At 34.4% G+C, this 72,089-nt stretch overlaps 1 pseudogene across 1 annotated transcript; it reads left to right on the top strand.

Annotated features, from left to right (window-relative positions):
• Window positions 1–16,547: 16,547 nt before the first annotated feature.
• Window positions 16,548–26,183, top strand: LOC149821019 (putative serine/threonine-protein kinase WNK5; annotated as a pseudogene). The gene is made up of 8 exons (XR_016426415.1): window positions 16,548–17,153; window positions 18,564–18,601; window positions 18,993–19,220; window positions 21,506–21,729; window positions 23,010–23,167; window positions 23,263–23,623; window positions 24,047–24,403; window positions 25,497–26,183. The product of XR_016426415.1 is annotated as a putative serine/threonine-protein kinase WNK5 (transcript).
• Window positions 26,184–72,089: the final 45,906 nt, after the last annotated feature.

The following is a 72,089-nucleotide window of genomic DNA, read 5'->3' as shown; positions in this document are numbered from 1 at the left end:
TTTAAATGGTAATTTAGGTAACCCACGTACCAAGTTATTTTTAGCTAGTTTAGAGATGTATTTAAAGTTAACATGTCCCATTCTCATGTACCATAAATTTTGAGAGTCATTATTTGCTATAAGACAATGTTCAGAAATATTGTCTAAGTATAATTCATATACTTTATTTTTTCTTAAACCTTTTAAAATAATATTTTCGTTTGTGTCCACTATGAGGGATGCATCATGTTTAAAACTGACATTATATCCTATGTCACACATTTGACTGATGCTTAAGAGATTGTGTTTTAAACCTTTAACAAGGAGAACGTCTTTAATAAGAGGTTTATCGATATTACCAATATTGCCAATCCCAATTATTAAACCTTTGTTGTTATCTTCAAAGGTGACAGTTCCTCCTTCTTTATGATGAAGAACAATAAAAAGATCTGGATGTCCACTGTCTAATATCCATCTGTTCTTCTTTTTCAATAACTGCAATCAGATCAAGTTAAAATTCTTTTTCGTACCTAATTGGGTCTCTTTTTTGTTAGATTTTGGAACCCATATCAATTTCGATTTGGGTTTATCTATAATCTCAGAGGAGTACATGGACTCATAATTGAAATTGTAATACCCCTTTTTAGGTTCAGCAGAACTTTTGACTAAAATGGTCTTTTGATTAGTACAAGAAGGTTTACTAAAATGAGAATACTCAATGCAATTCTTGTAAAAAGAGTCTTTTTGAGAGGATAGGAGTTTGTCCAGGTTCTGTTTTTCTTTGGTAAACTTGAAAACCGTTTTCATAAGGTTTTCAGTTTTACCTTTTAATTCTGAAATTTCTACTTGAAGGTTTTTAGTCTTGGAGCTAGTAGACGAGATTTCATAAGTAAGCATGAAATTTTTCTTTTTCAACTCAGAATTTTCAATAATGAGTTTTTCGTTTTTCTAGGAAAACTCTAAATTCTCAGACTTTAAAACTTTATTTTTTAGACTCATTTTTCTAGATTCTTCAAATAGTTCTTGAAAAGCATCTAAAAGTTCTTCAAAGGAAAAGTCAGAAGTTTCACTTACAGAGCTTTCTTCTACCATGAAGCACATGTTTGCAGTTTCGACTTCATCATCACTTGACTCTTCACTAGTGGATGGTTATAAATCATCCCATTGAGCCTGGAGAGCCTTTTTCTTGAAGAACCTTTTCTTTTGTTCCTCGACTTTGGATCTTCTTTTTAGAAGAGGATAGTCACGTCTTACGTGGCCTGACTTATTGCATTGATAGCACATGATGTCTTCTTTAGAATCTTTCTTTTCTTTGTGCTTTTTGGATAACCTGTTCTTTCTCATGAAGCGCTGAAATCTTCGAGTAAGTAGCGCAATTTCAGATTCTTTTTCTGAGTCCTCATTCTCATAAATGGCTAGGAAGGCTAGATTTTTTTTTGGAGGTTGTTCTTCTTCCTTTCTTTCCTTCATATGGACTTCATAAGCCATAAGATTACATATTAAGTCATCTAGAGTAAGCTTGAAAAGATCTTGGGCTTCTTCAATAACTATGGTCTTTTTCTCCTAGTTAGTTGTGAGAGATCTCAAGATCTTTTTCACCTTATCAGTCTGGGAATAAGTTTCTCCTAGAGATTTAAGATCATTGGTGATATTGGTGAATCTGGTAAACATCTCTGTGATAGATTCATCTTTATTCATTTTGAATAGCACGTATTTCTGAACTAGAGATGAGATCTTTGCTTCTTTAATTCTATTAGTTCCTTCGTGGATAACCTCTAAAGAATACCATATATCATAAGCAGATTCATAGACAGATATTATGTTAAACTCATTTTAATCGATGACACAATATAATACATTCATAGCTTTTCCATTTAGGTTTGTCATCTTCTTTTTTTCATCAGACCATGAAGCATAGTCTGAAGTTGGAGATGTGTATGGACATTCTACAATCTTCCATACAACAAAGTCTATAGACTTAAGGAATATAACCATTCTGCACTTTCAATATTCATAGTTTGTGCCACTGAAAAAGGAGGACGAGAGGAGTGTTGACCTTCGATGTCATGAGCATAAGATGTTAATGTCATTTTTGTGCTGAAAGACTTGTTATGTCAAAACCAACGAAACCTGCTCTGATACCAAATGAAATTCCACTAGAGGGGGGGGGGTGAATAGTGTAATTCGTTGCAGATCGATAATATAAAATAAGCACAACACAATAAACACAGGATTTATACTGGTTTGGTCGAGTTACTGACCTACATCCAGTCCTCAAGTAAATCACTTGAGCCTTTCACTATATAATCTGTGTTATATGATAAATAGTACAACACCCTCTTCCTCAGAGGTCTACTTCTCTTAATAGAGAAGTGAAAACACCTATTTCCTCAGAGGTCTACTTCTCTCAACAGAGAAGGGAAAACACCCTCTTCCTCAGAGGTCTATTTCTCTCAACAAAGACAAGATACAACAGAAAACAAAAAGTTACAACACTTTCCTATAGAACCTTCAGAATGATATGCAAAATATGAATGCACGTTTGAAGATTCTCTCAGAATGTTCTCTCTTTTAAAAATAGGCAGAATAATCTTTCAGGAGAACAAAATGTTCTTTTTCTCACACACTTGATTCTTTTGTCAGAGAGATTTTCTCTTTCTTTTTCTCTTTCTTTTTCTAAGCTATTTTTTAGTGTGTCGTATAAGAATATTTCTCTTTGAAAGCTCACACGTATATCTTTGAAATATTATTTTGTCTGTATATATAGATCTTCAAAAATAGTCGTTGCTCTTTTTTTTTGAACTGCTTTGAAATAATTGTCCTTTTGTGATGTGAGATGCCAGATCATTTCAAAAAACAACTTTTATGAGAAAAAGGTGTGAAATAATGTGTGTACTATATATTGCTTTTTCAAAAATCATCATTCCATAAATTAAATATTGTTAAGTAATAAATGTTTGGTGTATTTAAATAATAATAGTTTCTTCAAGTCGTCATTTCTAAATTAAATATTTTGAGGTACAATATACGTTGGTGTATTTATAAATGATATTTAATTTGTAATGTGCCATTCCTCAAATAAGTGTTCTGTAGTACATTAAATGTTTAAGTATATTTATATTACAAATCGTCACTTCATTGTTTAAGTAATAAATGCTTTATGTAATACTTATTTTGCAAAAGATATTTTCTTGAGTAAATACTTTAAAGTACCATAAATGCTTGAGTGAAGAAAGATGTCTTCAAATATAAGTCGTCACTTCTTGAGTGAGTGTTTTTGAAATACTTTAAATAAAATAAACACAAATGGTCATTTCTTAAATAAATGTTTTGTTCAACGATAAATGTTTGTGTTATAAAAGTAATGTTTGTTTTCTCAAATCGTCATTTCTAAAATGAATGATTTGAAGTACAATAAATGCTTGAGTAATACTTATATTACAAATAGTCATTTCTCAAATAAATGCTTGTGTATTATGAACCAATACATCTTTTCACAATTTGTCTTTTCTTACATACATGTTTGTGTATTATGAACCAAAATTTCTTATGTAAATCTTTGTGTATTATGAACCAATGCATTTTGTCTTTTCTTACATAAATGCTTTTGAAATCATGAGCTTTTATATCTTGTCAAATTATTTTTTTTCATAAATGCTTGTAGGAAGTACAATTAATGCTTTTGAAATCATGAGCTATTATATCTTGTCAATTTGTCTTTTTTATAAATGCTTTGAAAAGTACAATGATTTGTTTCAAAAAGGTATTTTTGAAATAATACAATATACATAACAGTTCTTTTTATGAAAGCTTATCTTTCTGTATATGAATGACTTTGTATGTTTTTAAAGCATATAATCTAATATGAAATATGCATGCTTCTGAAGGTTCTGTTACATATGACTCTAAAGAAGAAAAAATCTTCATCTTGAAGTAGCCAATCTTGTTGGAGAGACTTTATGAATGTATGGCTCATCAAGCTTTTTCTTCAGAATAGTATAATTGCATCAAATTGTTGAACTTGATCAAGTTGTCTTCACTCTTCTTAAGTGAAATAACCTTGCATCAAATATACGTTAAATACATGGCAAGTCATATCAAGTCATAATATAACATTTCATATATCATCATGTTAAGCATGAGCATATCACATTACATCACATATGCATCATCAAAATATAGTTTCTCAACAGTCTTGCCATTGAAGGTTGGAGGGTTCATACCCATGAACTATTTGTAGGGTATTGCGGTAGCTGGGGTCAGAGTAGGAGTTACGCGCCCCTGAGTCGCCTATTGAAAATTGTTGCCCATAGTTCGCATTGTTTCCGCCTGATGCCCAACAACCTCTGCCAGGTTACTGAGGGACTCCATCAGATCATAACATCGGCCTCGTCATGCCATATTGAAAGAGAAATAACTTGTATAAGCAAAAGTACTCTTTCCAAAATGTAAGTTCTATTCATATCCAAAAGATTCGTGAAATTTTCATTATATTGAAGCCCAAAATACCCTTTTCACTATGACAGGTTACAAAACATATCCAACCATGTTGGAAAACAAAAATGAAATACTGACTCAATGTTTCCACAAAATGTTCATTATCCCACAATTGTCTTCACCCCCTACTGTTGTAACGGTCTCGGTACTCGTTCTGGTTCCCACACCGCCTCCGCTTGGAATAAGGGAGAGATGCTGGTGTGTACTCAGGAGAACTCGAAACTTGGGATAAGGGAGGTGAAGTTGGCACGTATTGAGGAGAAATAGAATGAGAATATGAAGTTGGTGAGTACTCGAGAGAATTTGGCAAAGCACGTAAATCTCCGACACAGTCGATTTCAAGTGGTACCAGACTGGCCTCTGATGTTATGTCTTCTACCATTTCAGCACTCCCCTTCCAGAATTCATCACCTATTTTGGCCTGGCACTCATCCTCGATGTGCCCTCTAAGACCACAGTAAGGGCAATCATTCAACTCACGTGGACAAATCTGTCCAACGTGTTCCATCTGACACGGAGGTGCCTGATTCACTATCACTTGGGCATTTCGTACTATTTTCTGAACTGCTTGGTCCAGGGCCTTCACGCCTTGAACCAAGTCTTGCAAGGCTCTTAGAATTATCTCATGTCTTATTTTTTATGACATCTAACAACCCAATCACCCAATCATGTATAAAGACTTAAGCAAGCAAAGATTAAATAGAAAACACTTAAAACTGCCAAGTTAAGTATACTTACAGTGCAAGTGATAACATATGTTGAGTCTTGGACCAAACTTGAACATGGCGTTGATACCAGAACTGTAACGCCCTAAAATCCCAACCTTGAAAGTCCTAAGATTTCCAGAGAAAACTTTTTTTTTTTTTAAACATTGTGCAAACAGAAAAAGGAATGGAAAACTTAGTTGAAACTTTGGGTGAGTTACATGAATAAATCGAACTTGCGAACCAAATCACTTAATATAAAGTATGCTATTGGTTTACAAAATTTTGAGACCGAAAAGACATATACGTCATGTTCTCATACAAAATGTCTCACAACAACTGGGGGCTTTTCCCCAAAACCAAAACCAAGACCACGTCTGTCCAAGTGTGGGTCCCAAGTCTCCGCGATACGCTGGTCATCACCGCATAACTAGCAGTCAACACCTGCACCCATATAAAATGGGGTCAGTCCTCTTGCGAGGTGGTGAGATGAACCATTCACAAAAGACATTTCAAGAAAACATGCGACAAGATAACAATTATGACATAAATTAAGGTAAATAGCAACTACGATTAACTTGGTCAAGTCATGTATTAAAGCATAAGTGTGTGTGAGCATCTATATAAGACGTGCTACAAGTGCTAGAACTACAAGAACTGCCAAAGTAAAGCATCCATAATACGTATAGCAAGAAAAACCACAAGTAAGAAGTACACATGTTACAAGTAAGAGCACATAATAAGCAAGGTCAACATGTGATTGGTCAACATTTAAGTTCTTGTTTACTCCTTCGGGTACGCGAAGGAAAAACTCGTATTCTGTGAGACGAGCACCCGTAGTCTGTTATTCAATTCTAATGTGATAACCAGTGTTGCTACAGACCGAGTAATCTCGTGCAAACAACGCGCAAGGCACAACGCGCAAGGCGCAATGCGCAGCATGCAAGGCGCAGCGCACATGGTGCAAGGCGCAGAGCGCAGTGCCCAAGGCACAACGCGCAGGGTGCAATGCACAAGGTACATCGTGCAAGGTGATATGTATTTTGTAAATGCTTATTTTAAACCTTATTTTATCGTTGAAAATGTTTTGGAAAATCACCCATCAAGTAATAATAAACCGACTTTCCACGGATGTGGCGAGTACGGGTCGAATCCACAGGGAAAGAGATACACTCAGATTAAAACTAAAGATTGCATTTTATTGATATTAAACCTGTTCATTTACAGAAAATACTATAATGAATTCAAAATTGAACAAGAACAAAAACAAGGCGTGCAGTGACTTAAGCCTGCGAACACAAAAGCATTTTCGTCAAATCACTTGATGCAACAATCTATCACTACGACGAGATGCTCTTATTGCAACTTAATATCATCTGCATGAGATAAAAATGAAGTTAGTAAAACTATTTAAAGAAATCAAGATAACTATTTCTAAATTAATTCTAAAATTAATCGGTACCTAATTCCTACGTGAAACGAGAAATGACCAGAGCTAACTTCCTAAACTAATTATCCTAACGCTACAATTAACTCTGGACTAATGTTAAAAACCTAATAAAACACTAAAAATCAGAATTAGAAAACTACGCAAAATCACAAATAACTATTTCACCCTCGCGTTATGTGAAACCCTAATTTCTGATAGGTAGTCAGAAAATGATTTGTAGATAGCTCAAACAAAGTCTGATTGGAGTTGTTTTTATTCTGTTGTATTCTTGACAGAACTAGGAATTTAGTGCAGCTTACGAATCTCTAATACCACTCCGGAAGTTCCGGATATAAGTGTCACAAATCCAATAAGAATTACGCACATGATAAGCCTATCTCGAGACTCAAATGAAGCGAAGGGTAAAATTGCGACAACTTAAATCCTAAAATACTAATTAGCAAACTAACCTAGATGTCCACTAATTTTAAACCTGAGTATACTAAAATTGAAACAGCCTAAAAAAAACTAATTTAACAGCAACCCCCATAACTTAGGAGACACTTTTAACCGACTCGAGTAGCTCTAGTTGATTTGTGATCTTCAAACCTACTAACTCTAAAATTCGCTAACACTCACTAATCCTACTGATCTAAATTACTTATTTTAATTAACAAGGCATATATTATCTAAGACACAATGAAATCAAGCTGGATAAAACAAAAGAAATCATTGCTAAACAAACCTAGTCTACTATGCAGATGCTAACATCTACTCTAATGGAAATATATCTAGTTAATGCAATTCAACTATTGATCTAATCCATAACCAAAATTCAGTAAGTGAACCTATTTTAATCTAAATTAACTCCCCAAGTAACAACTAAACTCCGAAAAACCCATTACTAAATAGAGAATACCGTATATCCCTTACTTGAACTAGACACCTACTCGGCTAGTGTGAAAATCGAACTAATTAATTCTATTCAACCTCTAAACTAATTACATAAACACAAATCAGCAGATCAACACTAACATCCTTTCAATTACTTCATCAATAACAAGGCACTAAGGATTGCAGCACTCTTGAAACAAGAATTATCCGCTCAATCTAAAGGGCAACGTTATATTGACTAAACTGAAACTCACATAACTAATGCTAACACATGATTTATTCGCATTATGAAACAAAAGTCAGTAACTATCCTAACACATGATAAACTACTAATCAGTCATCAAACTAACTGAATCAAATGCTAATAAAAAAAACACCACAACCGAGAAAGGCTAATTTGCATTAAGCACAAGAATCAGGTAGCATGCAAATACAATTAATTAATCCAAACACACCACTAATGTTAATTTCATGAATAAAACAAAGCAACATGAATCCAATGCTACCTAAGTTATTTCACTACAACAAAGAACAAAATGCTGTTGTTGGACAAAAACACCAACCTATATGCTAATTGCAAGAGCCCCTAATTTATATCTACCAATGAAATGCTAATTGAACCACTAGTAAACCTTAATTTTAAGTTAAACTAATCAGGAATTTGAAGCTACTTACAACAATTGAACTAAGCTACAATTCTAAAACGGAATCACATCAATGATATTTGACTCTTCAAAAACTAACAAAGCACACAGAAATTGGAGGCTACGCATTTTCTAAAGTGCTGGTCTAAGCACACCCACACTTGTATTAAGGCTGCAACACCACAAAAACGCATACAAACAGAAATCAAACCACATGAAATTGGGTTTTTACACTAGAAGAGAGGAGATGCGAGAACTTATCATATACTATCGGTAGTCCGACGATTGAAGGGGTGCGAACAGAGATGGTTCAAGCCAATGGGGACAACCTTGCAACTACCATGGTGTTGTGCTACACGATGTAGCAGATCTGAATGACACCAAATTGTGAAAGGGGGAAGAGAGACTAACAAGAGAGGGTCGACGTCCGGGAGGTGTGGATGTCACACCAGACCGGACAGGCGTCTCCAAATGCTGCTACAGGGTGCTGCTCCTCTATCCATGGTTGCACATGACTAGGCTAAAGCTCACGAAGGTGGTGCCGAAGATGGAGCAATCTGAGCTTTCGTCGGTTGGGGAAGGAGGCCGGCAAGAGAGGGCCGGCGGCCAGACAACATGGACATCACACCAGACGACTGAAGCATTCCTCCATGGCTACAACATGCACAACACAAGCAAAGACAAAAGGTTAGCACGAGAATGGTGGGAGAGGATAAAGAAGGAGAGGATGAAATGAAGAAGGGGAAGAAGGAGCAACGAGGAAGACAATATTGAAGAGTTTAATGGTGACTAAGCGATGATAATGGGAACATTGGAGATGGGCTAGTGAGGAAGACGGTGGAGCAGAGGAGGATACGATAGAGAGGAAGATGGTGATTTGGGTCGGCACAATTCCCAAGGCAAGAACCCTTGCTTAGGGTTTGCTTATGTGTTTTATGAGAAAAGCAAACTTTCTGAAATTTCCATAAAGGAGATTAAAAAGAAGGTATTTACTGGGTGCCATTTTGAGAAAGGGTATTTAGCAATTCTTTTCAAAAATCGAATTTGGTGCTGGAGTGGGTCAGATCGTGAGGTTTTGGCCCAGATCCAAGGCCCAAAAAGCCATTTGGACCCACTTCTGACCCGCTTTGCACGAAGGTCCGATCCACTGCACTGAAGATGCACTGACTTTCTCGTTTTAACTCTGATTCGAACGAGATTCGAACCATAGCTTATTGACATCTAAATGCATCTAGGTGAGGGTCCTAAACATATAAATGATGCGTTTATGCAATAAAAATATATTATATATATGAGTAATTTACGCATCATCACAAGGCATAGAGCATAGCGCGTAAGGTGCAGCGCGCAATGCGCAGGGCGCAACACGCACCAATAAAGGATTCGACATCCCGGAGGTACTGCCATCGTGGGGCAGACCTCGGGCTGCCTAAAACGAAAAGAGAGAGAGAGAGAGAGAGAGAGAGAGAGAGAGAGAGAGAGTCAGAAGGGGGCTCCCATGGGCCAAGATCGAGCTCCCAAACCAACCCCATAGAGAGAGAGGATGTAGGACCGAACCATGGGGGAGGTTGGTCCTACACTCACTCACCCTCCTTCTCCTCCACTACCCAGTTTAAGTAAGAGGAAAGAACGAAACGACCCCCTTCCAAACGGCATTTTCAACATTCAACCATGCACCAAATTCAAATGTAACTTAGAACCAAAATGCGAAATAAAAGAGAATAGAAATTTAAGGGATTGCGGATGGAAACTCACTCTAGATGCGTGCAAACGGAGGAGGGGTTCCCTTTTCGTTTAGAGGGTAGAAGGGAGTCCCGGTTGGTACCCTCTTATACTAAAAAACGATGAAGGAGGATGATCAAAGTGGCTTCCACGGTGGAGGTGAGGAGAAGCTCCCACGGTTTTTGGGGAGAGAAGGGAGAGAGTGTGTGTGTGTGTTTTAAAGAAAATGAAACACTATTCCCTCCTCCCCTCAAAGGTAGCCCGTCTTTAAAGGCTAGGGTTTCCCACGAACAGTGGAGATTCATTCTCCAAAAATGGAGGGTGCGGATGGTGCTCACGCCCCTCTAGGGTGTGGCACCACCAAAATTTCTCAAGTGGCCCCTTGAAGAGCCAATCGAATTATAAGGTTTGAATTAGCTTGAAATTCTCTCAAAATTGCCACTGCCCAGCTTGGTGGACTCTATCCTAGGTCTTGGGCCTTATTATGTGGCTACCACTAGCCTCCTTCCTGCGAGCCAATGTGCGCCCACTTGTAGCCACCTTGTCGACATGGGTTGCACCTTGAGTGCTCCCGCAACACGACACCAAGCTCGATTCCTTCTGATGTTTCTGCGAAGGCTTCTCTCAAGAAGACATTAGAGATTATTCTCAAATCAAACGTCGAAATTTCGCGGATGACTTGTCGTGAGTAGAAGGCTAGAAATTGCCTTCCGAGCCCTATATTTACAAGTCACGACTAACTCGAACGATAACTGCCACTTGTAACAAGCTTTCACCAAAACTTCTTTTAAAAATTTTATGGGTCTTACACGCCCCCCTTCTTCAGCCCTATCTAATTGGGCTGGAGAAGGAGAGTTTCCAAAATTTGAAACTCTCTTCTCTCTTGTTTCCAAATTTTAAAAAATCCTGTATGTTGATTTTTTTCAAATTTGATATTTTTAAAAGTCTTTCTTAATCACTCTTTGAGTAAGAATAAGGACTCTTTTAAGAAGTCAAAATCAATCCTAAAATAAATTTTTGGAATTAATAAAATTTAATTAAATAATTATTAATTATTTAATTATTTAATTATTTTCAAAATTCTAAAGTTAGTTTAATTACTTTAGGAGTCTTCCTAACTCCAGCTAGCTTTAATTTAAAGCTTTAAGCTGAATTTAAAATTATATTTTGATTGGACATGGATTTAGGTCTGAATCTGAATCCAAAATCTAAATCCATATCTAAAATGAAATTGGATCATGATCTGAATCAAATTCAGATTAAAATGAGTCTTGAATAATATCTAAATCCATATTAAATTGGATCATATGCATTGGATCCAATCTGATCCAACTTCGGATCTAGTTCGACAAACTGTTCAATTTTTGAAAAAAAGTGATTTTCGGCTCAACCGAAACTCAAATTCAGAAGAGTAAAATATCGTTGCGCTCATAATTCTGAGACGCATCCAACAACATATTATACGAATATCAAATTCTAAATTTTGCCAAAAAAATAATCCAAATTTTGCTTGAATTAAAAGGTAAAAAATAAAACTCTTTCTTACGCTTCGATTGACTAATCTCGACCATGTCGATAAGACCTAGGCCAAGCCCCGACTCAAAAGCATAAGTTAAAAAAAATTTGAGGTTCAAGCAATTTTTCTCATAGGCTTAGCTAAATTTTCGAAAAACTAAAAAAATATCTAAGTAGAAAAATACGTGATATTACAGGCAAAGGGGATCATATTTATTTTTGGCTGAATCTGTGGATCAATCACACACATTTCATATAATATATGCCTAGACCTGTTAACATGACATTGAGTAGATTTTTGACCCCCATTAAATAGTTGATATGATGAACTTAGATGTAGACACAATCTAATATTAAACAGATCCTTTCGGTAACAGGTGTGAAATTTGATGGTTCTTTTATTAAACCAACCATTGCTGATCATATATCTTTGGGATCATCAAATTTGTTCTCTACTAAATTGGTGTGTCATATGGGTAGGACTAAATGGCACAAACATCCCCTTGAGAAGATTATTTGAAGTCCTAACCATTTTCCCAGGGCTGCATTAATCCTGTTTTTTTGTTGTGGAAAGGAAACTATTGGGCCAGGATCATTTGAAAAAACTTGGGTTTTAGATGGCAAATAGGTGTATTTTATGTGGGCAGATGGAGGAGACGGTGGATCATATATTCATCTCTTGTCCAGTTATTCGGCATACATGGTCTTTGATTAGTCATTTATTTCGTTTATGGCATCGGCCTTATGGGTATGTTTGTTTGATGGCACATTCCGCGGGACAAAAAACACAAAAAGTACACGTTTTAAAAAATGTGGGATGTGGCAGACACCCGAAACGCCATCCGTCACATCCATTATTTACTGTTATTTATGTTTCACATATCCCCTATTACGAAAATAACATGAATGGGCTGAACAATTAAAAAAAAAAAAACATCAACCGGTGCGATACCCTCATGTGCAGTAAGCCAGACCCATGACCACCCGACTCCTTACCCTGCAACACCACCGTCCTCCCTGTCGCCATGCACCATCGTCGGTTCGCTGGAACCCTTCCCTCCCCCTCTCGTTGGTTCCTCGTTTTATACAGACCACCACCACCCCTCCTCTCCCTTTTTTCTCCCTCTTCTCTGCTTTTTAAACCACCACCCAGCTGCCTTGTCAGCCCATCACCACGGGCCTCAGTTTCAGCTGCACCCTGCCGCCTGGTGCCCCTCTGTTTTTTTTACAAGAGGGAGGGAGCCACCTCCTCCTTTGTTGCTCTATTTTTTGGTAGACAAGAGGGCACCCAACCCTCTCTTCGTTCCTTCCTCTTTTCGATTTTTGTCGGACGAGAGGTCAGCGCCACCCAACTACCTCCTCCTCAACATGAGGCTACTTGGGTCATCCCACCTCCGTCGCCTTCCTCCTATGATTTGGCCGGGGGGCAGGCGCTTGTCTCCTCCCCTATCCCCCCTCCTTGTTGCTCGGCTCGAGCTCTTGCTAGGTTGATGCTCGGTTCGAACTCAGTTGTGCCAAGCTCAGTTGAGTCCCGACGGAGCAGTCCCCCATGTTGTTTCTTGCTTTAGTTTAGCTCAACCTAGTCAAACTCGGTTTAGCCAAACTGAGCCAGCTCGATTTAGCCAAACTAAGTCGGCTCAGTTTACGCCAAAACCGAGCCAAGTCAATTAACCCAATAGAGCCTGCTATTTTTTTTAGCTCAACTGAGTGAAGCTCAGTTCAGTCTTAACCGAACCTCACTCGGCCTAACTCAAGCTGAACTTGACTCAGTTCAAACTCTAACCGAGCCTAGTTTCGTTCAAACCTTGATCGAGCTCGACACCTTCTCATGCTTCCTTCTCCTTTCCTCATTAAAAAACCATAATAAACTAGTTAAAACATGTAAAATAGTGGATGAATCGGGTCATACGTTCCAAAATGAAGTAATTGGACCCGTTATCTATGACTGCCCAAGTTATCTATCTGCACATCATCGTCAAACAATGAACATTTGAAATATATCATATGAGTACGGTCCAAACAAACGCTGACTTGGAACATTTGTTACACAACCAATGTTCTATTTCATGTTTTTTGTTCATTTCATCCAAGGGACCATCTCTGACGCATTGCATTGCTGAGTTCCTCACTTGTAATTGTGTATATATGGTTCCTTTGTGTTTTCTAATAAACAGGTAGGGGTCTGCCTAACCAGGTTTCTCCGAAAAAAAAAACAATAGTAAAAGGTGTCCCACTCGATGGGCAAGATGACTTGTTCCAGGTGTCCTGCGCGTCCTCGGTATGTGCAAGGCAGGTCACAGACAGGAGATGTCACAATCCACACGATCACACGTGACAAAGAACTGGACGAAAACAAAGAGGCAATGCATATTCGTCATTTGGGAGAGGGTGGTGTATGTTCCCCCCTGATGATTCACTGAATCCCACGTTTGTGTTCAGGGCTTTGAATGACCACCACGTATACAAGCACATGTGGCTCGTATTCCCGTGTATGTTGACATCACTAAGCATTGGAGTCTGGTGTGGTTGCAAAGACTTTAGTACCCTTTCTTGCTATTCTTCTCATAAAGTGATGGTTTGAGAAAATGACAAAAATGCCCTTCATTCAAAAAAGAAAAAACAAACAGTTCAAAAAAAGAACAAACATGTCCTCCATCCAGAAAGTCGAGGATGTTGTTGACTCTTCAAAGTCTTCTTCTTCTTTCTCCGTAAAACACTGTAAAACCCTCTCTCTCTCTAGAGAAGAAATCAAGGGAGGCAAAGAAATCTCCCTGGAGAAGGCCATGAACATCAACCCTCTCACTCTCTCTCCCTTCTCTCTCTACTTTTGTGCACATCCAACAGACGATCCTACATTGCTCCATCAAACACCGACTGACTTGCACACTGACTGTAGCATCGTTCAACTTGATGAGTTGTGGAGCTTGATTCATAGTTTTTGCTCTTACAGGAGGGAGTTTGGGGGCTCCTCCTAGCGTAGGTAACATCATTCAACTTGATGAGTTGTGGAGCCTGATTTAGAGTTTTTGCCCTTACAGGAGGGGGGTCCGGGGGCTCCCCCCGGCGTGGATCCAAATTTTTTTGGGGCCTTTCAACATCGATTTGTAGTATTATCGGGCTTTCCTACAACGATTTGTAGTATTTTCGAGTCTCCAACGAGTCCCACAACGATTTATAGTGTTATCTGACTTTTTAACAACGATTTTTAGTGTCTTCCGCAAATCGCTATAGCGATTTATAGTGTTTTTGGATCGCACTATAGCGATTTGTAGTGTCTTCCGCAAATTGCTATAGCGATTTATAATATTTTTGGATCTCACTATAGCGATTTGTAGTGTCTCCTGCAAATCGCTATAGCGATTTATAGTGTTTTTGGATCTCACTATAGCGATTTGTAGTGTCTTCCGCAAATCGCTATAGCGATTTATAGTGTTTTTGGATCTCACTATAGTGATTTGTAGTGTATTCCACAAATCGCTATAGCGATTTATAGTGTTTTTGAATCTCGCTTGACATCCACATCTTGATTCTGGCATGCTCCTTGTTGGATTTTCCATTGATTTCTTCCAACCTTGCTTGAAACAAACATATGTCTTTCTCACCATGACACCCTGTGCATTTTTTTACCACGACACCCGGGACCCGAGCCGGGGGGAGCCCCCGGACCCCCCTCCTGTAAGGGCAAAAACTCTAAATCAGGCTCCACAATGAATCAAGTTGAACGATGCTACCCACGCTGGGAGGAGCCCCCAAACCCTTCTCCTGTAAGAGCAAAAACTCTGAATCAAGCTCTACAACGAATCAAGTTGAACGATGCTACCCACGTTGAGAGGAGCCCCCAAACCCTTCTCCTGTAAGGGCAAAAACTCTGAATCAGGCTCCACAACGAATCAAGTTGAACGATGCTACCCACGCTGAGAGGAGCCCCCAAACCCTTCTCCTGTAAGGGCAAAAACTCTAAATTAGGCTCCATAACGAATCAAGTTGAACGATGCTACCTACGCTGGGAGGAGCCCCCAAACCCTTCTCCTGTAAGGGCAAAAACTCTGAATCAGGCTCCACAACGAATCAAGTTGAACAATGCTACTCACGTTGAGAGGAGCCCCCAAACCCTTCTCCTGTAAGGGCAAAAACTCTAAATCAGGCTCCACAACGAATCAAGTTGAACGATGCTATCTATGCTGGGAGGAGCCCCCAAACCCTTCGCTTGTAAGGGCAAAAACTCTGAATCAGGCTCCACAACAAATCAAGTTGAACGATGCTACCCACGCTGAGAGGAGCCCCCAAACCCTTCTCCTGTAAGGGCAAAAACTCTAAATCAAGCTCCACAACTCATCAAGTTGAATGATGCTACCCACGCTGGGAGGAGCCCTCAGACCCCGCTTTCTGTAAGGGTAAAAACTCTGAATCAGACTCCACAACTCTTCAAGTTGAATGATGCTACACACGCTGGGAAGAGCCCCCAGACCCCTCTCCTGTAAGGGTAAAAACTCTGAATCAGGATCTACAACTCATTTAGTTGAATGATGCTACTCACGCTGTGATGAGCCTCCAAACCCTCCTCCTGTAAGGGTAAAAATTCTGAATCAGGCTCCATAACAGTCAATGTGCAGGTCAGTCGGTGCTTGATGGAGCAACGTAGGATCTTCTGTTGGATGTGCACAAAAGCAGAAATAGAAGGGAGAGAGAGAGAGTGAGAGAGTTGATATTCATGACCTCTTTAAGGGAAGATTTCTTTCTCGGATAATCCTGCAGTGCAGAGACTGGGTCTTAAATAATCATCTTCGGAGCACTTAAGTCTTTACAACCACTCATTTTCAAGAATCGTCATTTTTTTTACACCAATGGAAGAGAGGGTACTTAAGTCTTTGCAATCGCATCAAACTCCAAGACTAATTAATGCTGACAAACATGAGGATACGAGACACACATGCTTACATACTTGTGCTCTTTGGGACCCTGAAGATGAGATGTAGCTAACTCCCGTGTTGGGGGGAACATATAACCTGCTTAGGTCATTTGGTATTATTCATTAGTATTGCGGACGTTGTTTTCCAAATACGAGTGCGTTCCGTCTTTTTATGGCCGCCCCACCCCCCGGTCCCCTCTTGAGTTGCGGTTCCATTTCAAACTTGTCTTTCCTCTGTTCTTCTCGTCGTCCTACCCTACGACTCATCCTCTGCCCCTCTTCTTCGCAAATGGTAACGAAGAAGCCTGGTCGTCCATTCTTCAAATACAGAGCGACCCATCTTTACCACCAACCCACCGTTTAAGACTAGCTTTTCTTCTCGATTCTCCCCTACGAAGCGGAAAACAACAAAAGAAGTCGCGGAAAGAAGGAAGACCCTAAGAAAAAGTTTCCCCGGGTTTCTCGATTTGGCGAAGATCTCCCTCCCTTTCGTTTTCCCTTTCTCTATCTCTCTCCCTTTCTTGATCTCAATGTTGGGTAGGGAATTCGATTTCTCGCGATCTGTGGTAGTGATGGCGTGGATCATGCTGAGGATCGACTACTCGATGCTGTCCTGGCTCCTCTTCCGCGTCTTCTCCTACGAGAACCACGAAGGAAAGCCTCGGATTTAGCTTCCACCGCCTTCTCCTTCTCGTCTCTCACCAGAAAAGAGATAGAAATACTAACCCTTTCCTCTCTCTCTCTCTCTCTCTCTGACGAGTACTCTGACCCCTCTCCGGCGGCCGAAGATGTTCGAGCGCAGTGGGTTTGGTGACGATAATGGCTACACCGAGACCGACCCCACCGGTCGGTACGGACGAGTACGCTTCCTTCCTTGCTCTTTTTTTTCTATGTTACGAGGACACGAGACACGTTACGTTTGTGCAATTTTTTACTTAAAATAGTATACAGAGAACCACGACATGATTTCAAGTTGAAGAATCCCTGTGACGTAGCTTTTTTTCCTCAAAATAACGAAGATACCCCTCAGAGAGAGAGAGAGAGAGAAAGGTGTTCTAACTTATGGTTTGAGGGTTTTTGCGTCAGTTGAAAGTTTGTGGCCAGCGCTCAGGCGTGTGAGACCAGAGCGAATGGTATCTTCGTCATTTTGAAAAAGATTACGGGAAGGTCGGGTATTGTTGTAATTTGGCACAGATGATTGAATTATTGAGGTCGGTTCTTTTTTTTTGTTTTTTGTCTCAGAAAAAAGAAAGCATCCCCAAAAAGTCAAAGGCTATCGCCACCCACCCTCCGAGCGTGCAAAATGACGCGAAGGGGTTTTGACTTTCACATGGACACGAGTCACCAATTTGCGATTTTTATGAAAAAACAATATTTATTTCGCAAAATATGAGCCTGAAAGATGTTGGTACTAACGGAAGAATAAAACTATTGAGCTAGAAATCATAGTTTTAAATTAGCATCTCAATCTGACCACGTAGATGTATTCAGCATGGTCTAAGAATGAAACATCGGGTGGTGGATTTTTTTATTTAAAAATATGGTTTTTTGAAGCATAAAAATTTTGGTATACTTTTGGCCATTGATTTTTGAAGCCTTTAAAAAAGGGTACTTATATGTAGCAATCATGTGATTCAAAACTCATTTTTATACCAAACAAGCAAGCCTTATAGATGGCATTCATAGGGTCGGAATCTACCAAAAAAAACAAAAAGAAAGAGAAAAAGGCGATTTCTATCCGATACTAACCCTTATAAAAGTATGTGCATCATCAAATTAAATTCATTGTCAGTTATAGATCCATACAAACTAAGGATTAAACTCTATACTATTTGGTAAAACCAAGTATTGACAAATATTTGCAATAATGTTTATGTAGAAATAGTCCCGTTCAAAATTAGATGTTTCATTTTTGCATGTTATCTAATGCTTTTCTTCTTTCCCTTAAATCTTATATGTTTTACTCTATTTGTTTTTTGTTAAGATTATTCTACAAAAATGTGAGAAAAAAATGAAAAATTTAAATACCACCATACTTTTCCAATAAAGTGTTTGTCATTATGGGTGCAATACAAATCTTAATAAAAATAATAGAATATAAAGAAAATCATTAAAACTAAAGAGTTCGCTTATCTGACACTTTTAACGTGTCCCTTGCAAATAGCTAATTGGCATGAGAACTCAACTCCTTTTCATGAAAAAAACAATATATCGTTATTATCAAAAACTTTTTATGGTTATTTTAATCATTTGCTATTTCGAACTTGCAGTTCAACGAAGTTCTGGGCAAGGGCGCGATGAAGACCGTGTACGTATTGTGTTTTTTTGGCGTTCTCCAAGAGATCTTTGTACTATATTGAAAGATATCGGCGATATTTTCAAAATACTGCCTATATATTAGCCACCGTTTTAACGGCTAAACTGTTGCGATATTTTCAAGATATCCTGATGTTATATATATCACGATATTTACTGTCAATATCTAACAGGAAAAATGCCACCTTTATTGTTATATTTTATGTTGCATGTATATTTATTCTAGCCGTTGAAAAGGCCAGAAAAAATCAAAAATTTCACAAAAATTAGCTGCTGTTTTTTTGCCTTTTTTTTGTCTGCTATGAGTTTGTCGCTCTCTCGGCGAGGTTATCCGGTTGGATCCGGGTTGTTGTTTGATTTTTCTTGGAACGAAAAAACAACAGGTACAGGGCGTTCGACGAGCTGGCGGGGATGGAGGTGGCGTGGAATCAGGTGAGGCTGGCGGAGGCGATGCGGTCGCCTGACGAGCTGCAGCGCCTCTACTCGGAGATCCACCTGCTCGGCACCCTCGACCATGACTCCATCATCAAGTTCTACGCCTCGTGGATCAACCCCGACGCTCGCACCATCAACTTCATCACCGAGATGTTCACCTCTGGCACCTTACGGGGGTGGGTGGCCTCCTCCTCTCTCTCGCTTGTTTATGCTAACCCGACTCTATAATTGCGCAATGGATAATCTATCAAAACCCTAATCCCAACGGAGTAGATCACCTAGCCACGCTGCACCACCCTTTTTTTTTAGATTTATAACACGACCTGGCCGCGCTTGTCATACCAATGATAGTCATGCCAACAGCGAAAAACTTTTAAGCTAAGATTCCTGTCCTTGAAACCGAGCAACACCTCGAACCTTGACTGCCCTTCTAACCAGTGTTGTGAGAGGCCTACACCTCAATACTTGAAGCGTATGCCTCACAGGCGAGGCACACGCTCAAGGTACTGAAGGGCAGGTACTGAGGGGCAGGTGCGTTTTGAAATTGCTTTGAATACATAATTATCTAAAATAATTTCAAATATATCACTGTTTGGATTGCCCTCACTATGATTTCAGCTAAATGTTTGATGCAAGTTTCAATAGCATTAATAGCTCTCGATTAATTGCGTGGTGGTAAACCACTAAAAATCTTAACTTAAATTTACATATACCTGTTGGCTATATATAAGTAAGAGATGTGTGCAAAAGTGCATTGCTGAAAAACTATAGTTTCATGATAGTTCTATTGCATGTATGCATTTGATATGTCCAAGAAAAAAATATTTATATGCATCACTAAGATTTTTTTTTGTTTAGGCCATTTTTGATGGAAACAAATTCAAGGTTATAATTTAAAAAAATTAAGAGCTATTTATTTTTCAAGTCCTTCAAAAACCTTATATTTACTAAATCAAACATCAAACAAACTCATATATGTATATAACAAACTCATATATGTATATTTATATTAAAAAACCATTTACCAGTGCTATTTTATTAATATTATATATTTTATTATTTTGATCATGAAGCTTAGGCTTCAATGCCTCGAGGCTTACGCCTCGCTTCATAACATGCTCAACGCCTCACTTCGCCTCATCGCATTTAACAACCTTGCTTCTAACAGCCAAGCCCTCCCTACGCCAACCCCCTAGAGGCGCCGAACCACCCATTCATTGTCGATGATAATTTGGTCAGCTATTCAGACCTGATCTCAGAGTCAGAGTTCAGACAGTATTTGTCTGCCTTTTGTTTAACGCAAAAAAAAAAAAAATCCGTCAGTTGTATTTGGCAGAGTGATTCTCAAGGAGCGAGCCCCTTTCTGGATCCAGAATCCCACGACGTCGGGAACAGTGCACGTCTGAATTTCTATGCAGGAAGTGATCTCGAAGTGAGGTGGAAAGTCCGACGACCTGGTTTTTGGAATACAAATTCGAAGACCCAGAAAGATCCGAAACTGAAAGATAATTTCTAAACCTGAATAAAATATATATCCACTTGTGTTCGTTAGTTTGATCGACCGAGCATATACAATAATATGCCCCTCTATCATTATTTTATGTTGTGTCTTTCTAACCTGCCTCTTTCTTGATGAACCACCTTTTATATATATATATATATATATATATATATATATATATATATATATATATATATATATATATATATGGAACCGCTTTGATTTATAGTGGTACACTTAATTTACAAGCAAAAACTAACATTTTGGACATTCTACTTACCATTTTCATGTGCTAAAATTGACAGCATCACGATATTTTGGGTTTCTACGCAATCCTTTTTTTCATTAATCGTGATCTATGGATTATTCACCGTCTTGGAGAATAAATCTTATGTTATACTATATATGGTTTCCTATTAGGAAAATTGCTTCATGTAACCATTCATATGGTGTAAACAGTGTTGATTTTTTATGTTAAGTCATGTTTGGTAAATCTGATCCTACAGAGATGTTTAGTATAATCCATTTGCTAGGATTAGAATATTGGATCATGTTTTTTCTTCTGAAAATATGGTTTTATGAGCCTTTAACTTCATAAAAATTCTGAGTCATCGATTTTTGAAGCCTTATAAAAATCTGCTTACATGTCATAATCCGATCATCCAAAAGCCTATTCCTATTAAAGAGTCCATTTAGATTACATCTGTAAGGTTAGATTCTAAAAAAAAAACCAGAAATGTAAAAAATAAACACTGTTCTTACCCTCCTATTGTAAGGCTAGCTATTCATGTGCACAGTTGTTGAGGGATAGAAAGAGGTTTATGATTGCATGCAAGAAGATGAGAAAAGATCCAGTTCGTCTTCATATATACATGTGGGCAGCGTTAGCAGTACTATGAGCAAATGTAGAGTGTAGCTGGCTATTGGCATGAATTAATAACGAAGCTCTCATTGGATCAGGTACAGGCAAAAGTACAAGCGGGTTGAGATGCGCGCCATCAAGAACTGGTGCAGACAGATACTTGAGGGGCTGGTGTACCTCCACAGACACGACCCTCCGGTGATCCACAGGGACCTCAAGTGTGATAACATATTCGTCAATGGCCACCTCGGTGAAGTCAAGATCGGAGACCTCGGCCTTGCAGCAATCCTTCACCAATCACATGCTGCCCATAGTGTTATAGGTCTCTCTCTCTCTCTCTCTCTCTCTCTATATATATATATATATATATATATATATATATATATAATAGAAACTATGGGTATAGGCTGCATGTTCTCAATCAATTAGACCTCACAGGTATATTTGTTTGATAAAATTTATTTCTTCAAAAAACTATTTTTTTAAAACATGAACGTAACATTTCTTTAGTAATAAAATTTTGCTATATTGTGGGATATTGATTTTTGAAGATCTTAAAAAACCTACGTGTACATCGTGATCACATCATCCAAAACCAGTTTACTAATAAGAAATGCATATGCAGATCATACTTATAGGGTTTCATCAACAAAAAAACTCAAAAATTGTGAAAATTTATAGTTTCAACTATATATATATGGGTTCTTCTATGGTGATAGGATAATACATCTGGGATAAATGAAACAGGCTAAATGAATTTTTTCATGCTTTTTTCGTTCTACTTTTAAATTCTGGTCCCAAAGATGTGTTCTATGAAATCTTGAAGCATTCGATTCTGACACATGAGTGGGTTTTTATAAGGTTAGAAAAAATCAATGGTCCAAAATCTTTGTAAAATTTCAAGGCTCCAAATATCATTTTTTCTTTGAAAACACATGATTTAGGTGTGGATTCCTAGTAAAACAACAAAAAAACCAAAAAAACCCATTTAGCACATATGTATTACTCTCTCTCTCTCTCTCTCTATATATATATATATATATATATATATATATATATATATATATATATATATATATATATATATATATATATATATATAAGTCACTAAAATATGAGAAGTGAACACCACTTTTTTTTGCAAATCGAACCATGTGAATGTGTTTGTCATGGGGAATTTGATAGGAATCAATCATTCGATCGTGTATTTTTGGTGAAAAATGTGATTTTTGAATGCTTGAATATTTATGATGATTATGAGCCATTGATTTTAAAGCCTTAAAAAATCTCATTTATGTATAAAAAATAAGATGATTCAAGAACGGGTTTTTATAAAGCAAAGCATGTAGATCACATCCATACTGTTAGATTCAAGAGAAAAGAACAAAAAATCCATGAAAATCATGGTTCACACATTAGATCTCACTTTTTTTCAGTTCTCATGTTCTAGTGACACACACACACACACACATATATATATATATATATATATATATATATATATATATATATATATATATATATATATATATATATATGTGTGTGTGTGTATTTGTGTGTAGAATAGCACTTCTCATATGTCTATATGCTCTGTTTGATTAGGTACACCGGAATTTATGGCTCCAGAGCTTTACGAAGAAGAATACAATGAGTTGGTTGACATATATTCATTTGGAATGTGTGTGCTTGAGATGCTCACTTCCGAATACCCTTACAGCTAGTGCATCAACCCTGCTCAGATCTACAAGAAGGTCACCTCGGTATGGGACAAACCAAAATTAAGCTTAGTTTCTTATCCTATGTTACACGTACGGATTCATCCTTATTCAACCGTGATGGTCTTGTGGTCATCTAGGGAAGGAAACCAGAGGCTTTCAATCGCATAAAGGACCCAGAAGCCCGAAAGTTCGTGGGGAGGTGCCTGGAGAGTGCCCCTTACAGGGTACCAGCCGAGGAATTGCTGCTGGACCCTTTCCTCCTTTCTGATGATGGGGTGCCGGAGTATTCTCCGGCAAGGCCGTTTTCTAGCAAGCCGCCTGCTTCAAGCCCACGTTCGAACCCGACTCCGGTGTCCGGGAAAGTGAGACGTACACCGATATCGCCTAAGGCCAAGCAGCACCATGTGAACCCAACAAGTAGCGGCATGACCATCATCGGAAAACGGGACCCCGACGACGGAACCATTTTCCTCAAGGTCCAGATTGCTGACAAACTTGGTAAGAAAGGATCAAATTAATTTGTTCTCTCAATCCAGTGTGTTTTTGTGACCTCTTTAGTTGAATGTGGTATACGGCCTGGATCATCATAGATCTCAATCTAAATCCAAATATTAGGAAGCAAGTCCAAATCTAAATCTGTATCCGAATTTGATATGGTATAAATAGAGTTGGCGCCGGGTCTGATCATTCTAAACAACAATACTAAATCCGAAAAAGAAAGGTTGAAGACAAGGATTTTACATGTAAAAAGTGTAAATATGTTAGACTTGATTCACACATTTGCTCGCCGGCGCACACACACACACAAAAATGCATACCAAAATGCCATTTTTATTGCACCCTTAAGTTTTTGGATAATCCTCTGATCACAAGAATTGTTAACAGTTAAACATTTTTTGTACGTCAAACAAATTAATGCAGGTTGCATCAGAAATGTGTCTTTTGCTTTCGATATAGTGAAGGACACTCCCATGGAGGTAGCTGAGGAGATGGTTAAGGAGCTTGAGATTTCAGACCGGGATGCATCAGAAATAGCCGGAGTCATCGAGTCCGAGATCACTGCCTTGATTCCCAATTGGAAAGATGATGCACCAGAAGGAGATCAAGATAGCCTCATCTTAGGAGATGATGATTCCATCATCGATCTCGATAGTTCCTCACCTTCTTACTCTGATTTCCAAGGTCATCGTATTTTTTTCGATCAGCTGCCGAGGCATCTAGTTCCCGATTGGCAATTACAAAACAAAGATGCAAAAACTCTAATCGATTGGTTACAAGGTATGTCTATAGATGAAATGTCCAAGATCATGATTTTAAGTTGAATCAACTTTAGGACCTGCCCCAAGGGGTGTTGGCGTAGTGGGCAGTCAAGGTTTGATTCACATGGGCGTCACCCTTCTGCGCAAGCCAATGCGTAGCATAGGCCCTGGGGGCAGGGGTCCTAGCCTTGGAGTTTTAGGCAGCCGGCACGACGAACCATAGGTATGGCAGGCTGAGCCAGCGCGACCAGGTCTTCGTGCCCGGTGAGGTTTCTTCACATTATAAAAAAATTTAAAAATGAATTAACATGCATAAGATTGTAATGACCTAATTAAGCATTGATGTCATGTAGGTATTTGAAGATGCAAGAATCCCCACATTGGATTTTTAGCTACTTCAATATAGTGTCATGAACATGACAGCAGATTATGGCTCTGCAAGAAGCTATTCCCATTTTCTATCTGGATACATCTTTGACATGCATGACATCGTGAAGCTTCAGCTTCAGGGTCTTATGTTCTTTAAAAAAAAGAAACTTCAGGGTCTTATTTTAGATCCCAAAATTTGCTTATAGGTGGTGGTACATTGGCCATCATAAACCACCTTGTTCGACATCTAAATTACTAGCGATTACTCCTGCCCCAAGGGGGGGCTTGGCCTAGTGGGGTGGGGCTTTAGACGCTAGATGGGCGGTCAAGGTTCGATTCCATGGGCATCTTCTCTATGTGCAAGCGGACACTCAGCATAAGCTCCAGGGGCGAAGTTTTTCGCCACCACCACCGTAGTTATGGTTAGGCTGAGCCAGCACAACCAGGTCTTCATGGGGTGAGGTTTCTTCAGGTTAAAAAAAGAAAACTAGCAAGTACTACTGCAGAGGACCTGTTACAGGTCTCTGTTGACGTTTACATAAACATTTTACCTGATCTGCACAAAATTGACAGTATGGCTATATAGCAATATTGAGAACACATTTTTCTAAGAAAAATGTGATGATTGATATTAGAAGTTGCTATTAATCATCTATGCTCAGTACTTGCTCTATGGTTTGCTAGATGCATTTTGTGTTTGATATGACTTTTGTTATTGGTCCATGCATTTGTCATCCATGCAGATCAACCATACAATGATGATGAGGATGACGATAAGAGCTCCCAGAGCTCCAATTTCTCTGGCCACTATTCTAATTGGACTCATATTTCTGGTGATGAGAATGAGAATGCTGGCATTTACTTTGGGGGTAGAGAATTTGGTGGCCTCCGGCATGTCCCTTCAATGGGAAACCATGAGCTAACTGGACATGGCCGGCCAAATAAATCCTCAAGGTTCTGTCCACGGGGCTTGGAGATACCAAATCACATTAGGAAATGTAACAGTGACAAGACTTCAGACTCGGTAGCAGCTGGTCCTGGCATGACTGAGGGCACATCCTTCGGCAATCGCCTGTTAACGATGCGCTCATCGGTCGATTTTCGTAGCCAGCTTTCTCACAAGTCACTGCTGGAGGAAGTGACGAAGCTGAGGTTCTTCAAGACTGTTGGTGCAGTTGAACACATTGGTTTTCAAGATCCAAGCAACTTTTCTAGTGAATGGAGGCATACTGGGAAATGGTTTAATGGGAGGAGCCAAAGGCAGCATGGTTTGATATGAACCAGAGGGTGAGAAGGTCGTCTGTTTACATGTAGTGTTTGAATGTGAATTTAACTAAATAAATTGTAATGATGTGTTTGTTTGAGGAACAAACACAACATTTTCATATGTGAAAATGCTTAATGCACTTATGAAGATCATGTCCTTTGATTACTGAAAAAGTGGTAATAAGGACTTCATTTCTTCCATAACCATTTCCATCTATCCTTCAAAGCAAGACCTTGGATAGCACATCCGGGAGCCCCCCACAATTCCATACATTCATAATTGTGGGTCGGAGGAACCTAGTGATCATCCACAAATCAAGCCACCAAGGAATATTGCTGCCATATTCACCAAGTCAGGCGGCTTTTAGGGAAGTTACATAGGAAAAGTCAGTTTAAACTTTTAAGAAAGTTGTTCCACTTTACATGCAACAACGTGATAAGGGGGGTGGGGGGGAAGTGATCAAGAAATAGGTGGGGCAATTGCTAGTATGGTTAGGAAATTAAATGAGTTGCTCAAGGCTCAACTGGTGTTTAGTTCTTAAAGAGCTCGAATCAAACTCATAAAATAGGCTTAGCAAACCAAACTGTGGTTTAGCTCGGTTCAACTTGTATAAGCTCGTTAATTGATAATAAACATATTTTATATCATAAATTGTAGATAGTTAAAATGTTGGCCTTGCAACAAGAAGTTTAGAGCTCAAATCCTATTGCTTAGTGAAGTTCCATTAGAGGGGGGGGTGAATAGTGAAATTCGTTACAAATCGATAAAGTAAAAAATATGACAATTAGGCACAACACAATAAACACATGATTTATACTGGTTCGGCCGAGTTACTGACCTACATCCAGTCCCCAAGTAAAACACTTGAGCCTTTCACTATAAAAACCTGTGTTACGGGAAAAATAGTACAACAACCTCTTCCTCAGAGGTCTACTTCTCTCAACAGAGAAGGAAAACATCCTCTTCCTCAGAGATCTACTTCTCTCAACAGAAAAGGGAAACACCCTCTTCCTCAGAGGTCTACTTCTCTCAATAGAGAAGGGATACAACAGTAAACAAAAAGTTACAACACTTTCTTATAGAACCTTCAGAATGATATGCAGAGTATGGATGCACGTATGAAGATTCTCAGAATGTTCTCTCTTTTAAAAAATAGGCAGAATAATCTTTCAGGAGAACAGAATGTTCTTTTTCTTCACACACTTGATTCTTTTGTCAGAGAACTTTTCTTGTCTTTTGTTCTTTCTTTTTCTAAGCTCTTTTTCAGTGCGTCGAGTAAGAATATTTTTCTTTTGAAAGCTCACAAATATCTTTTGAAATATTTTTTGTCTGTGTATATATAGATCTTAAAAAAGTAGTCATTGCTTTTTGAAATGCTTTGAAATAATTGTCCTTTTGTGATGTGAGATGCCACATCATCTAAAAAACAACTTTTTATGAGAAAAAGGTGTGAAATGATATGTGTACTATATATTGCTTTTTCAAAAAGTCATCATTCCATAAATTAAATACTTGTTAAGTAATAAGTGTTTGGTGTATTTAAATAATGATAGTTTCTTCAAGTCGTCATTTATAAATTAAATATTTGAGGTACAATATACGTTGATGTATTTATAAATGAGTTTTAATTTGTAATATGTCTTTTCTCAAATAAATGTTTTGTAGTATATTAGACATTGAGTTTATTTCTTTTACAAATCGTCACTTCTTTGTTTAAATGTATGTAAGTACAATGAATGCTTGTTTAGTACTTTATTTTACAAATGGTCATTTCTTGAGTAAATGCTTTTGAAGTATCATTTAATGCTTACTAAAAGAATGATGAATTCAAATATAAGTCATCACTTTTTGAGTGAGTGTCTTTGAAATTGTATTTAATGCTTAAAGAAATAAATGGTCATTTCTTAAATTAATTATTTTATTCAACAATAAATATTTGTGTATAAAATAATATTTATTTTCTCAAATCGTCATTTCTAAAGTAAATGATTTGAAGTTCAATAGATGCTTGAGTAATACTTATATTATAAATAGTCATTTTTCAAATAAATGATTGTTTATTATGAACCAATACATCTTTTCACAATTTGTCTTTTCTTATATAAATGTTTATGTATTATGAACCAAAATTTCTTACGTAAATGTTTGTGTATTATGAACCAATGCATTTTGCCTTTTCTTACATAAATGCTCAAACATGAGCTTTTATATCTTTTCAAATTGTCTTTTTCATAAATACTTGTAGAAAATACAATTAATGCTTTTGAAATCATGAGCTATTATATCTTGTCAAAGTGTTTTTTTCATAAATGATTGTAGGAAGTACAATGATTTGTTTCAAAAAGGTGTTTTTGAAATACTATAATATACATAACATATCTTTTTATGAAAGCTTGACTTTTTGTATATGAATGGCTTTGTATGATTTTAAAGCATATAGTCTAATATGAAATATGCATGCTTCTGAAGGTTCTACTATATATGACTCTAAAGAAGAAAAAATCTTCATCTTAAAGTAGCCGATCTTCTTGAATAATCTTTAATGCATCTCTTTGGCTCATCAAGCTTTTTCTTCAAAGTAGTATGATTCCATCAAATTGTTGCACTTGATCAAGTTGTCTTCACTCTTCTTAAGTGAAATAACCAAGCATCAAATACACGTTAAATACATAGCACATCATATCTAGTCATAATATAACATATTCAGTTTCATATATGAAAGCATATCATATTTATCATATCTCATGAAAGCATATCATATATTTATCTTGTATCATATATATGCATCATGAAAGCATATCATATTTATCATGTCTCTTCAAAACATAGTTTCTCAACATTCTCTCCAATTTTGATGATGACAATATATGCTCTCCCTATCAATAAGCCACACACACACACACACACACACACACACACACACATATATATATATATATATATATATATATATATATATATATATATATATATATATATATATATAATGTTTTAAATATGATATCAAGATACGAAAAATGCATTTTAGAAAAAACAGTCATAAATAAAAGAAAGCACAATAATAAACAATGTGTTTTTCGTTTTTCTCCTACCTAGGAGAGGTGGTAGGTTTTCTCTCCCCCTTTGTCATTGACAAAAAGGAGGGATCAGAGTAGATAAGTTAAATATTACAGACCAATGAATAAAAAGTTCAGTCTGAAGAGGATGAAGAACGTAGTTTCTTGAGGATGACTTTTTGTTCAGTCTTGAAGGAGTGAAAGGCGGCTTGTAATGCTGCTTGATTCTCCAAGATAAGATCCTGTGTAGTTTGGACATCTGTGAGCACAGAAAAGATGTTAGTTTGGGATGTCTGAGTAGGATCGGCATCATCGTATTCTCGATCTTGAGTTTGTTGCGGTGGTGATCCTTCTTGCAAGAAAACAAACTTGTTAAAGACAATGGTAGAAAAGCATATGACTTTGTTTTGGAGGGGCACATTGAAGTGTTGAAGAATTAAGATGATAAAACAGCCAAAAGGAAGGAGATGAAGGACTCGAAAGTTGATCATATTTTGGAAGATAGTGGATGACCGATTGATGGGAAATGATGAAAAAATGGCATATAGTAGTAGGGATATCTCGTTGGGGATGAATCCTTTAGAAGGTTGCTTTGGAAAGACATTATGGGATAGGATTTGAGAGATAAGTTTGGCATGTGGTTTGAGATTACAGGTTTGCCATGGAAAATGGCTAGACCTTGTCGAGTGAAGGATTTTCTTAAACACAGTACAATCAATGGGTACTATGTTGTGTAGGTCAATGCCAAAGAAAGGGAGATTCAAAATGCGTCCTAAAGATTGAGTGTTAAAGGAGATGATTTTTCCACAAATCATGGTAGTGATAGTTGTTTGGTCATGATCCACAAAAAGATTTGTATAGAAAAGTTTAATGAGAGCGGGATAACATGAAGCATTGTTTGAGGATCCTGAAATATGAACAAAATCTTGTAAAGAGGTTTCTAGATCAAAGGATGAAAAGTCTTCAAAGGAAATTAACCTTCCAGGTTGAATTTAGAGAGAACTTACAAAGTTGTAGTGTTGGATGAGATCCATATATCGTAATTCGGAGAAATCAATGATGTCGAATTTGTTGAGGTAAGGTTTTGAGGAAGAGGAGGCCATTGTGATTCACGAATAGCAAACTTGGAGAGAACTGTAGGAACTTTTAGAATAGATGTTTTTCGAGTAATGAAAGAGCGTATGACTAAGTTTCTTTAAATAGAGAAGATGAATAATTTTATATCATAGAGAGTTGTATATTGTAAGAGACTCGTGAATGTATGATCAAGTCACCTTTTGGAAGAGAGTGTTGATATTGACATATATGTGGGGTGATCCACAAAATAGAGGTTAACAAGAGGACATAAGAGTGGTTTGAATTCGTGTGTGAGAAGATAATAAAAAAACATAGTTTCTCACATTCAGTATGGGAGAGTCTATGGTTTTTAGAGAGAAGACATGGTTTGAGATAAAATGCAACATCAATACTTTTTATGTTTGAGAATAGAGTCCAATTTAGGACAAGCTTTTTATGAGTGATTGATAGGAACAGACAAAATATAAAGGAAGGATGAGTAGGGACAAAACAAAAAAAATGTATAGCACGATGTTACAAAACAATGAACCACGGATTTTAAAGAATCCGGTCATATGAGTGATGAGACATAATAAGTTTTGAAATGAGGAAGAGCCAAAAAAATGGCGTGAAGAGAAATGAATGTACGAATGATATAATGTGATATGATAGTGTGAATAAAAAATGTTCAATAATGGCCTAATAAAACAAACAACAAGTTGGTATATAATTTATTGGTCAAAATATTTGATTTAAATAAAGGAGATAGGCTCAATTTTCGTAAGGGAGGTTTTGAGAAAAAGACAAGAGAGAGTTATGAGATGAATGATAGCTTATTTTATGTAAATAGTTTTTATGGATAGGAGTGAAAGGAGATAGGTCATAGGGTAATCATGTGATGTGTACTTTGAAAGATATGACATTTTTGAAGCTAATGAGTGACATAAAGAATTTGTCATGATTAATGTATTTTAATATTTGTAGTTTTTATGAGTATACGTGAATATGAGGACACACTTGACTTTGAATATTGATAAGATAGCTGATGATACAAAAAGATAAAGTGTATTTTGAGAGAGAGAGAGAATACAAAAATTGGCGAGAAAAGCAAAACAAAAAACAAAAAAACAAAAATTGGTTTTAAAATGACACAATGCATGAATGAACCAATGTGAGTGACATAAAGTGTTTTGACATGCTTATGTGTCAAACTTCAATTATTATTTACTAGAGAGACAAAAGAAATTTTGTAAAGGGAGGTTTATAGTAAAATTATAGTTTAATATTTAAAAAAGTGAACTCATGTAGAATGATTTTATTATATCCCAATTAGTCATATGTTAGATTAGATGATTTTTAATTAAGTTAATGATGGTTTATAAATCACTTAATTTATAGATTCCTAATTCTCTTCTAATTCGTATAAAGTCTTCATGTTTTAAGGGTTTAGTGAAAATGTTTGCTAATTGTAGTTTAGTGGGTATAAATTCAAGTTTAATTATGTTGTTTAAAACTTATTCTCTTAAAAAGTGGTGTCGAATTTGTATCTGCTTTGTACGTGAGTGAAGAATAGGATTTTTAGAAAAATTAATTGCACTTGTATTATCACATAAAATAGTTGTATTTTAAAATTTTAAACCAAACTCTTTTAATGTTTGTTTCATCGAGATTACTTGTGTACATGCCAGGCTTGCAACAATATATTCAGCTTCAGTAGTTGATAATGATACACAGTTTTGTTTCTTACTAAACCATGAAACTAGTCAGTACCCGAGCATATGATACGTTCCACTTGTGCTTTTTCTATTAAATTTACTACCAGCAAAATCAGCAATACTGTATGAGATTAAGTCAAATATAGATGATTTTGAATAAAATAACCCAAAATCAACAGTTCCTTTTAGATATCTCATTATTCTTTTTACAGCTTTAAGATGTGATTTTTTTGGATTTGATTGAAATCTAGAACACAAGCAAATACTGAACATAATAAATGGATGACTAGTAGTTAAATAAAGTAGTGATCCTATCATACCTCTGAATAATTTTGTATCAACTGTCTTACCATCTTCATCTTTGTCCAATGCAGTGGTTGTACTCATAGGTGTATTCTTTGAAGCAGTTGAGTTCATGTTGAACCTCTTTACAAGTTCATGAGCATATTTTGACTGATTGATGAAGACCCCATCCTTGGTTTGCTTAATATGCAGTCCAAGAAAGTAGGTGAGTTCTCCCGTCATACTCATTTCAAATTCTTTCTGCATAGACTTACAAAAATCTTGACAAAGACCATTGTTAGTAGATCCAAAGATGATATCGTCCACATATATTTGAACGATTAAGGTATGAACATCCACTATTTTTATAAATAAAGTTGAGTTTGCTTTGCCTACAGAAAATCCAGTTTTTAATAAGAAAGTTTTAAGTCTATCGTACCAAGCATGAGGTGCTTGTTTTAATCTATATAAAGCACGTTTTAGTTTAAAAACATGATTAGGAAATTGTTTATTTTCAAAACCTGGAGGTTGTTTTACATATACTTCTTCATTTATAAAACCATTTAGAAAAACACTTTTAACATCCATTTGATATAGTTTAAAATCTATATAGCTTTGATATGCCAAAAACATTCTAATGGATTCAAGTCTAGCAACAAGAGAAAATGTTTTATCAAAGTCAATACCTTCCTCCTGATTGTATCTTTGAGCCACTAGCCTTGCCTTGTTTCTTATAACATTACCTAATTCATCCAGCTTGTTTCTAAAGATCCATCTTGTCCCAATGATTTGATGATCTTTTGGTTTTGGTATAAGATCCCATACATCATTTCTTTGAAACTGGTTAAGTTCTTCAGTCATTGCCAGCATCCAGAACTCATCTATGATGGCTTCATTTATCTTTTTTGGTTCAAGTTGAGAAATGAAAGTCATATTTGCAATACGTTCCAGCTGAGCTCTCGTTTGAACCCCCTTGGTCAGGTCTCCAAAAATTTCAGATTCTTTTTTTGAATCCTCATTCTCAGAAATGGCTGAGAAGGCTAAATTTTTCTTTGGAGGTTGTTCTTCTTCCATTTTTTCCTTCATATGGACTTCATAGGCCCTAAGATTGGCTATTAAGTCGTCTAGAGTAAGCTTGGATAGATCTTGGGCTTCTTCAATAACTGTGGTCTTTTTCTCTCAGTTAGTTGTAAGAGATCTCAAGATCTTTTTCACCTTTTCGGTCTCGAAATAGGTTTTTCTCAGAGATTTAAGATCATTGGTGAATCTGGTAAACATCTCTATGATGGATTCATCCTTATTCATTTTGAATAGTTCGTATTTACAAACTAGAGATGAGATTTTTGCTTCTTTTACTCTGTTAGTTCCTTTGTGGATAACCTTCAGAGAATGCTATATATCATAGGCAAATTCACATATTGATATTCCGTTAAACTCATTTTGATCGATGGCGCAATATAATGCATTCATAGCTTTTTCATTTAGGTTTGCCATCTTCTTTTCTTCATCAGATCATAAAGCATAGTTTGAGGTTGGAGATGTATATGGATATTCTACAATTTTCTATACAGCAAAGTTTATAGACTTTAGGAAAACGACCATTCTGCACTTCCAATATCCATAGTTTGTGCCATTGAAAAAAGTAAGGCGAGATGAGTGTTGACCTTCGATGTCACGAGCATAAGAGGTTGATGCCATTCTTGTGCCAGAAGACTTGTTATGCTGAAACAAACAGAACCTGCTCTGATACCAAATCAAATTCCACTAGAGGGGGGTTGAATAGTGAAATTCGTTGCAAATCGATAAAGTAAAAAATATGATAATTAGGCACAACACAATAAACACAAGATTTATACTGGTTCGGCTGAGTTACAGACCTACATTCAGTCCCCAAGTAAAACATTTGAGCCTTTCCCTATAAAATCCGTGTTACGGGATAAATAGTACAACACCCTCTTCCTAAGAGGTCTACTTCTCTCAACAGAGAAGGGAAACACCCACTTCCTCAGAGGTCTACTTCTCTCAACAGAGAAGGGAAACGCTCTCTTCCTCAGAGGTCTACTTCTCTTAACAGAGAAGGGATACAACAGTAAACCGAAAGTTACAACACTTTCATATAGAACCTTCAGAATGATATGCAAAGTATGGATGCACGTATGAAGATTCTCAGAATGTTCTCTCTTTTGAAAAATAGGCAGAATAATCTTTCAGGAGAACAGAATGTTCTTTTTCTTTTTCTTCACACACTTGATTATTTTGTCAGAGAGATTTTCTTGTCTTTTTCTCTTTCTTTTTATAAGCTCTTTTTCAGTGTGTCGAGTAAGAATATTTCTCTTTTGAAAGCTCTCAAGTATCTTTTGAAATATTGTCTGTCTGTATATATATAGATCTTAAAAAAGTAGTCGTTGCTTTTTGAAATGCTTTAAAATAATTGTCCTTTTATGATGTGAGGTGCCACGTCATCTCAAAAACAACTTTTTATGAGAAAAAGGTGTGAAAAGATTTGTGTACTATATATTGTTTTTTCAAAAAGTCGTCATTCCATAATAAATACTTGTTAAGTAATAAGTGTTTGGTGTATTTAAATAATGATAGTTTCTTCAAGTCATCATTTCTAAATTAAATATTTGAGGTACAATATACGTTGATGTATTTATAAATGAGTTTTAATTTGTAATGTGTCTTTTCTCAAATAAATGTTTTGTAGTACATTAGACGTTGAATTTATTTCTTTTACAAATTGTCACTTTTTTGTTTAAATGTATGTAAGTACAATAAATGCTTGTTTAGTACTTTATTTTATAAATGGTCATTTCTTGAGTAAATGCTTTTGAAGTACCATTTAATGCTTACTAAAAGAATGATGACTTCAAATATAAGTCGTCACTTTTTGAGTGAGTGTCTTTGAAATTGTATTTAATGCTTAAAGAAATAAATGGTCATTTTTTAAATTAATTGTTTTGTTCAACAATAAATATTTATGTATAAAATAATATTTATTTTCTCAAATCATCATTTCTAAAGTAAATGATTTGAAGTTCAATAGATGCTTGAGTAATACTTATATTATAAATAGTCATTTTTCAAATAAATGATTGTGTATTATGAACCAATACATCTTTTGACAATTTGTCTTTTCTTATATAAATATTTATCTATTATGAACCAAAATTTCTTACGTAAATTTTGTGTATTATGAACCAATGCATTTTGTCTTTGCTTACATAAATGCTTTTGAAATCATGAGCTTTTATATCTTTTCAAATTGTCTTTTTCATAAATACTTGTAGAAAGTACAATTAATGCTTTTGAAATCATGAGCTATTATATCTTGTCAAAGTATCTTTTTCATAAATATTTGTAGGAAGTACAATGATTTGTTTCATATATATGCTCCGCTTGTCAATAAGCCATATATATATACATAATGATTTAAATATGATATCAAAATACAAAAAATGCATTTTAGAAAAAACAGTCATAAATAAAAGAAAGCACAATAATAAATAATGTGTTTTTCATTTTTCTCCTACCTAGGAGAGGTGGTAGGTTTTCTCCCTCCCTTTGTCATTGACAAAAAGGAGGGATCAAAGTAGGTAAGTTAAATATTATAGACCAATGAATAAAAAGTTCAGTCTGAAGATGATGGAGAACATAGTTTCTTGAGGATGACTTTTTTTTCAGTCTTGAAGGAGTGAAAGACTGCTTGTAATGTTGCTTGATTCTCAAAGAGAAGATCTTGTGTAGTTTGGACATCTGTGAGCGCATAAAAGATGTTAGTTTGGGATGTCTGAGTAGGATCGGCATCATCGTATTCTTCATCTTGAGTTTGTTGCGGTGGTGATCCTTCTTGCAAGAAAACAAACTCGTTAAAGACAATGGTAGAAAAGCATATGACTTCGTTTTGGAGAGGCACATTGAAGTGTTGAAGAATTGAGGTGATAAGACAGCCAAAAGGAAGGAGACGAAGGACTCGAAAGTTGATCATATTTTGGAAGATAGTGGATGACCGATTGATGGGAAATGATGAAAAAATGGCATATAGTAGTAGGGATATCTCGTTGGGAACGAATCCTTTAGAAGGTTGCTTTGGAAAGACATTATTGGATAGGATTTGAGAGATAAGTTTGGCATGTGGTTTGAGATTACAGGTGTGCCATGGAAAATGGCTAGACCTTGTCGAGTGAAGGATTTTCTTAAACACAGTACGATGAATGGGTACTATGTTGTGTAGGTCAATGCCAAAGAAAGGGAGATTCAGAATGCGTCCTAAAGATTGAGTGTTAAAGGAGATGATTTTTCCACGAACCATGGTGGTGATAGTTGTTTGGTCATGATCCATAAAAAGATTTGTATAAAACAGTTTAATGAGAGCGGGATAATATGAAGCATTGTTTGAGGATCCTGAACTATGAACAAAATTTTGTAAAGAGGTTTCTAGATCAAAGGAGAGAAAGTCTTCAAAGGAGATTAACCTTCCGGGTTGAATTTGGAGAGAACTTACGAAGTTGAAGTGTTGGATAAGATTCGGATATCGTAATTCGAAGGAATCAATGATGTCGAATTCGTTGAGGTAAGGTTTTGAGAAAGAGGAGGCCATTGTGATTCACGAATAGCAAACTTGGAGAGAATTGTAGGAACTTTTAGAATAGATGTTTTTCGAGTAATGAAAGAGCGTATGACTAAGTTTCTTTAAATAGAGAAGATGAATAATTTTATATCATAGAGAGTTGTATATTGTAAGAGACTCGTGAATGTATGATCAAGTCACCTTTTGGAAGAGAGTGTTGGTATTGACATATATGTGGGGTGATCCACAAAATAAAGGTAAACAAGAGGACATAAGAGTGGTTTGAATTCGTGTGTGAGAAGATAATAAAAAAACATAGTTTCTGACATTCGGTATGGGAGAGTCCATGGTTTTTAGAGAGAAGACATGGTTTGAGATAAAATGGAAATATCAATACTTTTTACGTTTGAGAATACAGTCCAATTTAGGACAAGCTTTTTATGAGTGATTGATAGGAACAGACAAGATACAAAGGAAGGATCAATAGGGACAAAACAAAAAAAATGTATAGCACGATGTTACAAAACAATGAACCACGGATTTTAGAGAAGCCGGTCATAGGAGTGATGAGACATAATAAGTTTTGAAATGAGGAAGAGCCAAAACAAATGGCGTAAAGAGAAATGAATGTATGAATGATATAATGTGATATGATAGCGTGAATAAAAAATGTTCAATAATGGCGTAATAAAATAAACAATAAGTTGGTATATAATTCATGGGTCAAAATATTTGATTTAATTAAAGGAGATAGGCTCAATTTTCGTAAGGGAGGTTTTGAGAAAAAGGCAAGAGAGAGTTATGAGATGAATGATAGCTTATTTTATGTAAATAGTTTTTATGGATAGGCGTGAAAGGAGATAGGTCATAGGGTAATCATGTGATGTATACTTTGAAAGATATGACATTTTGAAGGAAATGAGTGACATAAAGAATTTGTCATGATTAATGTGTTTTAATATTTTTAGTTTTTATGAGTATACGTGAATATGAGGACACACTTGACTTTGAATATTGGTAAGAGAGATGATGAGACAAAAAGAGAAAGAGTATTTTGAGAGAGATAGAATACAAAAAGTGGCGAGAAAAGCAAAAAAAAAAAACAAAAACAAAAATTGCTTTTAAAAGGACATAATGCATGAATGAACCAACGTGAGTGACATAAAGTGTTTTGACATGCTTATGTGTCAAACTTCAATTAATATTTACTAGAGAGACAAAAAAAATTGTAAAGGGAGGTTTATAGTAAAATTATAGTTTAATATTTAAAAAAGTGAACTCGTGGAGAATGATTTTATTATATCCCAATTAGTCATATGTTAGATTAAATGATTTTTAATTAAGTTAATGATAGTTTATAAATCACTTAATTTACAGATTCCTAATTCTCTTCTGATTCGTATAAAGTCTTCAAGTTTTAAGGGTTTAGTGAAAATGTCTGCTAATTGTAGATTAGTAGGTAAAAATTCAAGTTTAATTATGTTGTTTAAAACTTGTTCTCTTAAAAAGTGGTGTTGAATTTGTATAAGCTTTGTACGTGAGTGAAGAATAAGTTTTTTAGATAAATTAATTGCACTTGTATTATCACATAAAATAGTTGTATTTTCAAATTTTAAGCCAAACTCTTTTAATGTTTGTTCCATCAAGATTACTTGTGTACATGCCAGGCTTGCTGCAATATATTAAGCTTCAGTAGTTGTTAATGATACACTGTTTTGTTTCTTACTGAACCATAAAATTAGTGAGTGCCCGAGCGTATGATACGTTCTACTTGTGCTTTTTCTATCAAATTTACTACCAGTAAAATTAGCATCACTCTATGAGATTAAGTCAAATATAAATGATTTTGAATAAAATAACAAAAAATCAACAGTTCCTTTTAGATATCTCATTATTTGTTTTACAACTTTAAGATGTGATTCTTTTGGATTTGATTGAAATCTAGCACACAAGTTAATACTGAACATATTATCTGGACGGCTAGCAGTTAAATAAAGTAGTGATCCTATCATACCTCTGGATAATTTTGTATCAAGAGTCTTACCATCTTCATCTATGTCCAACGCAGTGGTTGTACTCATAGATGTATTCTTTGAAGCAGTTGAGTTCATGTTGAACCTCTTTAGATGTTCATGAGCATATTTTGACTGATTGATGACGACCCCATCCTTGGTTTGCTTAATAAGCAGTCCAAGAACTCCCATCAAGCTAATTTCAAATTCTTTCTGCATAGACTTAGAATTTTTTTGACAAAGACCATTGTTAGTAGATCCAAAGATGATATCGTCCATATATATTTGAACGATTAAGGTATGAGCATCCACTATTTTTACAAATAAAGTTGAGTCTACTTTGCCAATAGAAAACTAGTTTATAATAAGAAAATTTTAAGTCTATCGTACCAAGCATGAGGTGCTTCTTTTAATCCATATAAAGCACGCTTTAGTTTAAAAACATGATCAGGAAATTGTTCATTTTCAAAACCTGAAGGTTGTTTTACATATACTTCTTCATTTATAAAACCATTTAGAAAAGCACTTTTAACATCCGTTTGATATAGTTTAAAATCCATATAGCTTTCATATGCCAAAAACATTCTAATGGATTCAAGTCTAGCAACAAAAGCAAATGTTTCATCAAAGTTAATACCTTCCTCCTGATTATATCCTTGAGCCACTAGCCTTGCCTTGTTTCTTACAACATTACCTGATTCATCCAACTTGTTTCTGAAGATCCATCTTGTCCCAATGATTTGATGATCTTTTGGTTTTTTGTACAAGATCCTACACATCATTTCTTTGGAACTGGTTAAGTTCTTTAGTCATTTCCAGCATCCAGAACTCATCTATGATGGTTTCATCAATCTTTTTCGGTTCAAGTTGAGAAATGAAAGCCATATTTGCAATACGTTCCAACTGAGCTATCGTTTGAACCCCATTGGTCAGGTCTCCCAAAATCTACTTTTGAGGATGATCTCTAATTTCGTCAAATGTTCTTTGATGATCATCTTTATTTGATTTATCTGTGTTATCTAAAAGAAAATTTGTACTTTCAAGATCATCATCGTTAGTCTGCTTATGAACAGATTGATCAACAGATTCATAAAAACTGACATGCATAGATTCTTCAATAATATTAGTACTCTTATTAAAAACTCTGTATGCTTTACTATGACTTGAATATCCTAGGAATATGCCTTCAACAAATTTAACATCAAATTTATCAAGGCTATCTTTTGTGTTCAGGATAAAACATTTACACCCAAAGACTTTAATGTAGTCTATTCTTGGAGTTTTGTCATAGAATAATTCATAGGGAGTTTTATTCAAGAGAGGTCTAATAAGTACTCTATTTGAAATATAGCATGCAGTATTAACAGCTTTAACCCAAAAATATTTAGCAAGATTGTTATGTTGAAGCATAGTTCTGGCAGATTCTTGAAGGGTTCTATTTTTTCTTTCTAATACACCATTTTGAGGTGCAGCTCTAGGAAAGGCAAAGTTATGTGAAATACCATGCAAGTTACAAAAATTTATAAAAAGATCATTATCAAATTCTCCTCCATGGTCACTATAAATTTTAACAATTGTTGATGATTTTTCATTTTGTAATTGTTTACATAAAATCTCAAATTCACAGAACGTATCACTTTTATTTTTAAAAAATATTACCCAATTGAATCTTGAGTAATCATCAACAATGACAAAAGCATATTTATTATGATTAAGACTAGCTACCCTAGAAGGACCAAAAAGATCCAGGTGGAGAAGCTCTAAAGGTCTTTTACTTGACACAACATTCTTTGATTTGAAAGATGATTTTGACAATTTTCCTAATTGACAACCATCACAAAAATAGTGTCTTTTAAATTGCATTTTAGGTAACCCACGAACCATGTTATTTTTAGCCAGTTTAGAGATATATTTAAAGTTAACATGTCCCATTCTCAAATGCCATAAATTTTGAGAGTCATTATTTACTATGAGACAATGTTCAGTAATACTATCTAAGTATAATTCATATACATTTTTTTTCCTTATACTTTTTAAAATAATATTTTTGTTTGTGTCCACTATGAGGCTAGCATCATGTTTAAAACTGATATTATATCCTATGTCACACATTTCACTGATGCTTAAGAGATTGTGTTTTAAATATTTAACAAGGAGAACATCTTTAATAAGAGGTCTATCGATATTACCAATATTGGCAATACCAATTATTAAACCTTTCTTATTATCTCCTCCTTCTTTATGATGAAGAACAACAAAAAGATCTGGATGTCATGTCATGTGTTTTGAACATCCACTGTCTAATATCCATCTGTTCTTCTTTTTCAATGCCTGCAATAAATCAAGTAAAAACTCTTTTTGGTACCCAATCGGGTCCCTTTTTGTTAGATTTTGGAACCCATATCCATTTTGATTTGGATTTATCTATAATCTTAGAGGAGTACATGGAATTACAAATATAATACTCTTGTTTAGGTTGAGCAGAACCTTTGACAAAAGTGGTCTTTTGATTCGTACAAGAAGGTTTACTATGATGAGAGTAACCAATACCATTCTTGTAAAAAGAGAATTTTTGAGAGGATAGAAGTTTGTCCAGGTTCTCTTTTCCTTTGATAAACTTGAAAACTGTTTTCATAAGATTTTTCATTTTACCTTTTAATTCTAAAATTTCTACTTGAAGATTTTTAGTCTGGGAGCAAGTAGACGAGAATTCAGAAGTAAGCATGAAATTTTTCTTTTTCAACTCAGAATTTTCAATAATAAGTTTTTCATTTTTCTGGAAAATCTCCAAATTTTTAGATTATAAAACTTTATTTTTAAGACTCATTTTTCTAGATTCTTCATATAGTTCTTGAAAAGCATCTAGAAGTTCTTCAAAGGAAAAGTCAGAAATTTCACTTACAGAGCTTTCGCTTTCCATGAAACACATATTTGCAGTTTCGACTTCATCATCACTTGACTCTTCACTGGTGGATGGTTATGAATCATCCCATTGAGCATGGAGAGCCTTCTTCTAGAAGAACCTTTTCTTTGGTTCCTCGACTTTAGATCTTCTTTTCAGAAGAGGACAGTTGCATCTTACGTGACCTGGCTTATTGCATTGATAGCACATGGTATCTTCTTTAGAATCTTTGTGCTTTTTGGACAACCTGTTTTTTCTCATAAAGCGCTAAAATATTCGAGTAAGTAGTGCAATTTCAGATTCTTTTTCTGAGTCCTCATTCTCAGAAATGGCTCGGAAGGCTAGATTTTTCTTTGGTGGTTGTTCTTCTTCCCTTCTTTTCTTCATATGGACTTTGTTGAGAAACTCTGTTTTGATGTCACATAATATGATACACTGTCGTATTTGATTTTATATGATATGATAATATGTCCTCTTGAAAAATGTTATATTATGACTGAATATGTTTTGCCATAAATCTAACGAGTATTTGATGCAAGGATATCTCACCCAAAAAGGATGGAGACTTCCTGTTCAAGTACAACTAGTGCAATCATACTCCTTGAAGAAAAAGCTTGATGAGCCATGTATTTCTAAAGATCAACTGAAGAGATCAGCTACCTCAAGATGAAGATTTTTTTCTTCTTTAGAGTCATATGTAACAGAACCTTCAGGAACATGCATATTGCATATTACATACTCATTCATAAAAGCTATATCATAAAAGTATACGATAGTTTCAAAAAGCTTCTTTTTGAAAACTAATAATTATACCTTCTTACAACCCTTTATGAAAAATGTATTTTGACATGATTTCAAAATGTAATAATTGTACCTTACATCATATACAAGACAACATGAAAAGAAATATAGGAAAAAGACAAAACATGAAATCGGCTACATAAAGAAAAACAAATATAATATGTTTTGAAAAGACTCTAGTTACCTTCTTTAAAGAAATGATTTCAAATATAGAAAAAAGACAAAACATGAAAATCGGCTACACAAAGAAAACAAATATAATAAAGTTTTTGATAAGACTGTAGTTACCTTTTTACAAACCCATAGAATGTCGACTTACTTGAAGTCATCATTCTCTTTGTATAGCATTAAATACCTCCTGTAAGAAATCCTTGTTAAATATCCTTCTCAAGAATGTCGACTTTCTTGTAGTCCTCATTCTCTCTGAAGACTTTGAAAAACACAACATAAAGAAAACACTTGACATGACTATGTACAAATAAATATCTCAAAGCACTCATTGTACTTACACTCATTTAAAGTAAAGAAGTACTTATGTACCTCAAATCATTAATTAGGATAAAGACAAAACTACAATCCAACGTTCAATGTACTATTGTAAGATATAGACTTTTTACGTAAAATATGTATTACCTAAAATATTACAACGACTAGTGTACCCCATATTTTACTTTTATGGAAAAAGGCTTTCTCGAATTTCTCTAAAGATGTTTTTGAAATGACATAACATTTCACATCTCAAAAAGGCTACGATTTCAAAATGAACGACTACTTTTTTAAAAGCTATATAAACACACTCAAATAAACTATTCAACTATGGAATGGACATGTGAGCTTACAACGAGAAAAATTCCTATTCGATATTTGAAAAGAGAGGCTTGAAAAAGAAAGAGAAAAAGAAAAGAAAGAAAAGAGAAAAAGTCAAGTATAGCTCTTTGACAAAGAGTATCCTCTGAGTGATAAACAGAACATTCTGAGAATCCTTTATTCGTGCATTCATATCATTCTGAAGGTTCTATAGGAAGTTTTGTAACTCTGTTATTCACTGTTTTCCTTCTTTGTTGAAAGAAGTAGACCTCTGTAAAAGAGGGTGGTGCCCTTCTCTGTTGAGAGAAGAAGACCTCTGTGAAAGAGGGTGTTCTCCTTCTCTGTTAAGAGAAGAAGACCTCTGTGGAAGAGGGTGTGCCCCTTCTCTGTTGAGACAAGAAGACCTCTGAGGAAGAGGGTGTTGTACTATTTATCCGGTGACTCGGATGTTATAGTGGAAAGCTCAAGTGGTTTGCTTGGGGACTGGATGTAGGTCTGGGTATTGACCGAACCAGTATAAATTCTGTGTTTTATGTGTTGTGCCTTATTGCCTGATTATTTTATTTTATCGATCTTTATCGTATTTCACTATTCACCCCCCCTTTAGTGGAATTTCATTTGGTATCAGAGCAGATTTGCTGGTTTCGACATAACAAGTCTTCCAGCACAAATGGCATCTACCTCTTATGCTCGTGATATTGAAGGTCAACACGCATCTCGTCCTCCTTTCTTCAATGGCTCCAACTATGGATACTGAAAGTGCAGAATGACTATATTTCTCAAATCCATAGATTTTGCTGTATGGAAAATTGTTGAGCATCCATACACATCTCCATCCGCAGACTATAACTTATGGTCTGATGAAGAAAAGAAAATGGCAAACCTAAATGCAAAGGCTATGAATGCCTTATATTGTGCCATTGATCAAAACGAATTCAATAGAATATCTATATGTGAATCTGCATATGATATTTGACATTCTTTGGAGGTTATTCATGAAGGAACCAACAAAGTGAAAGAAGCCAAAATTTCATCTATTGTCAGAAAATATGAGTTGTTCAAAATGAACAAAGATGAACCCATCACAAAGATGTTTACCAGATTCACCAACATCACCAACGATCTGAAATCTCTAGGTGTAACATATTCCCAGACAGAAAAGGTGAAGAAAATCTTGAGATCTCTCACAACTGATTGGGAGAAAAAGACTACAACTATTGAAGAAGCTCAAGATTTATCTAAGCTTACTCTGGACGACTTAATAGGCAATCTTATGGCCTATGAAGTCCACATGAAAGAAAGAAGGGAAGAAGAACAACCGATAAAGAAAACTCTAGCTTTCCCAGCTCTATCTGAGAATGAAGACTCAGATAAAGAATCCGAAATTGCGCTACTAACCAGAAAATTCCAGCGCTTCATGAGAAGGAACCGACTTCCAAACAAGCACAAGGAAAGAAAAGATCCTAAGGAAGATCCCATGTGCTATCAGTGTAATAAGCCAGGTCACTTGAGGCGTGACTGTCCCCTACTCAAAAGAAAGTCCAAGACCGAGGAACCAAAAAAGAGGTTCTTCAAGAAAAAGGCTCTGCATGCTCAATGGGATGACTCAGAACCATCCACTAGTGAAGAGTCAAGTGATGATGAAGCCGAAACTGCAAACATGTGCTTCATGGCAAACGAAAGCTCTGTAAGTGAAATTTCTGATTTTTCCTTTGAAGAACTTCTACATGCTTTTTAAGAACTATTTGAAGAATCTAGAAAATTAAGCTTCAAAAATAAAACTTTAAAATCTGAAAATTTAGAGCTTTCCCAGAAAAATGAAAAACTCAGCAGTGAAAACTCTGAGTTGAAAAAGAAAAATCTTCTTATTACTTCTGAAATCTTATCTACTAGCTTCAAGACTAAAAATCTGCAAGTAGAAATTTCAGAATTAAAAAGTAAAACTGAAAACCTTATGAAAACAGTTTTCAAGTTTACTAAAGGAAAAGAGAACTTGGATAAACTCCTATCTTCTCAAAAAGTCTCTTTCTACAAGAATGGTATTGGCTACTCTCATTTCAACAAGCCTTCTTGTATGAATCAAAAGACCACTTTTGTGAAAAGTTCGTTTGAACCAAATAAGGAGTATTATAATGTTAATTTTTTTAACTCCTCTAAGGTTATAGACAAACCCAAATCCAAATGGATATGGGTTCCAAGGTCTAACAAAAAGGGACCCGATTGGGTACCAAAAAGAAATTTTACTTAATGATTTGCAGGCTCTAAACAAGAAGAACAGATGGATTCTAGACAGTGGATGTTCAAAACACATGACTGGACATTCAGACCTCTTTGCTGTTCTTCATAAAAAAGAAGGAGGAACCGTCACCTTTGGTGATAACAACAAAGGTTTGATAATAGGTATTGGTAATATTGAAAATATAGATAAACCTCTTATCAAAGACGTTCTCCTGGTTAAAGGCTTAAAACATAACCTTCTAAGTATTAGTCAAATGTGTGATACAGGTTATAATATTAGCTTTAATCATAATGCTTGTCTTATAGCAGACACCAACGAAAATATTATCTTAAAAGGTATAAGAAAAAATAATATATATGAACTATACCTAGAAAACATCACAAAACATTGCCTCATAGCTAATAATGACTCTCAACATCTATGGCACATGAGAATGGGTCATGTCAATTCTAAATACATGTCTAAATTAGCTAAAGATAAGTTAGTACGTGGGTTACCCAAAATATCTTTTAAAAAGGATTATTTTTGTGATACTTGTCAATTAGGAAAACTGTCAAAATCTTCTTTCAAATTAAAAAATATCATTTCAAGCAAAAGACCTTTAGAGCTTCTCCACCTGGATCTTTTTGGTCCTTCTAGGGTAGCTAGTCATAATCACAATAAATACGTTTTTGTCATTGTAGATGACTACTCAAGATTTACTTGGGTGATATTTTTGAAAAACAAAAGTGATACGTTTTGTCAATTTGAAATTTTATATAAAAAATTACAAAATGAAAAATCTTGTTCTATTGTTAAAATCCGTAGTGACCATGGAGGAGAATTTGAAAATGAACTTTTTAAAAAATTTTGTAACTTGCATGGTATTTCTCATAACTTTGCCTTTCCTAGAGCTGCACCTCAAAATGGTGTAGTAGAAAGAAAGAATAGAACCCTTCAGGAATCTGCTAGAACTATGCTCCAACACAATAATCTTGCTAAATCTTTTTGGGCAGAAGCTGTTAATACTGCATGCTACATTACAAATAGAGTTCTCATTAGACCCTTATTAAATAAAACTCCATATGAACTATTCTATGACAGAACTCCAAGAATAGACTATTTCAAAGTCTTTGGTTGTAAATGCTTTATCCTAAACACAAAAGATAGCCTAGATAAATTTGATGCTAAATCTATTGAAGGCATATTTTTAGGATATTCAAGTCATAGTAAAGCATACAGGGTTTTCAATAAGTGTTCTAAGTCTATTGAAGAATCTATGCATGTTAGTTTCTGTGAATCTATTGATCAATCTGTTCATAAGCAAACTAACGATGATGATGTTGAAAGTACAAATTTAGTTTTAGATAACACAACTAAGTCTAATGAAGATGATCATCAAAGAACATTTATCGATATCAAAGATCATCCTCAAAAGCAGATTTTGGGAGAACTGACAAAGGGGGTTCAGACTAGAGCTCAGCTAGAACGGATTGCAAATATGACATTCATTTCTCAACTTGAACCAAAGAAGATTGATGAATCCATCATCGATGAGTTCTGGATGCTAGCCATGACTGAAGAACTGAATCAATTCCAAAGGAATGAAGTTTGGGATCTTATACCAAGACCAAAGGATCATCCAATCATTGGGACAAGATGGATTTTCAGAAACAAGCTAGATGAAACAGGTAATGTTATAAGAAACAAGGCAAGACTAGTAGCTCAAGGATACAACCAGGAGGAAGGTATTGATTTTGATGAAACATTTGCTCTTGTTGCTAGACTTGAATCTATTAGAATGTTTTTAGCATATGCAAGCTAATGGATTTCAAATTATATCAAATGGATGTTAAAAGTGCTTTTCTAAATGGTTTTATAAATGAAGAAGTTTATGTAAAACAACCTCCAGGATTTGAAAATGAACAATATCCAGATCATGTTTTCAAACTCAAACGTGCTTTGTATGGTTTAAAACAAGCACCTCGTGCTTGGTATGATAGACTTAAAACCTTTTTGTTAAAAACTGGCTTTTCTGTAGGCAAAGCAAACTCTACATTATTTGTAAAAATAATGAATAATCATACCCTAATTGTTCAAAAATATGTAGACGATATCATCTTTGGATCATCTAACAACACTCTTTGTGAAGAATTTTCTAAGTCCAATGCAGAAAGAATTTGAAATGAGTATGATGGGAGAACTCACCTACTTTCTTGGACTGCATATTAAGCAAACCAAGGATGGAGTTTTCATCAATCAGTCTAAGTATGCTCGTGAACTTCTGAAGAGGTTCAACATGAACTCAACTGCTTCAAAATCTACTCCTATGAGCACTACTACTGTTTTGGACAAAGATGAAGATGGTAAGTCTGTTGATACAAAGGTATACCGAGGTATGATAGGATCACTTCTCTATTTAACTGCTAGCCGTCCAGATATTATGTTCAGTGTTTGCTTGTGTGCTAGATTTCAGTCAAATCCAAAAGAATCACATCTTAAGGCTGTAAAAAGAATTATGAGATATTTAAAAGACACAGTTGATTTTGGATTATTCTATTCAAAATCCTCTACATTTGATTTAATCTCATACAGCGATGCTGACTTTGCTGGAAGTAAATCTGACAGAAAAAGCACAAGTGGAACATGTCATATGCTAGGGCACTCTCTTGTATCATGGTTCAGTAAGAAACAAAATTGTGTATCCTTATCAACTACTGAAGCCGAATACATTGCTGCTAGCCTAGCCTGTACACAAGTTATCTGGATGAAACAAACCTTAAAAGATTTTGGTTTAAATTTTGAAAATACAACTATTTTCTGTGATAATACTAGTGCTATAAACTTATCTAAGAATCCTATTTTACACTCACGAACTAAGCACATTCAAATAAGACACCACTTCTTAAGAGAACAAGTCTTAAAAAACATAATTAAACTGGAATTCATACCCACTAATCAACAGATAGCAGACATATTCACTAAACCATTGAAACATGAAGACTTTACACGAATTAGAAGAGAACTAGGAATATGCAAACTAAGTGACTTATAAATTAATCACACTTATTATAATACTTCTTATAAGTTTTGTTAAGTTTTTCTTCTTATCGATTTTTGTTAGTCAAACTAGGTTTCCATATTCACGTACACTTTAAACTCTTATAAGACACATTCTTTATGTCTTTCAACTTGTCATCTTTCAAGTACACATCCATTATGACTCCTTGTCCTATCTCCTTTCACTCATATCCATAAAAACTAATTATATTAAAAGCTATCATAACATTGTTCACATCACTCATCTCATAACTCCTTTGTTATTTTTGTCCTTTTGTGAAAACTTCTCTTATGATAAATTGATTCACCTTCAACATGATAACATATTAGTTTATGAGAACTCTTGCTTTTCAAATTATTAGTTAAAATTGAATGTTTATTTTGGTTCTTTTACCTTTCTCTAAAGATCTAGTTGCTATGTTCTCACGTAAATTTTTACTATATCATCTTTTATATCATAGCCTAAAGAACTATCTATTATCATCTCTTCATGCTTTACCTCTTTTACAAAAAGTATTTGTACTCCACCCATTAGTACGTTTTGTATCACTTTTTTTTTATCTCTCTCTTCACTCTCTTCAATATGACACTCCATACTCAATTCATGACATTTCTCACTACTCGATAAACTCTCCCATAGTATATTTGTTCAACTCTATGTCCTTAACATACATACCAATATAATACACTATCTTCCACCATTGATTTGATTTGTCATTCACAAGCTCCTTAACTTACAACTCACGAATTTCCTTATTCAAACTACAATCCAAAAATCATTCACTTCCATTGTCATTCAATTATTGTCACAATTATTTTCTCTCTTCTATTTAATCGATTGGTTCATTCCTCACCAATACCACTCGTAGCTCACTATCTTCATACATACTTTCAAACTCCTCCTCTCTCAACTCCTTTTTGCAATGGCTTCCTCTTCAAACTCTGCAATCACTGCCGCAGATCTAAGGTATCCAGATCTTTTTCATGACTACAACTTACTTTGTTCTCGACCAATTCATGAAGGAAAGTTGGTTCACTATGAAGACTTCATGCTATTTGATCTAGACAGCTCTCTCCCCGAACTCAAACACCTACTAGGATCTTCATCCCAAGCTGCCTACTATCCTAAACTAGTTCGACTATTCTACACAAATTTTTCTTCTGATCATGAACAAACTACCATCACCACCAAAGTATGCGGACGCCTGATGTTCTTTCATGCCTCCTCATTAGGTCGTATTCTTAACCTTCCTTCCACCAGCACAGACCTCAACAACATAGTACCAATCGAACGGTCGGTACTTCGAAAAATTCTTCTCTGCACCAACTGCTACCAACTTCCCTGGCACATGAGGAATCTCCAACCTCATGCTCAATTGCTTGCCCAGATTCTTCTCCACAATATCTATCCCAAGCCTCCACGCAAGAGATTAGTACCAAGAAAAATCTCTCTCCTTATCTACGCAATTTTTTCTTCTACTCCGATAAACTGGTCCAACATTCTTTTCGACCTTTTTCTTCGTTATCAAAAATTCAAGCCTCTTCTTTTCGGGTGTTTTATAACTCCCATTCTAAAATACTTCAAAGTATCCCTTCACAACGAAGTTATCCTCCATCCTTCTCAGGTCCTCGATGCTACTACCTTCAATCTCAGGTCCCTGCACCTTTCCGGCTCTGATGAAGATGATCCAACATCCAACTTTGATTACTTCTCTGCACTGATGGATGTCCAGCGCTCTCAGGATCGTATCCTTCGCAATCAAGCCTTGTTGCAGCAGACTCGTCAAGCTCAACAGCAGGATCTAGACGCCCCTACACATCAACCTACTCCACCTTCGGAATAAACTTATTTTTTTACTGTAATATTTATTATTGGTCTGTAATAACTCTCTTACTCTGATCCCTTCCTTTTTGTCTATGACAAAGGGGGAGAAAACCTGTCTCCATTATTGGAGAAATACTCTCTTTAAACATTTTTCAATATTTTATAATATTATTATTTCTATGCATAATGTCTTTTTGACAGGGGGAGCATATTTTGTCATCATAAAAAAGGGGGAGAATGTTGAGAAACTCTGTTTTGATGTCACATAATATGATACACTGTCGTATTTGATTTTATATGATATGATAATATGTCCTCTTGAAAAATGTTATATTATGACTGAATATGTTTTACCATAAATCTAACGAGTATTTGATGCAAGGATATCTCACCCAAAAAGGATGGAGACTTCTTGTTCAAGTACAACTAGTGCAATCATACTCCTTGAAGAAAAAACTTGATGAGCCATGCATTCCTAAAGATCAACTGAAGAGATCGGCTACCTCAAGATGAAGATTTTTTTCTTCTTTAGAGTCATACGTAACAGAACCTTCAGGAACATGCATATTGCATATTACATACTCATTCATAAAAGCTATATCATAAAAGTATACGATATTTTCAAAAAGCTCCTTTTTGAAAACTAATAATTGTACCTTCTTACAACCCTTTATGAAAAAGGTATTTTGACATGATTTCAAAATGTAATAATTGTACCTTACATCATATACAAGACAACATGAAAAGAAATATAGGAAAAAGACAAAACATGAAATCGGCTACATAAAGAAAAACAAATATAATATGTTTTGAAAAGACTCTAGTTACCTTCTTTAAAGAAATGATTTCAAATATAGAAAAAAAACAAAACATGAAAATCGGCTACACAAAGGAAACAAATATAATAAAGTTTTTGATAAGACTGTAGTTACCTTTTTACAAACCCATAGAATGTCGACTTACTTGAAGTCATCATTCTCTTTGTATAGCATTAAATACCTCCTGTAAGAAATCCTTGTTAAATATCCTTCTTAAGAATGTCGACTTTCTTGTAGTCCTCACTCTCTCTGAAGACTTTGAAAAACACAACATAAAGAAAACACTTGACATGACTATGTACAAATAAATATCTGAAAGCACTCATTGTACTTACACTCATTTAAAGTAAAGAAGTACTTATGTACCTCAAATCATTAATTAGGATAAAGACAAAACTACAATCCAACGTTCAATGTACTATTGTAAGATATAGACTTTTTACATAAAATATGTATTACCTAAAATATTACAACGACTAGTGTACCCCATATTTTACTTTTATGGAAAAAGGCTTTCTCGAATTTCTCTAAAGATGTTTTTGAAATGACATAACATTTTACATCTCAAAAAGGCTACGATTTCAAAATGTAACGACTACTTTTTTAAAAGCTATATAAACACACTCAAATAAACTATTCAACTATGGAATGGACATGTGAGCTTACAACGAGAAAAATTCCTATTCGATATTTGAAAAGAGAGGCTTGAAAAAGAAAGAGAAAAAGAAAAGAAAGAAAAGAGAAAAAGTCAAGTATAGCTCTTTGACAAAGAGTATCCTCTGAGTGATAAACAGAACATTCTGAGAATCCTTCATTCGTGCATTCATATCATTCTGAAGGTTCTATAGGAAGTTTTGTAACTCTGTTATTCACTGTTTTCCTTCTTTGTTGAAAGAAGTAGACCTCTGTAAAAGAGGGTGGTGCCCTTCTCTGTTGAGAGAAGAAGACCTCTGTGAAAGAGGGTGTTCTCCTTCTCTGTTAAGAGAAGAAGACCTCTGTGGAAGAGGGTGTGCCCCTTCTCTGTTGAGACAAGAAGACCTCTGAGGAAGAGGGTGTTGTACTATTTATCCGGTGACTCGGATGTTATAGTGGAAAGCTCAAGTGGTTTGCTTGGGGACTGGATGTAGGTCTGGGTATTGATCGAACTAGTATAAATTCTGTGTTTTATGTGTTGTGCCTTATTGCCTGATTTTTTTATTTTATCGATCTTTATCGTATTTCACTATTCACCCCCCCTTTAGTGGAATTTCAGACTTCATAGGCCATCAGATTGCCTATTAAGTCATCCAGAGTAAGCTTGGATAGATCTTGGGCTTCTTCAATAGTTGTAGTCTTTTTCTTTTAGTTAGTTGTAAGAGATCTCAAGATCTTTTTCACCTTATCGGTCTGAGAATAGGTTTCTCACAGAGATTTAAGATCATTGGTGATATTGGTGAATCTGGTAAACATCTCTGTGATTGATTCATCCTTATTCATTTTGAATAGTTCGTATTTTCGAACTAGAGATGAGATCTTTGCTTCTTTTACTCTGTTAGTTCCTTCATAGATAACCTCCAGAGAATGTCATATATCATAGGCAGATTCACAGACTGATATTTTGTTCAACTCATTTTGATCGATGGCGCAATATAATGCATTCATAGCTTTTGCATTTAGGTTTGCCATCTTCTTTTCTTCATCAGACCATGAAGCATAGTCTGAGGTTGGAGATGTGTATGGATATTCTACAATTTTCCATACAGCAAAGTCTATAGACTTTAGGAATATGGTCATTCTGTACTTTCAATATTTATAGTTTGTGCCATTGAAAAAAGGAAGGTGAGATGAGTGTTGACCTTCGATGTCACGAGCATAAGAGGTTAATGTCATTCTTGTGTCAGAAGACTTGTTATGTCGAAACCAGCAGAACCTGCTCTGATACCAAATGAAAATCCACTTGAGGGGGGGTGAATAGTAAAATTCGTTGCAAATCGATAAAGTAAAAAATATGATAAATTAGGCACAACACAATAAACCTAGGATTTATACTGGTTTGGCCGAGTTACTGACCTACATTCAGTCCCCAAGTAAAACACTTGAGCCTTTCAGTATAAAATCCGTGTTACGGGATAAATAGTACAACACCCTCTTCCTCTGAGGTCTACTTCTCTCAATAGAGAAGGAAAACACCATCTTCCTCAGATGTCTACTTCTTTCAACAGAGAAGGGAAACACCCTCTTCCTCAGAGGTCTACTTCTCTCAACAGAGAAGGGATACAACAGTAAACAGAAAGTTACAACACTTTCCTATAGAACCTTTAGAATGATATGCAGAGTATGGATGCACGTATGAAGATTCTCATAATGTTCTCTCTTTTAAAAAATAGGCAGAATAATCTTTTAGGAGAACATAATATTCTTTTTCTTTTTCTTCACACACTTGATTCTTTTGTCAGAGAGCTTTTCTTGTCTTTTTCTCTTTCTTTTTCTAAGATCTTTTTCAGTGTGTCGAGTAAGAATATTTCTCTTTTGAAAGCTCACAAGTATCTTTTGAAATATTGTTTATCTGTATATATATAGATCTTAAAAAAATAGTCGTTGCTTTTTGAAATGCTTTGAAATAATTGTCCTTTTGTGATGTGAGATGTCAGGTCATCTCAAAAACAACTTTTTATGAAAAAAAGGTGTGAAATGATATGTGTACTATATATTGCTTTTTCAAAAAGTCATCATTCTATAAATTAAATACTTGTTAAGTAATAAGTCTTTGGTGTATTTAAATAATGATAGTTTCTTCAAGTCGTCATTTCTAAATTAAATATTTGAGGTACAATATACGTTGATGTATTTATAAATGTGTTTTAATTTGTAATGTGTCTTTTCTTAAATAAATGTTTTGTAGTACATTAGACGTTGAGTTTATTTCTTTTACAAATCGTCACTTTTTTGTTTAAATGTATGTAAGTACAATAAATGCTTGTTTAGTACTTTATTTTATAAATGGTCATTTCTTGAGTAAATGCTTTTTAAGTACCATTTAATGCTTACTAAAAGAATGATGACTTCAAATATAAGTCGTCACTTTTTGAGTGAGTGTCTTTGAAATTGTATTTAATGCTTAAAGAAATAAATGGTCATTTTTTAAATTAATTGTTTTGTTCAACAATAAATATTTATGTATAAAATAATATTTATTTTCTCAAATCATCATTTCTAAAGTAAATGATTTGAAGTTCAATAGATGCTTGAGTAATACTTATATTATAAATAGTCATTTTTCAAATAAATGATTGTGTATTATGAACCAATACATCTTTTCACAATTTATTTTTTCTTATATAAATGTTTATGTATTATGAACCAAAATTTCTTACGTAAATGTTTGTGTATTATAAACCAATGCATTTTGTCTTTTCTTACATAAATGCTTTTGAAATCATGAGCTTTTTTATCTTTTCAAATTGTCTTTTTCATAAATATTTGTAGAAAGTACAATTAATGCTTTTGAAATCTTGAGCTATTGTATCTTGTCAAAGTGTCTTTTTCATAAATGCTTATAGGAAGTATATTAATTTGATTCAAAAAGGTGTTTTTGAAATACTATAATATAAATAACGTATATTTTTATGAAAGCTTGACTTTTTGTATATGAATGACTTTGTATGATTTTAATGCATATAGTCTAATATGAAATATGCATGCTTCTGAAGGTTCTGTTACATATGACTCAAAAGAAGAAAAAAACTTCACTTTGAAGTAGCCGATCTTCTTGGATAATCTTTAATGCATCTCTTTGGCTCATCAGGTTTTTTTTTCACAGTAGTATGATTGCATCAAAATGTTGCACTTGATCAAGTTGTCTTCACTCTTCTTAAGTGAAATAACCTTGCATCAAATACACGTTAAATAGATAGCATATCATATCTAGTCAAAATATAACATATTAAGTTTCATATATGAAAGCATATCATATTTATCATATCTCATGAAAGCATATCATATATTTATCATGTATCATATATATGCATCATGAAAGCATATCATATTTATCATGTCTCTTCAAAACATAGTTTCTCAACATTCTCCCCCTTTTTGATGATGACAATATATGCTCCCCCTGTCAATAAACCACATATATATATATAATGTTTTAAATACGATATCAAAATACGAAAAATGCATTTTAGAAAAAACAGTCACAAATAAAAAAAAGCACAAAAATAAATAATGTGTTTTTCATTGTTCTCCTACCTAGGAGAGGTGATAGGTTTTTTCTCCCCCTTTGTCATTGAGAAAAAGGAGGGATCAACGTAGGTAAGTTAAATATTACAGACCAATAAATAAAAAGTTCAGTTTGAAGAGGATGATGAACGTAGTTTCTTGAGGATGACTTTTTGTTCTTTCTTGAAGGAGTGAAAGGCTGCTTGTAATGCTGCTTGATTCTCCAAGATAAGATCCTGTGTAGTTTGGACATCTGTGAGCACAAAAAAGATGTTAGTTTGGGGTGTCTGAGTAGGATCGGCATCATCGTATTCTCGATCTTGAGTTTGTTGCGGTGGTGATCCTTCTTGCAAGAAAACAAACTTGTTAAAGACAATGGTAGAAAAGCATATGACTTCGTTTTGGAAGGGCACATTGAAGTGTTGAAGAATTAAGATGATAAAACAGCCAAAAGGAAGGAGACGAAGGACTCGAAAGTTGATCATATTTTGGAAGATAGTGGATGACCGATTGATGGGAAATGATGAAAAAATGGCATATAGTAGTAGGGATATCTCATTGGGGACGAATCCTTTAGAAGGTTGCTTTGGAAAGACATTATGGGATAGGATTTGAGAGATAAGTTTGGCATGTGGTTTGAGATTACAGGTGTGCCATGGAAAATGGCTAGACCTTGTCGAATGAAGGATTTTCTTAAACACAGTACGATCAATGGGTACTATGTTGTGTAGGTCAATGCCAAAGAAAAAGAGATTCAGAATGCGTCCTAAAGATTGAGTGTTAAAGGAGATGATTTTTCCATGAACCATGGTGATGATAGTTGTTTGGTCATGATCCACAAAAAGATTTGTATAAAACAGTTTAATGAGAGCGGGATAACATGAAGCATTGCTTGAGGATCCTGAAATATGAACAAAATCTTGTAAAGAGGTTAATATATCAGAGGAAAAGTCTTCAAAGGAGATTAACCTTCCGGGTTGAATTTGGAGAGAACTTACGAAGTTGTAGTGTTGGATGAGATCCGGATATCGTAATTCAGAAAAATCAATGATGTCGAATTCGTTGAGGTAAGGTTTTGAGAAAGAGGAGGCCATTGTGATTCACGAATAGCAAACTTGGAGAGAATTGTAGGAACTTTTAGAATAAATGTTTTTCGAGTAATGAAAGAGCATATGACTAAGTTTCTTTAAATAGAGAAGATGAGTAATTTTATATCATAGAGAGTTGTATATTGTAAGAGACTCGTGAATGTATGATCAAGTCACCTTTTGGAAGAGAGTGTTGATATTGACATATATGTGGGGTGATCCACAAAATAGAGGTAAACAAGAGGACATAAGAGTGGTTTGAATTCGTGTGTGAGAGGATAATAAAAAAACATAGTTTCTGACATTCGGTATGGGAGAGTCCATGGTTTTTAGAGAGAAGACATGGTTTGAGATAAAATGGCAACATCAATACTTTTTACGTTTGAGAATAGAGTTCAATTTAGGACAAGCTTTTTATGAGTGATTGATTGGAACAGACAAGATATAAAGGAAGGATGAGTAGGGACAAAACAAAAAAAATGTATAGCACGATGTTACAAAACAATGAACCACATATTTTAAAGAATCCAGTCATAAGAGTGATGAGACATAATAAGTTTTGAAATGAGGAAGAGCCAAAAAAAATGGCGTGAAGAGAAATGAGTGTACAAATCATATAATGTGATATGATAGTGTGAATAAAAAATGTTCAATAATGACCTAATAAAACAAACAACAAGTTGGTATATAATTCATGGGTCAAAATATTTGATTTAGTTAAAGGAGATAGGCTTGATTTTCGTAAGGGAGATTTTGAGAAAAAGACAAGAGAGAGCTAAGAGATGAATGATAGCTTATTTTATGTAAATAGTTTTTATGGATAGGCGTGAAAGAAGATAGGTCATAGGGTTATTATGTGATGTGTACTTTGAAAGATATGACATTTTTGAAAGATATGACATTTTTGAAAGAAATGAGTGACATAAAGAATTTGTCATGATTAATGTGTTTTAATATTTGTAGTTTTTATGAGTATACGTGAATATGAGAAGGACACACTTGACTTTGAATATTGGTAAGAGAGATGATGAGACAAAAAGAGAAAGAGTATTTTGAGAGAGAATATAAAAAGTGGCGAGAAAAGCAAAAAAAAAAAACAAAAAAAAAAAAACAAAAAAAATAAAAATTGGTTTTAAAAAGACATAATGCATGAATGAACCAACATGAGTGACATAAAGTGTTTTGACATGCTTATGTGTCAAACTTCAATTATTATTTACTAGAGAGACAAAAAAAAATTGTAAAGGGAGGTTTATAGTAAAATTGTAGTTTAATATTTAAAAAAGTGAACTCGTGTAGAATGATTTTATTATATCCCAATTAGTTATATGTTAGATTAGATGATTTTTAATTAAGTTAATGATAGTTTATAAATCACTTAATTTATAGATTCCTAATTCTCTTCTAATTCGTATAAAGTCTTCATGTTTTAAGAGTTTAGTGAAAATGTCTGCTAATTGTAGATTAGTGGGTATAAATTCAAGTTTAATTATGTTGTTTAAAATGTATTCTCTTAAAAAGTGGTGTCAAATTTGTATGTGCTTTGTACGTGAGTGAAGAATAGGATTTTTAGATAAATTAATTGCACTTGTATTATCACATAAAATAGTTGTATTTTCACATTTTAAACCAAACTCTTTTAATGTTTGTTTCATCCAGATTATTTGTCTACATGCCAGGCTTGCAGCAATATATTCAACTTCAGTAGTTGATAATGATACACAATTTTGTTTCTTACTAAACCATAAAACTAGTGAGTGCCCGAGCATATGATACGTTTCACTTGTGCTTTTTCTATCAAATTTACTACCAGTAAAATCAACATCACTGTATGAGATTAAGTCAAATATAGATGATTTTGAATAAAATAACCCAAAATCAACTGTTCATTTTAGATATCTCATTATTCTTTTTACAGCTTTAAGATGTGATTCTTTTGGATTTGATTGAAATCTAGCACACAAGTAAACACTGAACATAATATATGGACGACTAGCAGCTAAATAAAGTAGTGATCCTATCATACCTCTGAATATTTTTGTATCAACAGTCTTACCATCTTCATCTTTGTCCATTGCAGTGGTTGTACTCATAGGTGTATTATTTGAAGCAGTTGAGTTCATGTTGAACCTCTTTAGAAGTTCATGAGCATATTTTGACTGATTGATGAAGACCCCATCCTTTGTTTGTTTAATATGCAGTCCAAGAAAGTAGGTGAGTTCTCCCATCATACTCATTTCAAATTCTCTCTACATAAACTTAGAAAAATCTTGACAAAGACCATTGTTTGTAGATATAAAGATGATATCGTCCACATATATTTGAACGATTAAGGTATGAGCATCCACTATTTTTATAAATAAAGTTGAGTCTGCTTTGCCTATAGAAAATCCAGTTTTCAATAAGAAAGTTTTAAGTCTATCGTACCAAGCACGAGGTGCTTGTTTTAATCCATATAAAGCACGTTTTAATTTAAAAACATAATCAGGAAATTGTTCATTTTCAAACCTGGAGGTTGTTTTACATATACTTCTTCATTTATAAAACCATTTAGAAAAGCACTTTTAACATTCATTTGATATAGTTTAAAATCCATATAGCTTTCATATGCCAAAAACATTCTAATGGATTCAAGTCTAGTAACAGGAGCAAATGTTTCATCAAAGTCAATACCTTCCGCTTGATTGTATCCTTGAGCCACTAGCCTTGCCCTGTTTCTTACAACATTACCTGATTCATCCAACTTATTTCTGAAGATCTATCTTGTCCCAATGATTTGATGATCTTTTGGTTTTGGTACAAGATCCCACACATTATTTCTTTGGAACTGGTTAAGTTCTTCAGTCATTGCCAGCATCCAGAACTCATCTATGATGGCTTCATCAATCTTTTTCGGTTCAAGTTGAGAAATTAAAGCCATATTTGCAATACGTTCCAACTGACCTCTCGTTTTAACCCCCTTGGTCAGGTCTCCCAAAATCTGCTTTTGAGGATGATTTCTGATTTTGTCAAATGTTCTTTGATGATCATCTTTATTTGATTTATCTGTGTTATCTAAAAGAAAATCTGTACTTTCAAGATCATCATCGTTAGTCTGCTTATGAATAGATTGATCAATAGATTCATAAAAACTGACTTGCATAGATTCTTTAATAGTATTAGTACTCTTATTAAAGACTCTGTATGCTTTACAATGACTTGAATATCCTAGGAATATACCTTCAACAAATTTAGCATCAAATTTATCAAGGCTATCTTTAGTGTTCAGGATGAAGCATTTACACCCAAAGACTTTAAAGTAGTCTATTCTTGGAGATTTGTCATAGAATAATTCATAGGGAGTTTTATTCAAAAGAGGTCTAATAAGTACACTATTTGAAATATAGCATGCAGTATTAACAACTTCAGCCAAAAAATATTTAGCAAGATTGTTTTGTTGAAGCATAGTTCTGGCAGATTCTTGAAGGGTTCTATTATTTCTTTCTACTATACCATTTTGAGGTGCAACTCTAGAAAAGGCAAAGTTATGTGAAATACCTTGCAAGTTACAAAAATTTACAAAAAGATCATTATCAAATTCTCCTCCATGGTCACTACGAATTTTAACAATTGTAGAGAATTTTTTATTTTGTAATTGTTTACATAAAATCTCAAATTCACAGAACGTATCACTTTTATTTTTCAACAATATTACCCAAGTGAATCTTGAGTAATCATCAACAATGACAAAAGCATATTTTTTATGATTAAGACTAGCTACCCTAGAAGGACAAAAAAGATCCAGGTGAAGAAGCTCTAAAGGTCTTTTACTTGACACAACATTCTTTGATTTGAAAGATGATTTTAACAATTTTCCTAATTGACAAGCATCACAAAAATAGTCTCTTTTAAATGGTATTTTACGTAACCCATGAACCATGTTATTTTTAGCCAGTTTAGAGAAATATTTAAAGTTAACATGTCCCATTCTCATATGCCATAAATTTTGAGTCATTATTTGCTATGAGACAATGTTCAGTAATATTATCTAAGTATAATTCATATACATTATTTTTCCTTATACCTTTTAAAATAATATTTTCGTTTGTGTCCACTATGAGGCAAGCATCATGTTTAAAACTGACATTATATCCTATGTCACACATTTGACTGATGCTTAAGAGATTATATTTTAAACCTTTAACAAGGAGAACGTCTTTAATAAGAGGTTTATCCATATTACCAATATTGCCAATACCAATTATTAAACCTTTGTTGTTATCTCCAAAGGTGACAGTTCCTCCTTTATAATGAAGAACAACAAAAAGATCTTGATGTCCTGTCATGTGTTTTGAACATCTACTGTCTAATTTCCATCTGTTCTTCTTTTTCAATGCCTGCAATAAATCAAGTAAAAGCTCTTTTTGGTACCCGATCGGGTCCCTTTTTTGTAAGATTTTGGAACCCATATCCATTTTGATTTGGGTTTATCTATAATCTTAGAGGAGTACGTGGAATTACAATTATAATACTCATGATTTGGTTCAATAGAACCTTTGACAAAAGTGGTCTTTTGATTCGTACAAGAAGGTTTACTATAATGAGAGTAACCAATACCATTCTTGTTAAAAAGAGAATTTTTTAGAGGATATAAGTTTGTCCAGGTTCTCTTTTCCTTTGGTTAACTTGAAAACCGTTTTTATAAGGTTTTTTGTTTTACCTTTTAATTCTGAAATTTGTACTTGAATATTTTTAGTCTGGGAGCAAGTAAACGAGATTTCAGAAGTAAGCATGAAATTTTTCTTTTTCAACTCAGACGTTTCAATAATGAGTTTTTCATTTTTCTGGGAAAGCTTCAAATTTTCATATTTGAAAACTTTATTTTTGAGACTCATTTTTCTAGATTCTTCAAATAGTTCTTGAAAAGCATCTAGAAGTTCTTCAAAAAAAAAGTCAGAAATTTTACTTATAGAGCTTTCGTTTGCCATGAAGCACATATTTGCAGTTTCGGCTTCATCATCACTTGACTCTTCACTGGTGGATGGTTCTGAATCATCTCATTGAGCATGGAAAGCCTGCTTCTTGAAGAACCTTTTCTTTGGTTCCTCGACCTTAGATCTTCTTTTCAGAAGAGGATAGTCACGTCTTACGTGACCTGACTTATTGCATTGATAGCACATGGTATCTTCTTTAGAATCTTTGTGCTTTTTATACAGCCTGTTCTTTCTCATAAAACGCTAGAATCTTCGAGTAAGTAGCGCAATTTTAGATTCTTTTTCTGAGTCCTCATTCTAAAAAATGGCTGGGAAGGCTAGATTTTTCTTTGGAGGTTGTTCTTCTTCCCTTCTTTCCTTCATATGGACTTCATAATCGATAAGATTGCCTATTAAGTCATCCAGAGTAAGCTTGGATAGATCTTGGGCTTCTTCATTAGCTGTGGTCTTTTTCTCTCAGTCAGTTGTAAGAGATCTCAAGATCTTTTTCACCTTATCAGTCTGAGAATAAGTTTCTCCCAGAGATTTAAGATCATTGGTGAATCTGGTAAACATCTTTGTGATGGATTCATCTTTATTCATTTTGAATAGTTCGTATTTCTGAACTAGAGATGAGATCTTTGCTTCTTTTACTCTGTTAGTTCCTTCGTAGATAACCTCAAGAGAATGTCATATATCATTGGCAGATTCACAGACTGATATTCTGTTAAACTCATTTTGATCGATGGCGCAATATAATGCATTCATAACTTTTGCATTTAGGTTTGCCATCTTCTTTTCTTCATCAGACCATGAAGTATAGTCTGAGGTTGGAGATGTGTATGGATATTCTACAATTTTCCATACAACAAAGTCTATAGACTTTAGGAATATGGCCATTCTGCACTTCCAATATCCATAGTTTGTGCCACTAAAAAAAGAAGGGCGAGATGAGTGTTGACCTTCGATGTCACGAGCATAAGAGGTTGATGCCATTCTTGTGCCGAAAGACTTGTTATGTCAAAACCAACAGAATCTGCTCTGATACCAAATGAAATTCCACTAGAGGGGCGTTGAATAGTGAAATTCGCTGCAAATCGATAAAGTAAAAAATATTATAATTAGGCACAATACAATGAACATAGAATTTATACTGGTTCGACCGAGTTACTGACCTACATCTACTCCCCAAGTAAAACACTTGAGGCTTTCACTATAAAATCCGTGTTACGGGATAAATAGTACAACACCCTCTTCCTGAGAGGTCTACTTCTCTCAACATAGAAGGGAAACACCCTCTTCTTTAGAGGTCTACTTCTCTCAACAGAGAAGTGATATAACAGTAAATAGAAAGTTATAACACTTTCCTATAGAGCCTTCAGAATAATATGCAGAGTATGGATGCACGTATGAAGATTCTCAGAATATTCTCTCTTTTGAAAAATAGGCAGAATAATCTTTCAGGAGAACAAAATGCTCTTTTTCTTCACACACTTGATTCTTTTGTCAGAGAGCTTTTGTTGTCTTTTTCTCTTTCTTTTTCTATGCTCTTTTTCAGTGTGTCGAGTAAGAATATTTCTCTTTTGAAATTTCACAAGTATCTTTTGAAATATTGTTTGTCTGTATATATATAGATCTTAAAAAAGTTGGTGTTGCTTTTTGAAATGCTTTGAAATAATTGTCCTTTTGTGATGTGAGATGCCAGGTCATCTCAAAAACAACTTTTTTTAAGAAAAATGTGTGAAATGATATGTGTACTATATATTGCTTTTTCAAAAAGTCGTCATTCCATAAATTAAATACTTGTTAAGTAATAAGTGTTTGGTGTATTTAAATAATGATAGTTTCTTCAAGTCGTCATTTCTAAATTAAATATTTGAGGTACAATATACGTTGATGTATTTATAAATGAGTTTTAATTTGTAATGTGTCTTTTCTCAAATAAATGTTTTGTAGTACATTAGATGTTGAGTTTATTTCTTTTACAAATCGTCACTTCTTTGTTTAAATGTATGTAAGTACAATGAATGCTTGTTTAGTACTTTATTTTACAAATGGTCATTTCTTGAGTAAATTCTTTTGAAGTACCATTTAATGCTTACTAAAAGAATGATGACTTCAAATATAAGTCATCACTTTTTGAGTCAGTGTCTTTGAAATTGTATTTAATGCTTAAAGAAATAAATGGTCATTTCTTAAATTAATTGTTTTGTTCAATAATAAATATTTGTGTATAAAATAATATTTATTTTCTCAAATCGTCATTTCTAAAGTAAATGATTTGAAGTTCAATAGATACTTGAGTAATACTTATATTATAAATAGTCATTTTTCAAATAAATGATTGTGTATTATGAACCAATACATCTTTTCATAATTTGCCTTTTCTTATATAAATGTTTATGTATTATGAAACAAAATTTCTTACGTGAATGTTTGTGAATTATAAACAATGCATTTTGTCTTTTCTTACATAAATGCTTTTGAAATCATGAGCTTTTATATCTTTACAAATTTTCTTTTTCATAAATATTTGTAGAAAGTACAATTAATGTTTTTGAAATCATGTGCTATTATATCTCGTCAAAGTGTCTTTTTCATAAATGCTTGTAGAAAGTACGATGATTTGTCTCAAAAAGGTGTTTTTGAAATACTACAATATAAATAACGTATATTTTTATGAAAGCTTGACTTTTTGTATATGAATGGCTTTGTATGATTTTAAAGCATATAGTCTAATATGAAATATGCATGCTTCTGAAGGTTCTGTTACATATGACTCAAAAGAAGAAAAAAGCTTCATCTTGAAGTAGCCGATCTTCTTGGATAATCTTTAATGCATCTCTTTGGCTCATCAGGCTTTTTTTTCACAGTAGTATGATTGCATCAAAATGTTGCACTTGATCAAGTTGTCTTCACTCTTCTTAAGTGAAATAACCTTGCATCAAATACACGTTAAATAGATAGCACATCATATCTAGTCATAATATAACATTTTCAGTTTCATATATGAAATATCATATTTATCATATCTCATGAAAGCATATCATATATTTATCATGTATCATATATGCATCATGAAAGCATATCATATTTATCATGTTTCATCAAAACAAAGTTTCTCAACACTTAGGAGTTTGAAACAATTGTAAATTTTAAAATGGGTCAGTTCAAGCTTAGCTTAGTATATTTAGGGCATGTTTGTTTGGATCACATGAGATTCACTTTTTCATACAACTGAGAAAGTGATTCTCTTGAAATCACATCAACATGTGCGATCTAGAATCTCACAGGTAGGTGTGTGATGTCTTCTTTTAAATTGTTGTAATTTTGAAAAGATTTTTATATGAAAAACATGTGAAAACCAGACATCAAATAATAAAAACCGGTTCTCACTAGTGGATGCTACCGGGTCAAACTCAGGGAACGGGAATATTTCGTATTCAAGCACACAATTCTAAACTATTCTTTATTGTTGAATTATTGAAATGTAAAATGTTTAAGAAAAGTAAAAACAACTAGCTATTACAACAAATGAATACCCTTCGCAGAGGGCGTAAAGTGCAATATTTACAAACCCAATTAAAATTCTAATTCTAAACTGAAAAGTAAAAATCTTCTATCTTCGTACTTCGTGTCACGTAATCGCTTCAACTCCACTCCTTCGTTATCCTGCACAAATTCAATGAACACGAGCAGTACCAGAGATAGAAATAGAAATCTATATTGAATTAGCTAATTCTTAAAAACACTGAAGGATATGAACAAAAGACTTCAATGACAATTAAAACTACATTAACTAACACAATTAACTAAATTTCAATTTACTCAAACTAAACTTTATGAAATCTAATTATTTCACTTAATGAACAATGAAGACAATTAACACTTTATTAACAAGGTATGCACTTACACTATTGAAAAATACAATACTAAAACATTTGAAAACATTGAAATCAAGAATTGTAAACATCAAGGAATGACTAATGAAAAACAAACTGGAGACTTCACAGACATAGCAAAAGAAACAAATTTGTAAAAGATATTGATTGAAGCAAAACAAGAAAAATCCTTGATTAAAAAAAAAACAGCAAATCGACCTATGTTATCTAGAAAATGAAATGTAAAATAGAAACAGGAAAATTACTGAATTTAAAAACAAGAAATCGTGTAAAAACCAAACTTAACAAGAACTAGGATATAAGAAAGCAAAACATGAAATCAATATATGATAAAAACATCTAGAAACTGAAAATTAACAACAAAAGTTACATTGAGTAAAAACAAGAACAATTGAACTCAAGTGCTCATCCTTGAAATGAATTCAGAATCTGCTATAAAATAAACTTCAGGTGCCGTGAGTAACTCAAATGATTTCACTGTGAAATTTTTACAGAAGATCACGATTCTTCAATTTGTACACAGCAGTCCAGCAAATAGTTGCTGGATCAATGCTTCCTCAGCTCTTATCAGATATGAATTGGAACAGTATTCAGTTCATTGATCAAATGATCATGAACCAGAGATCTTTGATAGCTGCCGAAAATTTCAAAACAAAAATTCACCGGATAACATTGTGATTGATCCAGATGATCGATACTGCTTAGAACAGAGTTTTTTCTTTAATTTTTTTTTATTTTCTGATATAAAAAAATTAATCTACTAAATCTGGATCAAGAATTTGATCGATCATCAACACTTATTCATCAGAATAAGCATTCCGGCAGAATACTTGTCAATCGCCAGAGTCCTTCACAGAATTTTTTTCCTTTTTGTGTTTTCTTCTTTTTTTTTTCTTTTCCAAATTGAGATTCAAACATTATGCAGATTATCATTCAGAAAGAAAGAAATAAAACGAAGAAGAAGAAGAAGAATAATTGGAAGAAGAAGAAGAAGAAGAAGAAGAAGAAGAAGTTTCGGTCACTTACCGTGAAATGGAGAAATCGGAGAAGAGGTGGCCTCCACCTCGTGCGCTGCCGCCGATTGAAGAAGCTCCACCACCGGATGAAGAAGAGGATAGAAGTAACTGTCAATGGAAGAAGAAGAAAGGTAGTAGATGAAAAAAAATCCGGTGACTGGAAAAGGAAAAGGAAAACTGCAGAACACCAGAGAGGGAAGGGGAAGTTTGGCGCACAAATTGAAGGCCCCAATTTCTCTTTTTTTTGGGTTTTTAAAGAGCTCAATCCGGTTGGAACCGGTTTGTAACAAAAAATATTCAGTTTCAAAAATTCCAAACCGGTTCCAGCCGGTTTGGTTTTTATTATTATTTTTTTTCAATTTTCTATTAGAAATACAAACCGGTTCACGCTGGTTTGTATTATTATTATTTTTTTCCAGTTTTCCTTTAGTTTTCAAAAATTACAAACCATGCAATGGTTTGTTTTTATTATTATATTTTTTTTCATTTTTATTTTCAAAAGTCAAGAAAACCGTATAAATCGGTTTATTATGAAAATTTTCAAAAACAAAACTATTTATTTATAAAGAAACTTCAAAAACTAATCTAACTATATATTTTTTTTCTTTTCTAAAAAAAACAAACACTTAAAATGAATATAAAACTATTTTCTCTATTTTTTATTTTATTTTTAATTGAAAACTAACACTAAACTACTATGAATATAACAAAAACTAAAATATGTATAAAAATGTAAAATAAAACTATTTTTCATGCATTTTCTATTTTTAAATCATTTTAGCACATTTACTCGAAAACTAACATAAAATTGGGTTTTTGAAACATTATTTTATAAAATCATGCATATTTAAATGTTAATAAACCCTGAATTATATGCATGATCAAATACCCCCATGCTTATGTTTTGCTAGTCCTCGAGCAAACTAGAAAAATGCAAGAAATCAAACTATCACCTAACTCACTTTCGTAGGAATCACGGTTGCATTTAGCTCATGCAACAAGCCCTTTCAACCCCTGGGTTACCCCAGTGGACGAGTAAGGTCTCGTGAGGGTTTGCAGTGATGCTACCCACAAACATCTCTGTCATGTATGCATAATATTACACATCCTCACAATCAGTAGGTAATTAAAGACTTTATTTTCACAAATATTTCCTGTTATTTCAAAATCAAAATATAATTAGAGTTTTTTATATACCACCACAGAAAAGAATTTTTTTCACTTTTCTAAATATCACAATTATTTATGTTTTATTCTTAGAAAATCCAATAAAAACATATTATTATTTACTTATCCTCACTCATATGTTTTCTGCACAGGTTTTCTCAATCACACTTCTAAGCACTGAACTTTTCTCTCTTTTTCAGCTCTTTTCTCAATTTTTTCATTTTTTTCACGCTTTTTCTTTTTGCGTATTCATTCTTCTCTTATAACTTGCGTGTGGTCTGCTTTTATGCCTTGTGCAATGTCAATATCTTCTATACTTTTTCAATGCATACCAAAAGATATCAACTTAGACATAAAAGTGACTTCCTTCATTCACCCTTATAACATGAGAGTCAAACATTTCAACTTGTATCTGTTCTCAGTTACTTAGGATCACGAAGTTTTCCACTCTCCTTTTCGAAAATGGAATTAAAAGTTTCAACTTACATCTAAGTTCCATTTACTAAGGATTATGGAATTATCCAAACAACCTAATGCATGCTATTTTTTTCTCTTTTTAGCTCTTTTTTTACACTTTTGTTCATTTGCTTAGTTTTTCAAAAAAATGGAACTGTGCATATTCATATTTATGATTCAAAATAAATTCTAACATGTATCTATTATCATTTCTTCGAAATCCGCATAAACAACCATAATTTTTAGATCTATGTCAGAAAAAATTTTCGTAGGGCTTAAAAATCCTCTAAAAACATCAGATTTGAAATAACATTCATATAAGTTCAAACTCTTTCTTTAAAAATCTACTTTTCATAAGAGATGTGTAAACATGTGCAAGAACGTAGACAAAAATATTCTGGTGAGCTACTACACCCTCCCCCATGCTTGAATTACACTGTCCCAGTGGCATTCCCCCATGCTTATGTGAAACTAAGTGAATGCACATGAGATGAAATCAATGAGGGAAAGAAAGTAAACTCAATGAAATCTAAAATGTGAAAATATGCCTACCCTGATCATGGTCTATGAATTATGCACATGAACTATATGAAAGTAAACTTAAAAAAATTGCTTTTCTATGAATATTTACAAAATCTTAAAATATATACAAACATGTGTGAGCCCTAAACTTCTAAAAGATCAACATCCTCAATGTCTTGTCCTGTCACAGTATCTGAGATATAAGGCTTCAGCCGTTGCCCATTTACTTTAAAAATAGCACCCGTGCGAGGGTCAAAAAGATCTATCGCTCCATATGGAAACACCCTATGCACAACAAATGGACCATTCCATCTTGACTTCAACTTGCCTGGAAAAAGATGAAGACGCGAATGATAAAGCCATACCTTTTGCCCAAGCTCGAACTGTTTCCTAACAATATATCGATCATGAAAATGCTTAGTTCGAGCTTTGTAAATCTTTGCACTCTCATAGGCCTCATTACGCAATTCCTCTAACTCACTCAACTGTAATTTTCTCTCGACTCTAGCTTGGGTCATATTGAAATTGAATTTTTTTATAGCCCAATATGCTCTATGTTCTAACTCAACAGGAAGATGGCAAGGTTTCCCGAAAACTAATCGAAACGGTGACATACTGATGTCTTCTTGCAATCGTTGTAAATTTTGAAAAGATCTTTATATGAAAAGCATGTGAAAACCAGACATCAAATTATAAAAACCGGTTCTCACTAGTGGATGAGACCGGGTCGAACTCAGGGAACGGGAATATTTTGTATTCAAGCACACAATTCTAAACTAATCTTTATTGCTGAATTATAGAAATGTAAAATGTTCAGAAAAGTAAAAAAACACTAGCTATTACAACAAATGAATACCCTTCGCAGAGGGCGTAAAGTGCAATATTTACAAACCCAGAATTAAATTCCTAATTCTAACTGAAAAGTAAAAACAATCTTCTATCTTTATGTACTTCGTGTCAAAGAAGCGCTTTAGCTCCACTTCTGTGCAATCCTGCACAAATCAAGAGAAACACGAGCAGTACAAAATAAAAGAATAAAACTATACTAAAAAAAAATATTTATAAAATCTAAATGACACTTCAAATTAAAAATGATTACTAACTACTAATTGACATGAAATAAAATGCTAATTATACTGAAATCTAATTAAATCTAACTACTAACTAATTGATGAACTGACAACTAACTATTGGTAGATTAAACTGAAATCTACAAGTTAATGAACTAATACTCAACAATTAAAACTCAGCAAAACTCAAATTTTCTCCAGCTAACACTTAATAACAACATGCAATGACACTCATTGAAAATCAATAGTGAAATTCATAGAAAATACACTATGAAACTTAGCATTTCATGCATTTGATATGTACTGGATTTACACAACATTATAATTCACAGATATTTCAATCATCTACTGAAATTTTTACTCCAATCTCAACACTCTTCAATCAATACAAAATTGCTAAAAATTATTTTCAAGACTGCTGGATTTCACTCAACTTCAATTGCCGGAAGACTTTTGCCAGAAAACATTGATTATTAGTAAAGTTCAGACAGCTTACGCACGATGGAATCAATTGGAAATCAACCAGGCAATTACAAGAATTCCCTTTATCATGATCGATGATCAAAAGATTACTTGCCAGAAAACAGTAAAAGCACGATGATTACAGATCAGACACTTGCCGGAAAAACAATCACTTACCGATATTCCAACCAGCAACAGAGATCAAATGTTTAGTAACTTCAACGAACGACGATAAAAAAAAACAGTAACAGCCATCGGAGATCAGTAAAACATGACACTCAATTGAATTTTAAACAATCGATCACCGAAAAACAATCAATCAGTCATCAGAAAACAGTAAAACTGATTCAAAAATCAGTATCTCTCTGGCTAAAGCAGGGGATTCTGATAGGAGAATATCAGATATTAGTAAACACAATTCAAATTTTTGGATGACAGAAGACACAGTGATTTCCAAAGAGATCAGACCTTCACCGGAAATCTACTCATCAACATCGTTCAGAAAAATTTTGGCGGAGATTCAGCCGATTGCTGGAGCTACTTTGGTCAACAATCCGATATTGTCAAATTGAAGTTCAAACAATTTAAACCAGGAATCAATTGAAGATACTCGATCCAGACATCTAATCGTTCAAACTCAAGCAATCGAGCACCGGAAAACTCATTCAGGCTGGACTTCACTCGCCGGAAGTCAGATTTCAGTCATGACGATCAACAGAATTTTGAAAACAATTTGTCTACTTCTGATATTGATTCAGATAATCAATATACAGAAATTACTCCATCAGATCCAGATCAAGATTTTGATCAAGAATTACTGCAAGTATTTATCAAAACGATTCCTCAGAACAAATATTTCGGAAGATCCCTGTTGATCGTCGGAATTCCTTTTGCAGACATTTTTTTTCTTTTCTTTTATGTTTTCTTGTTTTTTTTTATATTTTCTACATCAATATTCAAACCTTATGATTCAGAAAGAATTAAACCGAAGAAGAAGAAGAAGAAGAAGAAGTAGATGACTTACCAGGAATTGAAGGAGGAGGTGGCTTCCACTTCAGGCACCGCAATCGACGGGAGTTTTCTTGCCACCGGATGAGGATCGGCTGCTGGAAGAAGAAGAAGAAGAAGAAGAAGAAGAAGAAGAAGAAGAAGAAGAAGAAATGAGATGAAGAAATCCGGCAACTAAGAGAAAGGGGGTAAAGAAAGAAAATCAGAAGGAGAAGAGGAAATTTTGGCGCACAAAATGAAAAGCACCGATCGATTCTGTTTTTTGGGTTTTTAAAAGGGTTCAAACCGGTTGGAACCGGTTTGTAACAGCAAGTATTCAGTTTCAAAACTTCCAAACCGGTTCCAGCCGGTTTGGTTTTCAATTTTCTTCTTTTTACAAACCGGTTCCAACCGGTTTGTATTATAATTTTTTTAGTTTTCCATTAATTTCAAAAATTACAAACCACAAAATGGTTTGTTTTTATTATTATTATTATTTTTTTTTATTTTTTTCAAAAGTAAAGAAAACCGTATGAATCGGTTTATTATGAAAATTTTCAAAAACAAAACTATTTATAAAAGAAATTTCAAAAACTAATCTACTATATTTTTTTTCTTTTAATAACAACTAAAACCAACTACAAAAACTAAAATAGGCATAAGAATGTAAAGTAAAACTATTTTTCATGCATTTTCTAATTTTAAATCATTTTAGCACATTTACTCAAAAACTAACATAAAATTGGGTTTTTGAAACATTATTTTATAAAATCATGCATATTTAAATGTTAATAAACCCTGAATTATATGCATGATCAAATACCCCCATGCTTATGTTTTGCTAGTCCTCGAGCAAACTAGAAAAATGCAAGAAATCAAACTATCACCTAACTCACTTTCATAGGAATCACGGTTGCATTTAGCTCATGCAACAAGCCCTTTCACACCCTGAGTTACCCCAGTGGACGAGTAAGGTCTTGTGAGGGTTTGCAGTGATGCTACCCACAAACGTCTCTGTCATGTATGCATAATATTACACATCCTCATAATCAGTAGGTAATCAAAGACTTTATTTTTACAAATATTTCCTGTTATTTCAAAATCAAAATATAATTAGAGTCTTTT

Source organism: Nuphar pumila, chromosome 12, assembly GCF_984573655.1.
Source record: "Nuphar pumila chromosome 12, dmNupPumi1.hap1.1, whole genome shotgun sequence".
NCBI lineage: Eukaryota > Viridiplantae > Streptophyta > Magnoliopsida > Nymphaeales > Nymphaeaceae > Nuphar > Nuphar pumila.
Note: the sequence above shows the minus strand (reverse complement) of the source record. Positions and strands in the feature narration are given on the sequence as shown.